Source organism: Capsicum annuum, chromosome 8 (assembly GCF_002878395.1).
Source record: "Capsicum annuum cultivar UCD-10X-F1 chromosome 8, UCD10Xv1.1, whole genome shotgun sequence".
Taxonomy (NCBI): domain Eukaryota; kingdom Viridiplantae; phylum Streptophyta; class Magnoliopsida; order Solanales; family Solanaceae; genus Capsicum; species Capsicum annuum.
The window spans coordinates 156,829,959-156,891,493 of record NC_061118.1 but is presented as its reverse complement, the minus strand read 5'-3'; the positions used below and the strand labels follow the sequence as shown (position 1 = coordinate 156,891,493).

General features: G+C 34.1%; 4 protein-coding genes and 1 pseudogene across 9 annotated transcripts; 1 reads left to right on the top strand and 4 right to left on the bottom strand.

Moving 5' to 3' along the window:
- The first annotated feature begins 5,001 nt into the window (after nt 1-5,001).
- On the top strand, nt 5,002-12,753 carry LOC107839751. Of its 6 annotated transcripts, XM_047394793.1 has the most exons (6): nt 5,213-5,341; nt 5,463-5,549; nt 6,275-6,319; nt 6,547-6,896; nt 6,974-8,957; nt 12,471-12,753. In XM_047394793.1, the coding sequence occupies exons 4-5, from the start codon at nt 6,550-6,552 to the stop codon at nt 8,946-8,948; spliced, it is 2,322 nt and encodes a 773-aa protein (XP_047250749.1). In that variant the 5' UTR covers nt 5,213-5,341; nt 5,463-5,549; nt 6,275-6,319; nt 6,547-6,549; the 3' UTR covers nt 8,949-8,957; nt 12,471-12,753. The 6 variants fall into 6 exon arrangements, with proteins under 6 accessions (XP_047250747.1, XP_016538856.1, XP_016538854.1 ...); XM_016683370.2 differs by lacking the exons at nt 5,213-5,341; nt 6,275-6,319 and adding an exon at nt 5,068-5,175; XM_016683368.2 differs by lacking the exon at nt 6,275-6,319 and having other exon boundaries at nt 5,086-5,341.
- Nucleotides 12,754-13,644: 891 nt separating this feature from the next.
- On the bottom strand, nt 13,645-41,202 carry LOC107879369 (annotated as a pseudogene).
- A 1,766-nt stretch (nt 41,203-42,968) lies between these two features.
- Nucleotides 42,969-44,736, bottom strand: LOC107839749 (vetispiradiene synthase 3-like). Its single transcript, XM_047395586.1, has 4 exons — nt 44,596-44,736; nt 44,202-44,447; nt 43,848-44,083; nt 42,969-43,059 (listed from the first exon to the last, which is right to left on the bottom strand). Exons 1-4 carry the CDS (start codon nt 44,695-44,697, stop codon nt 42,969-42,971), a joined length of 675 nt encoding a protein of 224 aa, XP_047251542.1. The 5' UTR covers nt 44,698-44,736.
- Nucleotides 44,737-47,538: 2,802 nt separating this feature from the next.
- LOC107839748 (vetispiradiene synthase 1) lies at nt 47,539-50,316 on the bottom strand. The gene is made up of 7 exons (XM_016683367.2): nt 50,073-50,316; nt 49,682-49,958; nt 49,185-49,557; nt 48,885-49,103; nt 48,563-48,701; nt 48,163-48,408; nt 47,539-48,048 (listed from the first exon to the last, which is right to left on the bottom strand). The coding sequence occupies exons 1-7, from the start codon at nt 50,190-50,192 to the stop codon at nt 47,752-47,754; spliced, it is 1,671 nt and encodes a 556-aa protein (XP_016538853.1). The 5' UTR covers nt 50,193-50,316; the 3' UTR covers nt 47,539-47,751.
- Nucleotides 50,317-53,503: 3,187 nt separating this feature from the next.
- Nucleotides 53,504-55,987, bottom strand: LOC107879836 (viridiflorene synthase). The gene is given in 9 exon segments (NM_001325127.1): nt 53,504-53,965; nt 54,056-54,301; nt 54,405-54,543; nt 54,623-54,841; nt 54,931-55,277; nt 55,279-55,285; nt 55,288-55,303; nt 55,414-55,690; nt 55,796-55,987. Coding segments are annotated over 9 exon segments (1,659 nt in total). The 5' UTR covers nt 55,907-55,987; the 3' UTR covers nt 53,504-53,668.
- Between the last annotated feature and the right edge of the window lie 5,548 nt (nt 55,988-61,535).

The window sequence follows — 61,535 nt, the reverse complement described above, 5'->3', positions numbered from 1 at the left end:
AGGCAAAGTTAGGACCAAATCTAACCATACGAATCATGATAAATCAAATAATGCTCCATGGACTCGATATATATGCAGAAATTGTTTAAACTCTTGTAAGGCAAGAATCACAAAAAGTTAACAGATATCCCCAGTATCACTTTAAACAAGAACACAGGATTCTCACATCTAAGTGTTAATTTTCTGATCTCATAATGTAGAAGAGATCTAACTCGCATAAGGCCTAATATTTGAATCACCATTTATATGAATATCCAATTACATGAATAACCAGTTATATGATTCACCATTTATATGAATATCTACTTACAAGAATAATTAGTTATTTGTATCACTTATACGAATCACCAGTTATATGAATCACTTGTTATTTGCATCAACAGTTACATAAATTACCAATATGAATCACCAACTATATGCATCACTAATTACATGAATCATCAGTTACATAAATCACCAATATCAATCACCATTTATATGAATCACTAATTACATGAATCATCAGTTACATTAATCACCAACATAGAAAATCAGTTATATGAATAACCTACTATATGAATCAACAATTAACTAGTATACAAAACATTTCTCTTTCAATTGTAAACAATATATCAAGTTATAAGCATCATCAATATGAATTACTATTTATATGAAACACCAGTTATATGCATCACCAATATGAATCACCAGTTATATGCATCACCAATATGAATCACTAGTTATATGAATCACCAGTTATACGAATCTATTGTATGAATCACCAGTTATTTGAAACGCCATTTATATGCATCACTAAATGAATCACCAGTTATATTAATCACAAGTCATGTGAATCACCGGATATATGAATCACCAAATAATCATACTTACATAAATTCCTGAATCTTTGTACATTGTATGAAGAACTAGATTTCAAGTGGAGGCATATTTATGTAGATGTATCAAAGTGATACATATGAGTTCCAGATGTATCATTATGATACACCTGTTATCAGATAGTTAAAAAAAGTCTGCAATCAACTTACCATCACGCACATGACTTTGCCTCGTTCAAAATCTGAAGAAAAAGTTTCACAGCCATATCATTATGAATCTCCAACGCTGAAAATTGCCTTAAACAACGTATTTGGCATGAATTCTTTTAAGAGAAACGTCAATTTTCAATTGAATTGATATGACATCCATTAAATCGCGGTACGACGTTTTTTCATGAATTACAATACCGTCGACCCGATAGTTATCGTACCTTGTTTTTGAAACCCATTCCCCGGAATGATGCAACAACACTGTCACGAGTTCCATTGAAGATTACCAGAAATTTTAGAAGATTGATTTTTTCCCCCAAAATTTTAAAAATTTGATCTTGTAATCTGGTATGGTTCAAAAATATTGGTTTGCTTCAACTTTGAGCTCTTGTTGAATGGAATTGCATTTTTAACGCTTGTAACTGTTTTGTCATGATTTGCGTTGTTGAAATCAGAAAAAATCCATTACTTCCTTAAATAAAGATCTGATTTGTTTCATATGTATCACCTTTTTATATGTATCACCGCTTAACATATGTATCGCCATTTCAAAAATCTGGGATAAGATGTAATTAGTAAAATAATCGGGATTTTATGTAATATTACTTAAAGATTCAAGGATTTATGTAAGTTACTCTAATAATAAATGGTTATCAAATGTTATTGAACAATCAATCTTCAGAATTAAAAATGAATGGTTTCCCCAAAAAACTGAAACTTTATATATGTCATTTTTTCACTACCAATTGCTGGTATATTTTCAGCCAAAATTTGGGAGATAAGGAGGCTAAAATTAGCTCAAAGAAATGATTTAAGCATTGGGCCCAAGTTGCTTAATGGGCCGCTGGACCAGTTATATTTCAGATTAATTTGTTGCAGAAAATTCAGGCCCAAATTTGGGCTCATTTCAGAATTATACTATACTATACTATACTATACTATAGTATACTATACTATACTATACAATACAATATCATATCTTCCTATATACATGTATTATTATTTTTTTGGTACAAAAAGAATAAGCTATAGATAACAAAAAGTCTAGAGGAAATAAGTTGTGGCGCTGTCACCACAAACATACAAGTAGTAGAACTTATAATATTTGCATCCGAAATACTGATAGGAGACTAGAATTATTATTATGCATATCGAAGTGTCCGGGAAGCTAGTGTGAATGATGAAATGAATGTATTGAAGGATGCAACTAGTGATCAAGTTGTTATCATAAAGCAAAAGATCATGTTCAAATTTACGCACATGGTCTCGAAGATGAAGTTGGTTGAAAATGATCTTATTGGGGTTGAATCTTATTCTTAGGCGACAGAAGTTATGTATGAGTTTGTTCATTTAGTGTAAGGAACTTGTTTTAAATCATAATTATTTTTTTTATCTTGTACATGATGTTTGATTTAATTTCAAGTGTTGCTTTAAGATTTTTCGTGTAAATTTCTTACTGTTTTCTTAAAAAAAAAAAAAAAAAAAAGTGAATTACTGATGTATTAAACGTTCTCACAGTTATTAGCTTTCAAAATTTCTTGTAAGGAAGATAGAGATTTTCAAAATAACACAATAGTATTGCTGGTAACAAAATTAGTTAACGTAGTTATAGCTAATCAATGTATCTGCCAATTGACATATTCCCAATTCCAAAATAATGTGGCAGTCAGTATATAACTATATATTTAACATGATATGGTCCTGCAAAAAAAATCTTAGTCTTCTTGGATTTGTTTTTCCTGTAAGAAATCAAAATTTAGCCGTATAACAACCGTCCAAATATACATGTATATTATATTCATACTCATACATATTTATTTTTTATATACACATATACATATATTTGTTCTTCAAAAAATCTCTTTAATTAAGTTCATTGTACATGTCGTTAAAGATTTTTTACCATACATGTATTGAACTTTTTTTTTAATTTATGAACGCGAACATAACTGCAATTATTATGTTCTCATGCCAAATAAATAGTAAATCATTCTTGAAACTTCTTTATTTTTCTGCTTAAGTCCAATAATAAACTATTCTTATAACTTTGTTTAAACCATTTTGTTGTATTATTCTTCCAAATTTTTCTTAAACTAAGTTATTGTGCATGTTGTTAAATGTTTCATTACTATATATGCATTAAATAATTTGTTTATGAACTCAAATATCCTCGACTATAATTACATTTATCTTGTTCTTATTTCAAGTAGTAATCTATTCTTGAAACTTTCTTTTACGTTATGTCAAATATTAAATTATTCTAGGATCTTCTTTTAATCTGTTTCATTCTTCTCTTAACATACTAAAGACAAAATTAGAGAATCATTTGTAGGATTACCTCATTAAATTTGTTGTTATCTTCTTATGAAATTTTAGCTAATCCTTTTTTCTTATGTTGTTTATACTTATTTTTAAGGATTTCTGTTATTCAATGTTTTTTTATAAATGTGGTGTATGGGTCAGCTTACGCGCATCTTGATTAAATTCACGGGATACCTGCCACCTTCCACCAACAACAGATACCAGATAATTCTGTTCACCAAGGCTAAATTGTTTTTCTTCATTGTCAGAGTAATTCATCACTTAGATATCATGACCTTTTCTATTTGGATTACTAATTCTTCTTGTATGTGATATTTGAGGTGTCATTTATCAAGTTTTGTAGTTAGGATTTTCCTATGAAATCTTTAAGATCTTGAAATTTACAAAAAAAATTTAAGGGAAAATATTCTTGAATATGCAATTTCCTTTTCTTTTAGTGGGTTATTTGATACGAGCCTACAAAATATATGTACCGTTTGATGAAATTTGACTTGGGGTTTCTCTTATGTTTGATGGGTTTTTTATGGGGGTAGTTGTTGTGTAGGTTGATTTGATTGATTTATGATCAATTTTTATGAAATTTGACTTAGGTTTCAACCTCACTTTTTTTGTTTTGTCTTTCACCAAAGTCACTTTCATCTTATCTCGAATAACCTTATTTCTAATTCTATCTTTCCTAATACACCCACAAATCTACCGCAACATTCTCATCTCCTTCACCTTCATCTTTTGGATGCGAGAGTTCTTGATCAGTCAATACTTCGCTCCATACAACATAGCCGGTTTAACCACCACTCTATAAAATTTGCCTTTCAGTTTAGGAAAAACAAGACCTTCTTGTCACACAGGACCTCGGAAGCGAACCTCCATTTTATAGCTACCTTGCTTTAGAAAAAACATCGAAAACAGTTATACATTATTTATGCTTTATTATGCATGTGTGTGTATATATATATACAATACATATATACACACACATTATTGTACACATGTTGCATTACTTTCATCTTACATTACCTTCATGTTAAATATACTCCATAAATCATATATATATCACTTTCGTATACATATGTATATTACTTGTATTTTTCATATACTCACATGCATACTTTTAGTTAAGAACAATCAAATTATTTTATTCATTTTTTAATTTATCGCCAATAAAAAATTGTTAAAAGGTTCCCTTTCGTTGCTCTCAATATTTGCTTGAATTGGTTTCAATTTAGAGTTACAACTGCACACGTCAAATAATGATTGAATAAAGGTATAGTATGTCAATAGGAAATAGTAACAAATTTGTTGATTCACTAACAAATTTTCACCTTGTCAGTGAGTATTGGATTTTCCACATTGTAATTGTGTTCTCCCTTTTTTTCTTTCCCTTGCATCCCCTTGTCAAACGATACAAGTTTTGATCAACATTCTTTAAAAGTCAAACTAAAAAAAAAGAAGAATTATAATTTATAATACTTTTTCATATAGTTTTTTGAATATCTAAATTTTAATTTTAAAAATTAAATTAATCTAATCTAATTTAGCTTTGAAATTTAGTCATGTTAATTCATGAAAAATGAAGAGAACATATAAAAAGAAATTGGTTAGAGGGACGTTAATTGATTAATACTATTCCTCGTGCACCAAAACTTTTTGTTTTCGAGGGTGAATGTATCAAATTCATAGATTCCTTAGAGGGACGTTAAGTAACAAATACTATTCCTTCCGTGCCAAAACTTCTGATTTACGAACAAGATGTTAAATGGTTGATACTATTTCTCCCCAACCAAAACCTTTTATTCCGAGCACGAATCTATCACCCATTAACGAGCGGGTAATAATTCTAATTTACACATTGATGTGTAAAGAGCTTATTAAATAGAGAGGGAGGGTCAAAGGTAGGTGTGATATGATTGGATGGTGGAATGCCGCCACGTCAGTATGCTGTTACGCTACATAGTCATCTTCCCATAACTGGATTTCTTTGTCTTTCTTTCTTCGTACGTGTATATATATGTGTGTGTCTGTATTCACCCCAATTCGCCACTCTGTCTTTCTACTCCCCTAAATCCCTTGTTCCATCGGCACCGTATACCTATTTATACCCCCTTTTTTATGCAGATTCCAGTGTTCGAATTTTGATTCGATTGCCGTTTTATATCCCTTTCTTGAATACCCATTTCAAGATTTCATCTCCCAGGCATAAAGGTACAGTCTTTTTCATGTTTCCCCCCTTTGTTTTATTTGTTAGGGTTTGTTTTGTTACAGCGGTTCTTGAATTGGGTTTTTTGTTTTTGCTTCTGTGGGGTTCTTTTTTGTGTGTTTAATTTTGTTGGGTTTGTTTAATTTATGATGTAGAAATAGTTATTAGATATGAAGGGGAGTCTTGCCGTAACTAGTAAAGTTGCTGCGATTTTACCAGAGGTTATGGGTTCAAGCCGCGGGAGAAGGGTCTTGCATAAATGTAGGGTAACACTGATTATAATAGACCCTTGTTGTTCGGGCACCAGGCTGCGCGTTTATAATTATTAGTTGTTTGGAGTATTAGACTGGTTAGGCATTGCCGGAATGGTACATTTTTGTATTGTTTGAGGTTATGTAGTTGTACTTGCAGATATTTAATGAATACGGATGAGATTAGGGGTTTTAGTTTCTGCATTTTAGATATTTAACTGGTAAAGTTGCAGCCATGTTATCGGGACGTAATTGGTAAGGCTGACTTTAATAGACCCTTGTGATTTGGGCACTAGGCTGCGCGTTTATAATTATTAGTTGTTTGGAGTATAAGACTGGTTAGGCATTTCCTGAATGGTACATTGTCTGTATTGTTTGAGGTTTGTGTAGGTGTACTTGCAGATAGTTAATGAATACGGATGAGATTAGGGGTTTTGGTTTCTGCATTTTTGATGTAGATATTTTTCCTTGATTTTCAGAAGATGGACTTTGATTTGGTTATACAAATTTAAGATCGGCGGCTGGTTGTGTCTCGAATTCCTCCTTTGACTGTGGTTTATCTGAATGAACTTCCTTTTTCGAACTTGTTTTTGTTTAATGTTAAGGCTTTTGATTGATTTAATTTTTCCTTCGAGAAGAACGATTTTTGGTTGTTGCTGAGATATTTGGGCAGCAAGAGTGTGGTGTTTTATTGGCTGGATGTTTGCATTAGGTGTTTAATCTTTTATTTGTCTCGTGAATGTTGCTTTAGGTCATGGCCGGGAAGCGAGTGATAGCCATATGTCAGTCAGGTGGTGAATTTGAGACTGATAAAGATGGTTTCCTTTCATATAAAGGCGGAGATGCTCATGCTATGGAAATGGATGAAAAACTGAACTTTAATGATCTCAAGACGGAGGTAGCCGAGATGTTTAACTGCAGCGTTGATACTATGTCAGTTAAATATTTTCTCCCTGGAAACAGGAAGACACTTATAACAATCTCCAATGACAAAGACCTTAAGCGCATGATCAAATTCCATGGAAACTCTGATACTGCAGAGATCTATGTGATGACTGAAGAAGCTGCTGATCTTGATTTTTCAAACATGCCTGGCAGTAGGTAGATTCCTTGCTGCCTAAATATGTAGAATTCTCTCTTCTTAAAGGATGAATTATATAGGTTATACTGTGTTGCAGGTCAAGCCGGACAACTTTATCAGAAATGGAGGTCCCAGTTGATGCTCCTCCGAGTGTTGTGGAGGAGGATATTGTGGATGACCCCAATGAGTCTGGCCTCTTGCTTGATGCCAATTTTGATGTTGTAGGCGATACGAACAACGTTGATGACACAATCGCGATAGAAGCTGAACTGCCTGGTCCTGTTTCATTTGCTGCTGCTAATTATGATGAGAAGAATGCTAAAGCTGCTCACCAGTGGCAGAGTTATATAACTGGTGTGGGACAAAGGTTTAATAGTGTACATGAATTTCGTGAGACATTGCGAAAATATGCTATTGCAAATCAATTTGCTTTCAAATACAAGAAGAACGATAGTCATCGAGTTACTGTAAAATGCAAAGCAGAGGGCTGTCCATGGAGAATTCATGCATCAAGATTGTCAACCACCCAGTTAATATGCATTAAAAAAATGAATCCTACCCATACCTGTGAAGGGGCTGTTTTGACTAATGGCTATCAGGCAACAAGGAGTTGGGTGGCTAGTATTGTAAAGGAGAAATTGAAAGTTTTCCCGAATTACAAGCCAAAGGACATTGTCACTGACATACAAAAGGAATTTGGAATCCAATTAAATTATTTCCAGGCATGGCGTGGTAAAGAGATTGCGAAGGAGCAGCTTCAGGGTTCGTATAAGGAGGCGTATAGTCAGCTGCCAATTTTTTGTGAAAAAGTGATGGAGACAAATCCTGGAAGTCTTGCAACTTTCACTACAAAGGATGACTCAAGCTTTCACAGGCTGTTTGTATCATTTCATGCTTCACTCTATGGCTTCGAACAAGGCTGCAGGCCCCTGCTTTTCCTTGATAGTATATTTTTGAAGTCCAAATATCAAGGCACTCTGTTAGCAGCAACAGCTGCTGATGGGAATGATGGCGTTTTCCCTGTTGCTTTTGCCATAGTAGACTCAGAATCTGATGATAACTGGGATTGGTTCCTAGTACAGCTTAGAACTGCATTGTCAATGTGTCGTGGTATTACTTTCGTGGCTGATAGAGAGAAAGGGCTTAGAGAATCAATTGCTGAAATATTTCGGGGTGAGGATGTCGTTCATGGCTACTGTCTACGCTATCTTTCTGAACAACTTATCAGAGATGTAAGAGGGCAATTTTCTCATGAAGTCAAGCGCCTTTTGGTTGAGGATTTGTACGGTGCAGCTTATGCACCAAATCCTGAAGGCTTCCAGAGGTGTGTTGAAAGCATAAAAAGTATTTCATTAGATGCTTACAACTGGGTAATGCAGAGTGAGCCCATTTGCTGGGCAAATGCTTTCTTCCGTGGGATGCGATATAACCACATGACATCAAATTTTGGGGAGCTTTTCTATGGATGGGTATCAGATGCTCATGACTTGCCAATCACCCAGATGGTTGATGCAATAAGAGGTAAGATAATGGAGCTCATTTACACCCGGCGGACTGAGTCCAGTCAGTGGGCGACAAGGCTAACTTCATCTATGGAGGAAAAGCTAGAGAAAGAAAGCCTAAAAATTGGTTCTCTTCAAGTGTTGATGCCTAACGGTTCCAAATTTGAGGTCCGGGGGGATACCATAGAAGTAGTTGACATCGACAATTGTGACTGTAGTTGCAGAGATTGGGGGCTAACTGGCTTACCTTGTTGCCATGCCATAGCTGTCTTGAGTTGCCTTGGTCGTGATCCATACGACTATTGTGCCAGGTACTTTACTGCTGATAGTTACAGATCAACATATTCAGAGTCAATACATCCAATTCCAAGCTTAGAAAGGCCCAGGAGAAAAGATGCTTCTCAAGCTGCTGTAACAGTAACCCCTCCTCCCACCCGCCGTCCACCAGGGCGGCCAACTACTAAGAAGGTGGGTTCCCATGAAGTTTCTAGGCGTCAACTCCAATGTAGTAGATGCAAGGGTACAGGCCACAATAAGTCAACTTGCAAAGAGGTGTTACTGGAAAGCTAAGGTTTAGAGGTATTTATTTTACTTTTTTGATATTACTTGTGGGTTGGGTGGTGGTGGTTTATGTGTGTGTTTCGATGGGTGGGGGGTGGGTGGGAGTTGGTGCTGTTATCTATTCATATACATGTATACAAGTTTGTTTGGTTGCGATTCACATGTATTATTTGTGTAAGCTGCTCAACGATTTGCCAATACGATGCAATGTTAAGGTTCTGGTTCAGTTCAATAATTTAGTTAGTAGTGATTTGGATAATGGCTAAAGTCAATACAACAACATAAGTAGTTGAATGTAAGGTAATGATAGAGCTCTGGCATTGCATTTTCTCCATAAGAAATATCTTTTTCTCTCTGAAATTTGAACAACTTGGAGCATATATATGCCATTATATATCTTTTGTCGCTGCAATATATGACATATACTTGTATTTAACTTATCTGTGTACCAAAAAAGGCTATGTGTAGTTGACATTTATGTTGAGAATGAATTAACCGAGAAAGTGTAGTATTTGTTTATTTTTCATGTCGGATATCAGGGATCACGTAGATATGATCTGTAATCCAATTCAATAATGCTTTATGGAGCCCGGTTCTTCCTGATTACTTGCTGATCATGCCCTTCAATAAATTTTACTAGGCTGATTCCCTTTTACTGTGCCCCTAACTTCAACAGTTACACTACTTGCATTAAGATATTCCCAAATTTTCTCCAACGCATCTTAATTCTCTATTTACCTTATCCAAATGCATACAAACCCGCTCCTCAGGTCAAAGGCCCGAAATCCGAAATTGATTACGTGGAAATGTTACCTATAAGCCATGTAATCTAAATCTATCATCAAGTTTCAATCTTGATGCCAATTGATGGGTCAAATCCAAATTTTCCTAAATTTCAAGCTTAAAACTAAATCTCAGTATTCTATATCTCGATTCATGAATTTTTGAGGTAAAAACATATCACGATCTACACCCAATATTTTATGTACGCATCCAACATGTTATATTAGTATTAATTTCCAGGAATCTATAACAAGCATACAAAGGAAATTCGTCTCAGCACATGAAAAGGCTGAAATCATGGTTTCAGTTAGCCTCAAAGTCTAACTTGTATAACCATTTCTCTAAAACTTATAATCTCATGATTGCCATCATTAATGCTTCAATCATTAGGCCGCCTAAGCATTACCATTATTATTGAATCACTAGAATCTTATCTCCTACTTAATACTATAGGCTTATTTACATAACCATTTAAAGAGTATGATATGACCCAATTTGAACACAATACTTGAAGCCTATATAATCATAGGAAGTCTTTCACCATTAATCCTTGAGACGCCGCCGCCGAACCACTTTTCTGGCCGGGTCCTTTATTTTCTTTAGGTTGGAAATAATACTTTCCTTGTTTCCAACATTTGTGCTAACCCTTATTTAGATGTCAACAAGTAAAAAGAGGGCTCGGCCCATTAGCTCACCTTAAATTTCCACCAAGGTCCAACTAACTGTCATACTATCTTATGTAATGGGAGTCTGGCCCACAACTTTATTCTGTAATTACCCACTTTGGTATGCAACTCGTTAAAATTAACAAGTTATAGTTAAGGAAATAACTCTAAAATTCACGTGGAAATATGGAGTCATTACATTCTCTACTACACAAAATAACGTTTGTCCTCAAACATGGAACAAACCATTCCCGTGGTGAATCACATATAACCATTCGCTTTTATCTTCAACTTACCTTTCCATACTTTAAAGCTACAAACTCATCTTGTAATCCTATCTAAACGAAGGAAATGTCGGCCATTGATGGAAAACAATAAAATGATGGAAATGAAACTTGGTAACTTTGGGAATAAGTCAAGTGTGAATTAATTGGCCATTAAATTTGCTTGGCCACCAGGAGTAAAACGTGGACTAAGTAGGTCCACTCAATTTTTGCTTTGTTCCAAAGTAGTGTAAATATCCAACAATTATTAAAATATCTAACACTTATGTAGTTTCTTGTTTGTGGTGTTTTGATGTTGGTGATTTCGGATAGATAGTTTATAATATTAATCTATGGTGTCTTGTTTCTGGTATCATTCTGTTGTGTCTTTATGTTTTTTTGTTTGTTATTTTGGTGTTTGTCCTGAGCCGGGCTATCGGAAACAACCTCTCTACTTTGCCGAGGTAGTGGTATGGACTGCATACATTTTACCCTCCCCAGACCCCACTTTGTGGGACTACACTGGGTATGTTGTTGTTGTTAAGTAATGACAGTTTGGCCCACAACTTTATCCTTTAATTACCCACCTTGGTATGCAACCCGTTAAAATTAGCAAGAGTTATAGTTTAGGAAATAACTCTAAAGTTCACGTGGAAATATCGAGTCACTACAGTGAAGTCATAAACATAGATATAAGAATATGCATGTGCCTCTAATGCGAATTACTTCTTGTCTGGGCCATGTGTTGTTAGCACAGGACATTCGCCCATTTGGGGTTCGCAGGATGAGAAAAAACATAGAAATTTTTCTAACTAAGAAGGTCTTTCCTTTTATGATCACCTGTCAAAGCCCTCTATAAGTGAAATTAATTTGAAAATCGGAGGTGAAACATAACGTACAATTTATTCTTAAAAAGGAAAAGGTTAAACAATGTAGAACATTACTGAAGATTTTCTGTAACAGCTTGATTAAATTGTTCTATTAGTTCTTCCGTAAAGCCTGAGGTGTTAAGTGATATCTACAGGCAATTAAAAGATTCGGATGGGATATGACCTTCTTTAGTTAGGAAACTTATTCGAGAGATTAGATGATACTACTTTAGTTGGCCTTATAGATTGTTAAAGTATTCTTTTTTGTTCATCAACTGGATGAGCTAGAGTGAATAATTATGGACTTGCTTACATTAACATTAAGGAGTTTCCCGTAGATGAAGATTCTCAAATTTATGAAAGTACCAGCTTCTTGACTAGAAGATCAGAATTGTCTATTTTCCCCGACCCCAAGTAATCCATTACTCATTCATTGAATGCACTTTCCATTTTAGGATGCTTTGAAATGTTAGATCCACATCCAACATATAGTGATAAGTTGTTTCTAATCAAACTGAGATCACTTAAATGATCTCACCCACTTGAAAGTTTGTGTAAAATTTGCTAACTAGACTTTCTAATAGACTCGTTTAATACCTCAGCATGAGAGAGTTCCATATTTCAATCAAGTTACGAGTTGAAGGAATAACAGATTTTTGTGTTAGCTTCCACAATCAATTTAATTTAAGTCTGTATAACCTGTGTAATGCTGTTTGTATTGCCTGTAGATTGGTCATCTTGCTTTAGCAACCCCAACGTGTTTTCTTGTATATCCTTGTGCTCTCAGTATTGGAATATCCTGTTGGACTTGTTTTTGATTGTATATGTTGGATGCTTAGTGATTTAAAAGGTGTGGTTCTTCATTTGTCTTCTCTATAGTATGTGTGCTGAAAGTTTCATTTGAGAGTAGGGAAAATTGATCGATTCTTAATGAACTTTTTCTTCTTTCAGGTCAATGAACAAACGGAGTTCAGCTTTGGGAGGAAGATTGCTTTTCTTGATCATTCTTCCAATCTGTATTTCTAAGTTCTAATTTAAGTTTCTGGGTAGTTATTTAGTTGTTTGATGACAATGTTAGTGACTCATAAAGGAGAATGTTTGATTCTCTGTTGGGCTGAAATAGCCCCCGTGTTTTAATGTAAATGTGATGAATTCTGCATTCAGGCTGTCATCTTTAGTGATGAAAACCACAACTTATGATCTGTGAAAAAATTAACAACCGTCTTTCAACTGATTTCGTCTTTTTGGTACCATTTTTTCAAGTTGTTAGACAACAAATCAGGTGCAATATTGTCCTGGATGAGGGGTTGGTCCAACCATCTAGTTAATTTCCTTATTACTACTTTTTTACCCCCCAAAAAAGATTTCCTTCAACTTGCCAGGGTGTTTGTTTCTACATTGTTTTCTATGAGTAGTTGTAATCGTAATAGATTGATTACATGTATATTAAAATTGTAGCTTTTATCTAGAAGTAGCTTTTAGTTTTTTTTGGGGGGCAAACTTGTACTACAAACTGAAATCTGCAGTACAGTGAGGCACGATTGAAACTTGGAAGCCTATGTCTGTACTCCTTAGTAGTACGAGCACTTGTACTACTATGACCATACTTTTGCCTTTTTTTTTTTTTTTTTTTCTTTTAGTCCTTTTATTAACTCTGTTGGCCACTGGCAATTTCCAAGAAAAGATCTTTTCATTTGCTCTCCAGATGGAGGGAATGTTAAAAGCATGGGTAAATGAAGTCTCTATTGAGGTAAAATATGGTGTGGAATGGATAGACGGGGACGAGGCAGAGCATGAGATGTGCAATTTTGTGAATTGCCCATTCCATGCACTGCCTCTTCCCTGGCTCTCCTCCCCTGATCGTCAGCCCTCCTTTTCTTCCCTTTTATTTCTCTATATTTGATTATATGATCATTTCACATGGTACGAACAATCTCTTTCCTACCCCAAATTGATGCTTGCTTTGTTTTATTTTTAGCTGTATGGGTTGATTGTACACATACATATTGGTTTTAAAATTTTTCAAGCCGGAGTCTATTGGAAACAACCTCCCTACTTCACCTGAGGTAGTGGTATGGTTTGCGTATACTCTACCCTCCCCAGATCCCACTACGTGGGAATACACCTGGTATCTTCTTGTTGTAATTTTAAAACTCAATAGTGATACCAAAAAAATAAAATAAAAAATTGATGTAACTTCACTGCACGATTACAACATATATCGCCAGCAACTCATACCCCTGGCTAGCTGCAAAGATACTGACAATATATCCATCAAATGTCGATCAAACACTTATTTGAGGAGCCGGGAACCAAGTGCTCTCAGATGTATACAGAAATAATAGCTAACAAAGAGAAGGAAGGGCAAGAGAATAAATAGGCACTGGCATATTGACTACTTGAAATACGGACTATATAAGAAAAATGGGGAGGGAATGAGAAACAATTCATGATTTATATTTCAATAGAGTCCACCAGCAAGGCAATAATGTGAGGTTTTAGTGCTTTTCAGGATGAGTGTATCCATCTTGCTTGTGCTAATAAGTGACATCAATAATGCGAGCAAGATTGAGAATATGAGTGAGAATCTTTATAGAGACGGCAGTTGGTCGAAGGATTCTTTCATTTACATCCTTCCACGCTGTATCAGCCATTTTGGTGCAATGTATACCTCATATGTGGCTATGTCATCAATGACTCGACATAAGGTCATCAACCATTCAAAATCTTCCTTGGTAGCACACTTCATGCCTAAGTAGGATGCAGTCGTAAGCAAGTAATAAGTGCTAGTAGCTAATGCATTGTTAAGAGTATAAATAACATAAATACCAAGTAATTACACTCTCTTCCACTTTTTAAATTACTTTACTCTCCCTCCCTATTAATATACATAACATAACCGACATATACATAGCATTCTGTGTATATGTTGAGATTTTTGTAGTATGTTTAGGGAGTTGGAATTTTTTGTAATATTGAAAACATAAGTTGTGTATTTGTGTAATTTTTAGTTGTTAAAGATACTCAGAAACAGGCGGCATATAATCCTTCAATGAACCATTTTGCTTCCAAAAAGTAGTTTCTCACTATTTCTTTCATCTATCCACAACAAGAAATAAGACATTAGCCATCAATACATATTCAAAGAAGAAATTTCATTTTTAGCAAAAATGAGGAGAAAAAGCTACAGTTGGTTGATAAATTGATTAATATTGAATGAACTTGGTATAAATCACAATTCGTACCCTTTCTTTCGCGTAGTGAACAACATCGGATCTACCATCCTTTGACAACCCCATTTGGTAATAGTTATAGTGGTCTAAAAGTGCTTTGTAACTGATTTTCATGTAATCGGGGAGCCGATCTATATGAAAAATTTCCCACCTATTCAATGAAAAAGAAATTGAGTCAGATAAGTTTATTAACTTTATCATAACAAATATCATACGAGGGAGGAGAAATGTCTAGTCTTTGACGTCTAGGCTTGTCTCAGATTATAAATTGTAGGCAAATATTTAAAATTGTACAAAAACACGTTTGGTGTGGTCTTCTCCCCTGTTTATGCCTTTATTGATCATCTAATTGAATTCTAAGCTGTTCGAGGAGTAGTTCATACCTCTGTATGGCATCTCTGTAGACATCAGGTTCTTTTACAATGCCATAAGCATCAAATGTGTCATCTACTATTGAAATCATCGCTATAGTCTTAGCAAGCATGACACGAGCTTGAGAGTATTGAGGTTCAGCATACACCCCCACTATCCAAAAGTAGCATTCGACTGTTCTATCCCTAGCATATGGAAGTGTTGTCACAAAATCCAAATCTTTCCACCACCTACAAAGTAAGTGAACACATTTCAGATTCTGAGAAATTACTATCAACAAGTAATATATATCTTAATCTTAATTACTAGCTTAACTACCTTGATACTTCACTAAGTTCTTGTTTGTGCAACATTTGAAGTAAGTTGAAATCCAGTTTTGCAAATCGAAGCAGCACATCATTCTTAAATTCCTCCTCTTCGTAGATAGAGATGAAGTAGCCCGTCCCAACTCTTGGAATGCTCTTATGAAGAGACTGCTCAAGGGCATTGTTAGAGTCGTGACCCGAATTTTGTTGATGGACCTTTATGTTTTTGGGCCTAGGACCTATTTGTACGCACGTAATATATAAGTGCGATTTAGTGGGTTATTTTATTATTCAGAAAATTCAGCCTTCTCCAGATTGTACTCTCTCTCCATTATAGTGAAACCTCCTCTGCCTCTGCCCGTGGTTTCCCCCCAAGGCTGTCCACGTAAATCTGTGTGTTGTTCTTGTTTTCTTTTACTTGTGGTTTGCTTATTCTATCCGAATCATAACAAAATGGTATCAAGAGCTTGGTTGATTATTTTCTCGGGGATGCCAACCATGAAGTATGATATTCCACTGTTGGATTGCAACACCAGATTTTCGTTATGACAGGTTAAGATGCGGGATGTGCTCGTGCATATGGATTTGGACGATGCTATATTAGGGTTTATAAGATGCCCTCATCGTGGATGGACGAGGACAAACGGCGTAAGGATTAGAAGGCTCTATCTCAGATCCACCTTCATTTATCCAATCAGATTCTACAGGATGTTTTGAAGGAGACCATTGCCGCTGCATTGTGGTTGAAACTGGAATCGCTGTGTATGCCGAAGAGCCTAACAAGTTAGTTGCATCTCGAGCAACGACTTTATTCTCATCGTGAGGGTGCGTCCTTGGAGGATCACCTATCTGTATTTAAGGAAATCGTCTCTGATTAAGAGACTCTGAAGGTTAAGTACGATGAGAAAAATCTAGGGTTGATTTTGTTGTGTTCGCTGCCTGTATCATACACGACCTTTAGGGATACAATTTTATATAGTCGTGATACCCTGACGATTGCTGAAGTCTATGATGCTTTGTTCTTTAAGGAGAAGATGAAGCATCTTGTGAATGGGTCGAAGACTCAAGGAGATGGTCTCATTGTTCGAGGAGGAAGGACTTGTGAGAGGAATTCTGGAAGTGATGATAGGTTTAGGTCCAAATCCAAAAACATAAATAAAACCTGTAATTACTGCATAAAGAAGGATCATATCAAATCTGAGTGTTGGAAGCTACAAAATAGAGAGAAAAGAGAAGCTCCAAAACCGAAGGAAAACCAACCAGAGAAGTCTGGTGAAGCCAGTTTTGTGGAAGATGACGACAGTGATGGATAATTCTTGGTAGTTTCTGATGGTAACCCCAAATCCTGTGAGGATTGGATTCTTGATTCAACTTGCACGTTTCATATGTGTCGTAATCGGGATTGGTTTACAACATATGAAACAGTCTCTAAAGGTGCTGTGTTAATGGGAAATAACATACTTTGTAGGATAGCTGATATTTGAACAATCAAGATCAAGATGTTTGATGGGGTTGTGAGGATACTTGGTGATGTGCGGTATCTCCCAGACCTAAAGAGAAATCTTATTTCCTTGAGTACCCTTGATTCGAACGGTTGTAGGTACACTAGTGAAGGTGGAGTCCTAAAGGTTACTAAAGGTGCACTTATTGTGATGAAGGGATAGAGAAAGTCTGCAAATTTGTATGTCTTGCAAGGCTCTACTGTTATAGGTGATACAACTGTTTCTACCTCCTCTCTATTAGAAAGTGACATTACTAAACTTTGGTATATGCGCCTGGGGCATATGAGTGAAAATGGGATGACTGAACTAAGTAGGAGAGGACTTCTTGATGGGTAGAGTATTACCAAATTGAAGTTCTGTGAGCACTGCATTTTTAGGAAGCAGAAGAGAGTCAGATTCACTAAAGGCATCTACTCAACTAAGGGCACACTTGATTATATTCATTCTGATCTCTGGGTCCTACTAGAGTACCTTCTAGAAGAAGTGCAAATTATTTGTTAAATGTTATTGATGACTATTCCAGAAAAGTCTGGGTGTTTTTTCTGAAGCAAAAGAATGATGTGTTGCCTACTTTCAACGAGTGGAAGACTATGATTGAAAAATAGACAGGGAAGCAGGTAAAACGCCTTCGGACCGATAACGGTTTAGAGTTCTGTTCTAATGAATTTAATGCTTTGTGCAAGTCAGAAGGAATTGTGAGGCACTTGACAATTCGTCATACTCCGCAACAGAATGGTGTGGCTGAACGAATGAATAGGACTATAACGGAGAAGGTGCGTTGTATGCTCTATAATGCTGCTTTACCTGTCTTTTTGAGCCAAAGCTGTTTCCACAACTTATCTTCTTATTAACCACTCTCCCTCAGTCACGATTGATAAAAAGACTTCATGAGAGGTATGGTCTGGTACTCCTGCTAGTTATTCTGATTTGAGGATATTTGGATGTCCTGCGTATGCTCATGTTAATAATGGAAAGTTGAAACCTAGATCGGTTAAGTGCTTATTTATGGGTTATAAGCCTGGTGTTAAAGGTTATAAGCTTTGGTGTCCAGAAACCAGAAAGGTTATAATTAGTAGGGATGTTGTGTTTGATGAAACTGCCATGCTTCAGGCTCCCTCTGATTCTAGTGTTTCGCCTCCAAATGAGCTCAGTGACATGAATCAGCAACAGTCAAGCATCTACGTTAAATTGCAGATTGGATTAGAGTCTACACTAGTGCCTACTTCTTAGTCTAGCCCGAAGATATAGAGTGGTACTATTTCTTCTTCACCACCAGTGACGCCACAATATTCTATTGCTAAAGACAAGCCTAGAAGAGATATTAGACCTCCTCAGAAGTATGCTGAAGCAGATTTGGTTGCTTATGCATTGAATGTAACAGAAGGTATTGATTACGGTAAAGAACCTTCTTCTTACTCAGAGGCAGTTAGTTGTGATGATTCTGGCCGATGGATGATACAAGAAACGCAAGGAACACATGAAACAAACACCAAAACAGTCCACAAGTTCAAAGAATCGAGGACCTCTTTGATGACCACTCTCGGATTCAATAAGAAACCAACAAAACAAGATGAATAATGGTGTTTAACACACCAAACAGCCAGACCAAACTAGATTAACACACATGACAAAGAACGACAACAACTCCACGGATTCAACAACATAAGAACAAAATGAGTACAAGAAAGTAAGATAGATAACTTGACATATAATGCATAAACACTTATGAACCAAAATGTATATTAAACATTAAGACCCAAAGTTTTCATACAAATAACACCAAGTTCTTACGGGACCTCAAGAGAATCGAAATTCCCAAGCAACCACCGTTTCTAAGATTATTATCAACACAAGTGATGTCCACACTTGTCGCAAGGAATTCACCTTGCAAGACACTCTTTAGAGCTCTCAAAAATATATCATTAAAAGTTGTGGACAAAATGATCTATCATGTTCTATTTATACGCTAGGTTACAACTTATTACAAAATAACTAAACTGCCCTTAATGAGCTATGGCAAAGGGGCAGCTTTGGCATGTAGAATTGGGCAGCCTTGGAGTGTTTTGAAAGGACTTCTTGACACTTCAAGGCTTGTTTTCTTGGTTGGGCAGCCCCCAATCTCGGATCTCAACGTGTTGGTCTACAATCACGATCGATCTTGTATCATCCTCCCCTTCTTGAAAAGGATTCAACCTAGAATTCGAACCTTGCAAAACAATGGAGGAGATAACAAAAAAACACATATTCCTCATGACATGAGGGTTAATGTTATCACAATTAACAAAAATATCAAACCATGAGTGTACATTCTACACATGCCGTGGGACTTTAGGGAATAGGATACCCTTCCAAACACCAAAACAAATAACTTGTCTATCCACCTAAGTGTGACAAGAAACTAAACAAAAAAGGAAAAGTTTAATCCCTTAGAGCAAGGACCATAGTTCCCTCAGGTTCTTTTATCATCAAGAGGTCAAAGTGCAATCAAGACCTCACCTTCCTCGGGCCACACATCATCATGAGGTGTCCTCCTCATCAATCCGCAAGGCACATTAACTTTCTCTTCTTCCACCATCCTCTCGTCTTCACCATCATATCCATCATCCTCTTGAGAGACTTCCTCACTAACATTATTTTTGATCACTTTGTCCCTAACATATTAAGGATCACCCCCACCAACACAATGTTCCTTCGGTTCGGTTACTCACTAGCTTTATGACCCCAACCTTGACATTTAAAACAAATGATACCCTTAGGATTAGGAGTAGAAGAACTAGTACCTTTAAGCCATGGAGTCCTTTGGAGTGTTTATCAAATGGCTTCTTCTCTAAGGGCTTGTTCCACCCGAAGTTCTTCTTGTCATGATTGTTCCTTTTAACTTCAATGGCCACCTCTACAAGGTCCTCAATTCGGTCAAACTTGTGGACAACTAATTGAGAAACAACTTCGTAGCACAAACCACCCTTGAACCGAGCTAGGTAATGATTTAGAGGTTCAACAATATCAAGATGTAGGATCAAGTTTTGGAACTCATCATAATATTTCTCCATACTTCTATCTCCTTGCCACAAGTTGTAGAGCTTTGTTAGTTGATTTTGTTGGTACCTTTCCGTGACATATCTCTCCCTCATAAGAGCTTTCAATTTATTCCAATCCGGGAGATCAAGATTACCATTCCTTACTTGTTGCAACCACTTTGTCTCCCATAAAGTAGAGGCATAACCTTCAAATTGAGCAATGACATGTGCGACTTTCTTTGGGGAAGTTAACTCATTGAGTTGGAAAATTTGATTACATTGTAACTCCCAATCAAGATAGAGAGATAGATCACTAGTCCCCTTGAAAGAAGGAAGAGTGATCTTAATGAAATTTAGGCCTGTGTCTCTACCCACATTACCTCCTCGGTCTACTAAACCTTCTTGAACATAAGGTCAGTGTCTCAAGTTACCCCTACTATGAGGAGCCGGTCCAACTTTTCCCCCTCAGCTTCTATGTCCTCCGCTATAAACTCCTCTTCTATTGTACACAAATTCTGTAAAGAGAGTTGCTTCATCTAACCCCTCACCTCCATATAGACCCTCACTTTCTACATCATCAATTTGGATTGGTTGGTTTTGGTTTAGTGGTGCTCTCAATATATCAAGGGGGTCTCAAATTTGAGGAGCTTCTTGATGGACTTAACTTCAGTTGTTTGGATAAGTAGGGACTTGGTGTATGGGTTCATGGGTTAGTCTAGGTGGATTGAGCAATTGGTGAAGTGTATCCGGGGTGGTAGTATGTCCACTAGTCGAGGCATGGTAGTGTTTGGGACTTGAATGGTTGCAATCTAAACGAACTTCCAATGTATCCATTCTCCTTGAAAAAGAGCCCTCCATCCCGTCCATCCTTCCCTCCTTCCTCTCCATTTGACCACTAAGATCATGTTTCACGCTCATTATGGCTGCCAACAAAGCATCCATGGCTACCTCTCTCAAGGCCCTTGGACTACCTTCACCCGAAGCCATCGTACCTAATAAGAAAGACTAAACAAAACACAAACAATAATAAGTTAAAGGTTAGCAAAATCAATCCACAAATCACCTCAAAACAGTCTGCCAACTCTCAAGCTCACACTTTTGAAGTTTTTACTCTATTGGCCTCACAAGTGTTGATAACATACTTATACTTCAATGAGGTCACTCGATTCCAATTGTGGCTTGAGGTCGGAGTAGATTCTTGTTTGAAATGACACAAAAAAAGTCATGGACGAACTTGAGCAAAAGAAAAAGTTACTACGATTCAAAAACGAGAAAAGTACAAAAATAACGCTAACACGAAGAACGCACTCAAAAACTAATCTGCAACTTAGTAGGTATTTACTAGTTGTCAATTAGTATTAGAGTCAACAAAATTGAAAACCAATAGAAACAAGAAAGTGAAACTAGGAAATCCAATGTTCTTGAGCTCTTTGATGACGTGTCACTTAACTATTGGACGTTGTAATGTTGTTGAAGTTGAAAAATTTTGTTTCAAGAAACTAGTTGTTCAATTTCATGTGCGGAAGAAGAGAATTTCAGCTAAGGCATGGGGCAAACAAGATCTAGGCTCCACTTTCAAGATCTATAAAGTCTTTCACCTAATTGCACCAAATTGGCAAGACAACCTTTTTGGATGTCTTGTCCTCTTTTCCCTTTTGGACAATCCTTGAAAAGTGTTTTTCTTTTTTTTGATAGTATGACTTTTGAAAAGTCTTTTTGTTTGTTTCCTTTTTGGTGATGTCTTGGAAGTATTTCCAAAGCAAACAACACCAACACTCTCTTTCTTTTGAAATTTGGATCAAACAAGTCCCCTTTTTGAAGCTTCTTCTTCACCACATCAAGAACACAAGAATATCAACAACAAAAACACACAAGCCGTCCATCCCCACCACAATATTACTTGATTTTTAGCTCAAAACAATTGGATTTTGGACACTAAAAATGTTAGTGAGCAAATAACCAACGCTAGAAACACTCAAAACAAGTAAAAGACTACCAAATCTAGACACACAACAAGCTTTTCGACCAAGACATCAAGAACACTAAATCTTTTTTTTTGGATTTTTTTTCACTCTCAAGCCCAAGATTGATCTTGTTAGAACAAAATCAAATATGACTTTGATACTAAATAATACAAGAAAGGTTAGGAACATAAGAACAAACACCAAAACAGTCCACAAGTTCAAAGAACCGAGGGCCTCTTTGATGACCACTCTCGGATTCAACAAGAAACCAATAAAATAAGATGAACAATGGTGTTTAACACACCAAACAGCTATCTCAAACTAGATTAACACACAAGACGAACAACAACAACAAGAGAATAACAACAACTCCATGGAGTCAACAACACAAGAACAAAACGGGTACAAGAAAGTACGATAGATAACTTGACATACAATGCATAAACACTTATGAAGCAAAATGTATATTAAACATTAAGACCCAAAATTTTCATACAAATAACACCAAGTTCTTACGGGACCTCAAGGGAATTGGAATTCTCAAGAATCCACCGTTTCTAAGATTGTTATCAACACAAGTGACGTCCATACTTGTCACAAGGAATCCACCTTGCAAGACACTCTTTAGAGCTCCCAAAAATATATCATCAAAAGTTGTGGACAAAATGAACTATCATGTTCTATTTATATGCTAGGTTACTACTTATTACAAAATGACTAAAATGCCCTTAATGAGCCATGGGAAAGGGGCGGCTTTGGCATGTAGAATTGGGCAGCTTTGGAGTGTTTTGAAAGGCCTTCTTGACACTTTAAGGCTTGTTGTCTTGGTTGGGTAGCCCCCAAGATCGGGTCTCAACGTGTTGTTCTACAATCACGATTAATCTTGTATTAAAGGATGATTGCTATGCAGGAGAAAATAGAATCACTTCATAAAATGACACATGGGATTTGGTGCGATTGCCTAAAAATAAGAAAGCTGTCTGTTGCAAGTGGGTATTTAAAAAGAAAGAATGAACATCAGGAGTTGAAGATGCTAGATACAAAGCAATACTAGTTGCTAAAGGCTACAGTCAGGTTCCAGGTATCGACTTCACAGATGTGTTTTCTCCAGTTGTAAAGCATAGTTTGATTCGAGCATTGCTTGGTATTGTGGCCATGAATAATCTTGATCTTGAGAAGTTGGATGTCAAAAACTGCATTCTTACATGGAGAACTTGAGGAGGACATCTATATGCAGCAACCAGAGGGCTTTGCAGTCTCAGGAAAGAAGGACTATGTATGCTTGCTGAAAAAGTTTCTTTATGGCTTAAAATTGTCGCCCAGGCAGTGGTATAAGAGGTTTGACTCTTTTATAACCTCTCATATGTTTCAGAGGAGCAGATATGATAGTTGTGTCTACTTCAATAAGGTAAGTGATGGTTTATTCGTGTATCTTCTCTTGTATGTTAATTGCAGCAAAGGATATGAGAGAGATAATAAAAGTCAAAGCCCAACTCAGTAGGGAGTTTGATATGAAAGATCTAGGAGCAACAAAGAAGATTCTTGGCATGGAGATTCTGAGGGATAGAAAAAATTATAAGTTATACTTGAGTCAGAAAAAATATATTGAAAAAGTGCTTCACAAGTTCAATATGCAAAATGCCAAGCCTGTAAGTACTCCATTGGCATCTCACTTCAAACTCTTGGTCACTTTATCTTCAAAGACAGATAATGAGCGTGATTATATATCTCGAGTTCCATACTCTAGTGCCGTTGGGTCTCTTATGTATGTGATGGTGTGTTCCCGACCAGATTTATCTTATGTTGTAAATGCAGTTAGCAGATACATGGCAAATCTTGGCAAAGAACATTGGAAAGCAATTTAGTGGATTTTCAGATACTTGTATGGATCTGCTGATATTTGTTTGTAGTTTGGGCGAAATAGAGATGGAGTAATCGGGTATGTTGATTCTGATTTTACAAGAGACCATGATAAAAAGAGGTCCCTTATAGTCTATGTCTTCATCATTGGTGATTGTGCTATCAGTTGGAAAGCTACTTTGCAGACTACGGTTGCTTTGTCAACTATGGAGGCAGAATATATGGCTATTATGGAGGCTTTCAAGGAAGCTATTTGGTTGAAGGGTCTATTTGGTGAACTTAGCAAAGACTTACAGATTACTATGGTCTTTTGCGATAGTTAGAGTTCTATCTTCCTTACGAAAGATCAGATGTTTCATGAGAGGACAAAGCACATCGATGTTCGGTATTATTTTATGCATGAAATTATTGCTCGTGGTGATATTGTGAAAAGCAAGATTAATACCCATGATAATTCTGCTGATATGATGGCCAAGACACTACCAAGTGCCAAGTTTTAGCATTGCTTGGACTTGGTTGGTGTTAGCTGTTAAGATGTGCCCTTAGGAGCTTTTGTGGAAGAGGTGGAGAGTTTGTCTTGAAATGGATTTGAGTTCTGAATTAAAACTCGTGTCAAGGTGGAGATTGTTAGAGTTGTGACCCGAATTTTGTTGATGGACCTTTATGTTTTTGGGCCTAGGACCTATTTGTACGCACATAATATATAGGGTAAAATTCAGAAATGACATACTTGAGGCCCTAATTATTAATTTTATAGTAGCAGTTTTATAATTACATTTTGTAACAACTTGTATTATGTATTTTTAAAAACTGTTGCTATAAAAATACATATACAACTAATTTTACCTTCCTTAAATAACTGAAATTGGTTGAGATAAATATGGTATAATTATCAATTAATTAATTTTGTAGATTCCTTTTCCATTAAAACAACTTCAATCACGCGATTTTTATTTTAGCTTAACAATATTGATCAAAATTCAAATTGCAGTTTTCTCCATTAACAAGTTCATCTGAGAAAAAAAAAAAAAATCAAAATCTGCTTTTCATTTTTATGAGAAATTTCGTCTAATTCAACCGTGTTTTTATGTTCAACCATTGCTGTTGTTCATATGAAATTCTACAGTATCTTCTTCGAATTCAACATCAGTTTCAAAAATAAGCATTAATTTCTTTGAATCAAATTCAATTATAGATTCTTTAGTTGAAATTGTTCGAATACAACTATCAGTTGAAAATTCATCAGTTACTGTTGTTTAAGGTACGTAATCATTAAGCTTTTTTCGGTTGGATTTTTTGTTTCAGCCATTACTGATGCTCCTATTTAGTTTCGATTTATAATCAAAGCAGGAGGAAATTCAACATATATAACAAAAACCTTCAGAATTGAACTTTTTTGTTGCAAAATTTCAGTTTAGAAGTTGTTTCACTTATTTAGATTTTATTGTTTGACTATTTATTTCTGTATCGGTTGTTGTTATTTTAATCGATTAACAATTGATCAAATTGTGAAGCTCCCCGATTATGAAAATAATTTAAACAAATTTCGAGTTGAATTTTATTCAATTATTTTTTGAAAATCCTTGATCAATGGATGATTGAGTTGAGCTGCTGAATGTGATGAATCTCTATTCACACATCAAAATACAAATTAGGTATACTCCATATGTATTTTTTGATATGTTTAATGTTAACACTGCATATGTATTTTTGAACTGCTTAGTGTTAGCATTGCATATGTGTTTTTGGTTTGCTTGCCGGAATTTGAGAGTATAACTGTTTTTGCTAAAAAATATTTTATACAAATTTTTCTTTGGTTTGATTCAATATTTTCTGTATTTGATTTAATTTTTTTCTTGTGTTTGTATTTTACGTTAGACAAATTTTGTTTAAATTTATTTTTTGAATGGAGATGTTGGCTGTGTAAGTTTGTTTGCAGTTAAAGCTGAAAAGTGTTTGTTTTAACAAGTTACAATTTGACAAAATGTTTATATTTGTTTATTTTTTGGTTAAATCAAGTAGAAATGGGAAGCATACCAGTGCTTGTGAAGCACTCTGGTCGGTGGACGTATGAAAAAAACTACAATGAATATGTCACTGGTGCTATACTGTTGAGCACATCAGCAATATTCATTGAGCTGCACGATGAATTGACATCTCACTTAAGTATGGATTTAACAAAGAAACGTATCCTAGTGGAATATCAAATTACTGCTAATGCAGGGCAGATAGAAATACATAATGATATGGGTTTAAAGGTGTTTATATTTCAGAAAAATCAGATACAAGACATGAATTGTCTTTCTTTATATGTAAGCATTTTGGAGAAAATTGTAGGGAGCAACATGGCAAGTTCATCTATATGTGTTGCTGAAAGAATAACCAACTGTGACAACATTCAAACACTGATAAATACAATAAATGAAGGAGCTTTGGTGGTTTGTGAAGATACACAAGCATTAGATGTATTTGAAATGGATACTGTTGAGTTGATTATATCAGATCCACATCACAAGCATGTTGAGGAAGACTAGGTTTACTTGAGAAATTTTTTTTTGAAGTCAATCATGAAAGACTATTCAATTAGGGAGAAGTTTCAAACGCGAAGTAAAAGGTCAAGTAAGAAAACGTACGTACATTCTATATCACTCTGTTCTTGTTTAATATTAGTTTGGATATGTATTTTAAAAATACTAAATTATGTTGGATGCAGGTATACGTTGTTTTGCAAATCAAGAAACTGTGAGTTTTCAATGCGTGCATCAGGAATGGGAGAAACTGGAATGTTTAGAATAAGAGCATTCAGACTTTAACATACATGCTCGGTGAAGGACAAGATCTATCCAAAGGTGCATGCTACTAGTATATTGATAGGTGGTATGGTTAAACAAAAATTCCAGAACCACAAAAGAAAATACAGTGCAACAGAAATTAAAAATGATATGAAGGAAGATTTTCGTATGGATCTGACATACACTTTATATTGGAGGGCAAAAGAAAGAGCGTTAGAAGAGTTGAGGGGTAAGCCATCAACATATTATGTAAAACTTCCATCATACTTATATGTACTGAATACTACCTGTCCAGAGTCACATATAAGAATGAAAAGACAGATGAGAATGAGTTCTTGTATGTATTTATCGCTCTAAATGCATTCATTAAGGGATTCGATCATTGTAGACCAGTCGTAGTTATTGATGCTAGTCATCTGAAAAAAATGTATACTGGAGCATTTGTAACAGCATATACAATGGACGGAGCAGGTTAGTATGATTTTATAATAATTATATTGTAAAACTTGTTGTATTTTTTTGTATTTCTGCGTATCACCTGAAAATACATAGCTCCATTAGATATATACATATCTATATAAAATTACTTATATTTTCAAAGTTTCATGAATGAAAACATGTAAAATTGATTATGTTTTATAGTTATGTGTGTCTAAATTTTATTATATGTAATTGATACCATTTATTTTATAAAATATACAATTTTACTTACCTTTATATTTAATAAATACATATACAGCTCCTATATGTATTTTTATTTTACTGTGCATAACTGTTTTGTATATACAAGTAATATATTCCCTCTGGCATATGGTGTGATTGATTTTGAAAATGATGCATCATGGACGTGGTTCTTTCAGAATCTAAAGGAAGCGTACGGAGAAAGACAAAACATGTGTATTGTTTCTGATAGGAATCCAAGCATCATAAAGGATGTTAGCGATATGTACAACAATGTTCCACATTATGCATGTATGTGTCATCTATGGGGAAATGTTAAAAAACTTTACAGAAAGTCACATGATGCATTGTCGGAGATCTTTTATACAATGGCCAAATCATATTCAAAGTCAAAATTCCACATGTTAATGAAAAAAGTTGAGGCAGTTGATATTAGGGTGAAGAATTATTTGGAATTGGTTGGTTACGAAAAGTGGGCTAGGTCCTATGCAACAGTTCACCGAGGCTGGACTTTGAGTTCAAACATTGTGGAGTCAATAAATGGAGTACTTGTATCAGCTAGAGAACTGCCAATTTATGACTTTCTTAAGGAGTTTTGATATGAGTATGATCACGATAATGGACACTTTTTGAGTATTTTGAAGACCATCTAAAGAGTGCACAAGTCTAAGTGTGAAGGAGGCCCAAAACCATCCCAAGCACACTCCATGGGCTGTTTTTGGAGCCCTTTTCATTAAAGGGTCTTTTAGTCTTTTGTATTTTATTTTGTAATGTAATATAAATTGAACATTGTAGGGTTTTAGTTGGTAGTTTTTATGAATGTTGAAGAAAAGAACACTCCTCTTAGAGAGAGAGAGTCCACAACCGAAACTAGGGCATAACATAAGGGTGAATTCTCTTGTGTGTTCATATTGCTTGATACGTTGGTGCTTGGGTAGTGGACGCCTCTATTGTATCAATTGTACGAGTTAGGTTTTTGTTGTGTGAAGTGTTAAGGGTTCAAGAGTGGAATATGCTCTTGGGTTGTTAAGACTACATCAACACTTGTCTAACTATCTATCTTGTATCTTATTTTAGTTTCGGCTTCTTGTGTTGTTAATGTAACCCATTTGTTCTTGTTGCTATTCTAATATTGTGGAGCTTCATCTTGTGTTGCTAAACTTGTTGTTGGCTGGCTGTTTTTGTGTATTAACACCTTGTATCCTCTTCTTTCTTATTCTAGATAGTGAATCCGAGAGAGGTCCCCATTTGGTCCACAATTTGTTGTGATTTGTGGACTATTTTGGGGTGTGATTTCGTGTTTCCTTGTTTTTTCCGTATCATTTGATATCAAAGCAAGGCTGGTTTTTGTTCCCACAAAGCCAATCTTGGGTTTGATTTGTCAAAAAAAAAGTCGATAAAAACAGAAAAATTACAGAAAATAGCAATCTATCCATTTTTGTGTTCTTGGCCAAAAATTGTGTTGTGTTGTTGTCTTGGCCGAGATTTTCTTACTTTTCTTGACTAGATCTTGTATTTCTTTTTTTTTTGTCTAGTGCGTTACTAGTGTTGGTTCTTTCTCACCAACACTAAAAGTGTCTAGATCTAAAGGTTGAGCTTATAATATTGACATTGTTGTTGTGATTTTGAAGTGGTCATGTGTTGATCCTTATTGTTGAAGGTTGGTGTTGTTGTTGTTGAGTTCTTGAACTTGACCTTGTGTTATTGTTGTGAATTGGTGGCTTAAGAACTTCTTGTTGAAATTGCTGTTGAAAGGTGGAACTTGAAAAAGTGTTGATTGAAGTGTGAGACCAACTTGAACCTTAGACTCCAAGATTCAAAAGTTTGTGTTCTTGGTGTTCTTCACTAATCTTCATCTTTTATTGAAAAAAAGTGGATGTTAGATCTAAGAGGGTGAAGGAAGGAGGTGTAGTATTTGTTAGTCATCAAAGACTTTTACAACCACTTCCAACCACTCAAAGACTTTACAACCCTTTTCCAACCAACTTCCATGTTTTGAGGGCCCTGTTTTAAGGGAAAATACTACAAAAGTCCAAGTCTTGAAACTTGAGTTGAAAAAGAGTTCCAAGACTTATTCTTTCCCTCCTTAAACAATTCCACCAATCCAGATCAATAATTGGTCAAGACTTGAACCTTGGACAATAAAACTTGACAAAATCGTGACCAATTGAGGGTTGCCACATCATCACATTTTAACTGTTCATAGATAATTTTAAGCTCAAATTTTAGATTTCTTAGTTTCATTTTATTGTTTATTTAGTTTCGTTTGTTGATTCCATTACTAACTTACAAGTTAGTGCTAGAATGTAAGTTAGTTTTGAAACCGTTCTTCGTGTATACGTTTCTTTGTGTGTCTTGTTTGTTTGACTCGTTGTAATACTTGGTCCACCTCTCAATGTCTCATGGAGTACAAGCAAGGTTACGACACTTGTGAGATCAAAGGGTAAAAAATTTGAGAGACAAAACAATAGAGAGGGAGTGTGAGGAGTACAACTAACTTTTTTGTTGTTTTGTAGGTAACTTTTGGCCATAATGGAAACCATTTTGGCTCTCCTTGATGCTTTGTCCCGAGACCTTGCTAGGGCAAATGTGGGTCTTGAAAAAATTAACTTGGATGTGGTAACTATGAGTGAGAGGTTGGATTGAATGGAGAGTCGAAGGAATTCTCGTGCTTTTACTCCCAAAAATTTACTTCCAATGACCAATCCTCCAAGACCTCCATATAATGCCACAATCCAAGCTCCAAATAGCCCTCAAAACTGAGAACAAGATAGACCACTTCCCCTACAAGTTGATCAAGTCCAACAAGGAGGTCTTGGAAGCCAATTTCCTCCCATCCAAACTCCACAATCGAAACCCCACTTAACCAAAACAAGCCTCTCAACCGAAGCTCCACTACACCAAACCCGACGTGTCTATATAGAGAAGAATGGTAGAAAAGAACATGAAGGATAGGGGGTCTACGACAATGCTTGTATGATGGTAGGAGACTTGTTTCATATGAGATTAAAGACAAGGCTCAAGATGGAGAGGAAACCGAGGTTCAAAATGAAGATGTTAGCCGAGACTTGTTCTTATTGTATCCTCGGGTTCCCTTTATTTTTTTTGTGGACTATTTTGTGCACTTTCTTAATGTTTTGCGGAGAATTTTGGGTGTTTTTTTTGGAGGGCCAATTGCACGAGGTGAAGCCGTGAATTTGTGGTCAAATTCCTCTCAAGATGGAGAGGATGATATGAGTACGATCATGATCATGGATACTTTTTGAGTATTTTGAAGATCACCTAAAGAGTGCACAAGTCTAAGTGTGAAGGAGGCCCAAAATCGTCCCAAGCACACTCCATGGGCTATTTTTGGAGCCCTTTTCATTAAAGGGTCTTTTAGTCCTTTTGTCTTTTATTTTGTAATGTAATATAAATTGAATATTGTAGGGTTTTAGTTGGTAGTTTTTATGAATATTGAAGAAAAGAACACTCCTCTTAGAGAGAGAGAGTCCACAACCGAAACTAGGGCATAACATAAGGGTGGATTCTCTTGTGTGTTGCATTTTGCTTGATACGTTGGTGCTTGGGTGGTGGACGTCTCTCTTGTGTCAATTGTAAGAGTTAAGTTTCTTTTGTGTGAAATTTTAAAGGTCCAAGAGTGGAATATGCTCTTGGGTTGTTAAGACTACATCAACACTTGTCTAACTATCTATCTTGTATCTTATTTTAGTTTCGGCTTCTTGTGTTGTTAATGTAACCCGTTTGTTCTTGTTGCTATTCTAATATTGTGGAGCTTTATCTTGTGTTGCTAAACTTGTTGTTGGCTGGCTGTTTTTGTGTATTAACACCTTGTATCCGCTTCTTTCTTGTTCTAGATAGTGAATCCGAGAGAGGTCCCCATTTGGTTCACAATTTGTTGTGATTTGTGGACTATTTTGGGGTGTGATTTCGTGTTCCCTTGTTTATTTCGTATCAAGGTTCGATTATTATTTGCAAAATGGAACTGTAAAAATAGGCAACAAGCTTCATATACCTTCACACCACTCATTGGAAAGTTTAATGACATACTCAAAGAGAACGAGGCTTTGTGTACTCGTATGACGGTATGACCTTTTACATTTTTGGAATTTATACTTCTGAAAAACATAATTAATAGAATAATTTCCATTAAGTTCTAAATGAATGGAAACATATAAAAATAAATTAAAAAGTTCAGTAAAAAAATATTATGTATTCTGCATATGTATTTTTAATTGAAAATAATTAACACTGCACATGTATTTGGATGCTCTATAAAAATGTACTCTGCATATATATTTTTTCCTGCAAAAATGCTGGTGTGCTTACAACATATCGTATAATATGAATTTCATCTTTTTGTAGCATTTCATTAAAATTTTTATTTTTACATCAGGTTGTACTAGCCACAGAATATGTGTATATGGTACACGACAAATAAAAACACTTCATTGTTTGCCTCAAGGAAAAAAAAAAACTCATGTAATGCATTTCAACTAGATCAAATACCATGTGCACATGCTTGTGTAGTGTTGGAGAAGAAGAATTTTGAGAAGGGGCCATACTATTGGGATTTGTTTAAACCAAAAATTGTTTTGAAGACATATGATGTTCCCATCTACCTGTTTCCACACAAAGATGACTGGATAATTCCAGAGAGCGTACTTGGTGAAATAGTACTGCCTCCAAAATACAAAAGACCTCCAGGAATACCTGCAAAGAAGGATCGTGGAAAATCAGGCCGGAATATGTTTGGAAAGAAGAACATCAACTCATGTGGTGCTTGTGGGACTAAGGGTCACAATAGGCGTTCTTGTAGGAAATATAAAAAATGATACATTTCTCCTTCCGTATTATTGCTTAAAATTTATTTTTATTTTTTATAAACTTGAACTATTTTTTTTAGTTAACACATTTAATCATCATTTGACAAGTGAACACAGTAAAATCTGAAATTCTGCATATGTAAATATTGCAAGATCTGAACATTGCATATGTATTTTGAATTTGCAGTTCATATGTATTTTTAACATTGAATATACTTTTTAGGTTAAAGTTGTTAATTTTGATTAACCAAACACTTATTTAGTTCGTAATTGTTCATTGATTTAGCCACATATGACATATTCTGTAAATCTATGTTTGAATTCCAAAATCTTAGCGCTACATATGTATTTATATGCTAAAAATACATTTAAATGTATAATACATATGTATTTTTAATAAAAAATATTAACACTGCATATGTATTTTTGAAAAATAAAATCTCACCATAAATTAGAATAAGATGCGGGAAGTCAAATTGAGATGGTTTGGACATGTGATGAGGAGGGGCATGGATGCCCCGGTTTGTAGGTGTGAGAGGCTAGCTTTGGATGATTTTAGGAGGGGTAGGGATTGATCGAAGAAGTACTGGGAGAGATGATTATGCGGGACATGGAGCAGTTACAGCTCACTGAGGACATGACCCTAGATAGGAAGATCTGGAAGACGCGAATTAGGGCAGAAGGCTAGGGTCAGTTTGGGTCGCTAGTGTAGGAAATTACTTGGTGGGGGTATTATTCTTGTTATGATACCTTGTTTCATGCTTTATTACGAATCTGTTTACTTTTCTCTGTTTACTATTACTTGTGGGTGTCGTATTTATGTTATGCCATCTTGTTCCATGCTTTACTATGAATTTGTTTAGTATTCCGTGTCTCGAGCCGGGGGTCTATTAGAAACAACCTTTCTACTTCTTCAGAGGTAGAGGTATGGACTGCGTACATCTTACCCTCCCCATACCTCACTATGTGGAAATACACTGGGTTTGTTATTGTTGTTGTAAAATCTCACCATAAATTACAGAACTGTATTAAAAGTTTAAATTTATCTTTAATTCGAGTTTTCATTTATAATCATATTAAATAGACACATATCAAAATACATATTAGTTATGAACAATATGTATTTTAGAAAAGCTTACTATTAACACTGCATATGTATTTTTAGGCTAAATTTTATTTATAATGCTTACATATTTTTTAGTAAAATAAGAACACTGCATATGTATTTTCTAACATTGCATATGTATTTTTAACATAATATTGACATTTTTAAACTAAAAATTTCAGATATATTTTTGGAATGCTTAGGCATAACATTGCATATGTATTTTTCTCAGCTAAAAACAATACATATGTATATTTTAGGCATAAAATTTCCTGCATATGTATTTTTAGCATAATATGAACAATACATATGTATTTTTTTAACTAAATCACACAGTAAAAGGAAGAACACCATAAAATGCTCAGATTAAACTTCAAAACTGAATTAATTTCATTCAGTTAAAATAAGTACTATTATAATCTACAATTAGAACCACTTTAAAACATCAAAATTAGTTTGTATAATCAGTACCTACATCCATAAACCAACGTCTAAATTATATAAAGTAATCAATCCATCATACATCATACATCAAAAACTTCAGTTACACTAGTTATTCTACTTTGCCTTGCAGGCCTCAAAGGTGCTTCGACATCACTCTAAGCATTTGTGTCTTGCTTTTTGGTCCCATATTTCCACAAAAGTGCAGCATATCTTGTACGGAGTGTATTGGGGTCGAACTCATTCGCAAGAACTTTGTGACCATAAGAAAGACACTCCGCATATGTAACCATCTAGACACCACAATCCCTACAAAAATAATAAAAAGGAACACATATGTGCTTTAATATATATTTTACAAACATACAATTTTGTTATATGTAAATTAAATAACTTACAAGTTTCCGCTCGGTTGTTGAGGCAAACTCTCTTGAAATAACACATCAAACATATCTGTGGAGTCTTTGTCTTTGTATCTTGGATGGTTTTCAACATCAATTTCTTTCTTAACGTAGAAATCACAATGTTGGAGACACAATGGGGTAATCACAACTAATTTCTCAGTGACATCAAGAACAACCAAATAATGACCAGATGATTCATATGAATCATATAGGAATATGCACCTCTTTGAGAAAGATAAAATTGCTAGCACCTAATTATGTTTTTCCTTTATATTTACTGGAATATAAATGTCTTCCACTGTATGCCATGGCACAGCAGCATGCATACAGAATCCATTTATGTATTCATTAAGATGTGCCACCTGTCCTTCCGCCGTAAGGTTTGCAGCATTCGCAAAATAAACATCATGAACAGACCTAATTATGTTCATACAGTTGCAATCTACTGTGCTGAATTTGTAAGACCTATTGGGGTCATACTTTGGCTTTTTTCTCTAGTAGTAGAAGCAAACATCAATATGTTGCAATAAGTAACAACACAAATTTTAGATCATTCAAACTATTTGTATACTAAATTTAGCATGTGTATGTAATATAAAAATACATATGTAATTTAAAGTGTAACATATCCTTTCTTATATAATAAAAAAATACATAGTAAAAATACATATGTGCACCTGCATATGTATTTACAAATACCATAATATGTATTTTGAATTAGTGCTATAAATGTAAAAAAAATATTATCAAAAAAAATATACTAACCGAGTCTGTCCATGACTGATCAGGGAACCCCATTGTGTAGAACCAATTTTTAACTTCAACAGTCTCAATTCTGAAATGCATCATTGGAATGGTTGATTTTCTCCTTTTGTAATGATCCGCATTTTTCTTTCTGTTTTGTTTTTTAATCAGTATATGTTAAATCATGAGAACATAATGTAATTTAAAAAAAAAAAACTTAAAACAGTTCAATAGAAATACCTTTTAGCATGAATATTGAGAAGGTCTTCAGAAATCCAATCTATAACTTGTTGACAATCTTCGTATCCACAATTCCATCAATCGGATGATAAATAAATGGATGTTTCTGTGGGAATATACGTATGTTCCCTTCTGAGCTCTCTATATAGTTACGTAATATAAAAAGGTAATTATTAAAAAGAATTTGCATAACATGTTAATCGTAAACTAAATATATAATTAATTGTACTTACCAGCAGCTGAACCAAATTTCATCGTGTAAGGTGACTCGTTGAATTTGGATGGTTGCCTAATCCTTAACTTTGGAATATGAGTTTGAAGTTCACGATTAGCAGAGGGATGAACAATGATGCTTTTACTACTGTATACATTCAAACTAGGAAGCAAGTCATCAGAGATTATGTCTTGTGAATCAGGCCAAACTGTATCATTCCTTTGTTCATCAGTGGTTAATTATTGTATTTTAGGAGTTTTCATAATCTGCTCCTCCGTACCAAGATCAACCTTTCTGTGCATGTCTAGTTTAGAGCTCGATCCAACATTCTCTTTGTTTTCCTTCAAAAATAGAAAACAATTTATTTTTTTATGTCCAAAATAACCCACATAACCTTAGATATGTTCATAATACATACCTGACAATGATCTTGAACAACAGATTCAGACTTTTTATCATTAAAATGTTCATCGCTTTGTTCTTCTTCACAAGTTGCCAATGGATGTCTCGTGATGCTTTCTCTTCGTATGCATTAAGACTTGGTAAAAACTCATCTGAAATTGTAAACTGTGAATCAGACAAATTTGTATCATCCAATTTCTCATCAGTGATCTGCAATAGAAATGAAATAAAATATATAATTGTCTTCTGGATTGTTATGATTTTTACATCACATAAACTGAAGTTCAATTCATTATACATACTCGATCTTCATGATGAACAATCTTCTCAGAAAGATTATAATCCAAATTTATACTTTGGAGAAGCTCATCAGGGATTAAATGTTGAGAATCAATTTCAATGTTTGTTTTATATGGATGCAAATCGATGCACCCTTTGCAAACGAGCAAAAAAAATTAAAACAACTTCAAACAAAAATTCAGTTGTATATGTTTATACAGGTCTATATATAAAATAACATATAACTGCTAAAAAGGGCAATTACATTTGTGCACTCAAAAGAATAATCATATTTTAGTTATTTTTTTACCTTTGTACCATCCTGATTCTCATCCAAATTCTGATCAACAGTAGGACTGAATTGTTATGGTGATGTTTCGACACCAACATAATCCATCTGTTGTGCTTCAACCTCTGTATCTTCATGTTGTTGCTACAAATATAATTTGAATAAACTATTATTATTTGATTTCACTTAATATGTATATACCAACCCACTAAAAATATATAGTGTTGAAAAATACATTTCTTGACACACTGCATAGATATTTTGTATTACATTTCATATGTATTTTTAAAAAGCAAAACATATGTATTTTTTGTATAAACTGCATATGTATTTTTAGCAATATAATGGATATGTATTTTTTTACATACTCTGCATATGTATTTAGCAAAATACATTTCTTGACACACTGCATATGTATTTTGTATTACATTTCATATGTATTTTTGAAAATCAAAGCATATGTGTTTTTTGTATAAACTGCATATGTATTTTTAGCAATATACTGCATATAAATTTTTTCACATACTCTACATATGTATTTTTTTAATACTGTGGATATTATATAATAATAAAACTTTTACCTGCTATGTTCAATTGCTTTGACTGTTTTTTTGAACTTTCTATTCACTAATTGACGAATTCGAGTAAACTCTTCACGTATTCCTTTAAATTCTTGACGAACCTGTATTCATAAAAATTCAGTAAACACAAATTTTTAAATGTAAAACTAATATTTGACAAAAAAATTACCTCTTCACGGAATGCATCAAAAAATTTCTTAGAAATAAATGCTTCTTTCTCAACATGACTCTCACGCTTTGACACGGCTACTTCCTCTACATGACAATCTGCCTTTGACTGTACCTGAGAAAAAATAACCCTAGTTGTTTGCTTCCCTTTCTTCATTTCTGAAGAAAAAGCCTGTCGTGTTGGAATTGGCTTGAATACTGGTGTCTTCATTACAGCAGTCTTTGCAGCACGAGGAGATGGAGTCCTTGTTTGGGTATGCTCATCAACAATATTGACTTGCTTTTTTCCTGAAGGTTTCTTCGCTGCTGGGGTTGATGAATCCACCTTCTGTTTCTTCTTTGAATGTTCGTTGATCTTTTTTGGTGGTGGATCCTGAAAGTCATCGTCAGAATCAATTGAACGTTCATCTTCAGTTACATCCTTCTGTGGTATTTCAAGCTTTGCCAATTCCATTTCAGTTGGCTCTATGTTCTTAAATACAACCTACGAATATGTTAAAGAATATGTTAAACAATTGTAAATGAAAAAGAATATATGTATACAATACAATACAATACATATCAATACATATATATTTATTCACAACAAACCTTGTCATTGTCCTTGAACATAACATTCATCAAAAACTTATAGCGTGGACGAGGTGCAATCGTCTTCCAATTTAATAATCGGGGAATCCAATTCTCAACCTTCAATGCAATCTTTGGTGGGACATTTGAACAACACTCATATAGCCACACTTGAATAGCCAGTGGCATTCCCTGAATCAAATAAAATTTTCCCCCATCTTTCAATCGGTTGTTCAAACTTCTGGACAGATTTTCAAAAGATAAAGAACCCCATAAAAAATCCTTATATCTATCACTATCTACCAAATCAAAATGAAGATGGGGTATAACAACAGTGTCAATGTTAGACAACACAAATGAATGCAGGAAATATAGAATTACAAATTTCTCAGCATCCTCATCATTATTCCCTCCCATACTTTCTCCGTGAATGCTAGAAATAGTTGCCTTTTCTGTATAATTTCTACTCTATTGAAATACTTTTCAATCATCCTATTTGGTACACCCTCATAAAAAATAAAGTCATACCTATTAAACACACAATTCAATCCAGTTATGATAGCAAATTCCCTGGGAGCAAAACTAAAAGAGGTGTCATTAGCACATATCAGAATCTCAGAAGAAGAACTACCCTTCACCTCAAGCGTCATAACGGATCTGCACAACTGTGCTTGCACTACACACTGTTGCTTCTTCATAAAATAACCAAAAATATTATTGTCGCAAAAGTTTTTAAACTGTTCCTTATTTAAAATTGCGCGTATGCTTTCATAAATATCATTGTCACTGTACGAGCACATGTGCGGTGCAAATCTTGAAAGTTTTCTGACAAGAAATATTTCGTCCCGCATCACCTATACAAAGTAAAACTACCACTTCTTGATCTGTAAACAAAATTCAATCAAATAAAAAAAATATGTAACATGCATATATATTTCAGATGATTAAAATGCATATGTATTTTGATCAAATCATAACTGCAACCAACACTGAAAAATACATATCAAATGTACTAAAAATACATATAGACAACAGACTGTTATGGTAGTTAAACTAAAATAACATGCATATGTATTTTGACCATATCAAAAATACAACAAACATTGAAAAATATAAATACTCAAAAATGCATATCAACTATACTAAAAATACATATAGGTCAAAATTATTCAGCTGTACTAAAAATACATATCAACTATAATAAAAATACATATCAACTATACTAGAAATATATATATCCAAATACTATTCATGAGTAGTTAATTCAACAATATATTTTCACAGAATCTCTAAATATCATCATAACAGAAAATACATAATTACTTGAACACAAACAAAAAAAAATACATTTACAAACAAAAAAAATACCTCTTTCTCACTTTCTTCTTCAGATTCATCATAAGATTTGTCAACATCATCTTCAATTTCTTTTGATTTCCTTTTCTTCTCGTACCATATTTTAGTTTTTTGCTCCTTTGGAGAAGGAGTTTTCTTCAACCCTTTTTTTTTTAAAAAAAATTCCTTCATCTTCACTTCGTCGTTGTGAAACTTCGACTTAATCTCTTTCGATCTCCCAGATTTCCTCAACTGTAAATGATTTGAAACAACAGTAACTAAATCTTCTTGAGTTAACCCAATACTAAAAGATGGTGCATTAGACACTAATTTCATATTCCTTATACTATTGTTTGTAGGTGTTTTTGCAGTGTGTTCATCCATTAAAACACAAAACTCTTAAAAATTAAATTTTCGATGAATTAAAGTAGGAAAAAAAAACGCTCACATGCAAAATGCGATTAATAATTACCTGAAATATGGGAGGCAAATCCTAATCACAGATCATGCAAGAATCGTGCAAAAGGCAATAAAATTGAGGAGAAAGTGATGGTTAATGGCGGAAAAATAGGAAAAAGAAATTTAAATTAAGAAAAGATAAATAAGGAGGAGTGAAAAGGGGGATTTTAGCACAATAAAAAATTTAAGCGGCAAAAAAATTGGGACCACTTAAAATAATGCTACATATGTTATAGAATGTAATTAGGAAAAAGTGTTGCTATTTTTTGTAATTAAGTACTTAAGTATGTTAACATATGTATTTTTTCCTAATATATAAGTGTGATTTAGTGAGTTATTTTATATTCAGAAAATTCAGTCTTCTCCACATTGTACTCTCTCTCCATTATAGTGAAACCTCCTCTACTTCTGCCCGTGATTTTTTCCGTAAGGGTTTCCACGTAAATCTGTATGTTGTTCTTGTTTTCTTTTACTTGTGATTTGCTTATTCTGTCCGAATCATAACACAAATGTCTCACTTGTTTACTCAGCGGTGACTTCAAATGTGGAGCTGCAGATTCAAGATGAGTAGTGGAGAATGCAAGTGCCTCTGTTATGAACCAATTGTCCCACATTGGAAAAATAGATAAATGTTAAGGAGATTATAAGCCAAATGGGTTCTCCCACCTATTAGACTAGTCTTTTGGTTTGGGCTCTCCCGTTTGGTTTATAACATTGATGCTCTCATTGAGAGTCCCACGCGTTGGGCCGTGACTCGGAGTGGTGGCCGGGGCGCTAGGAGTGGTGGCTTGGACCCAAAAGGTTTGCCAACCATGATCAACTAGGGTGTAGCCGTGACCAACGAAGATTGATCCACGTGTGGGGAGCCGCGCTGTGGGCCGTGACTCGTAGTGGTGGCCTGTGTGCCAGTAGTGGTGGCCTGGACCCAAGAAGGATGCCAGCCGTGACCAACTGGGCATAGCCGTGACCAACGAGGATCGATCCATGCGTGGAGCCACGACTCGGAGTGCTGGCCTGGACCTAAGAGGGGTGCCAGCCATGACCAACTAGGCTCAGCCGTGACCAACGAGGTCGTTGGTTCTCAAGCGGAGGCGATTGTTATGAACCAAGCCTTGACCAACTGGGCTCAGCCGTGACCAACGAGGTCATTGGTTCTCAAGCGGAGGCGATTGTTATGAAACAATTGTCCCCCATTGAAAAAATAGAGAATGTTAAGGGGATTATAAGCTAAATAGGTTCTCCCACCTATTAGACTAGTCTTTTGGGTTGGGCTCCCTATTGGTTTATAACATATCCTCTCCATAAGTCCTTACGCGTGAAGCTTCGTATAAGTTCAAAAGACCCCTGATGTCGTTGTTAAGGGATTCTCTGCTAAAAAGTTCTGGTTCAAGTTGAAACAAAAGATTAATTAATTAATCTACATGTATATCATGGTATTAGCTAGTACATATTAATTATGTATTAAAAAACAAATTAGTTAGTAGTAGTGTGTAGTGCTCCAATTGACATAGTAAAGCTTGATAGATATATTACTTGGAGAGATGTTATAACCCTGTTGTCTTATGATTCGAAATTGAACGGATAAGGTGGTTAAATCGTTGCAATCATGAGCCTCAAAGTTAGGATCTGCTTTGTAAATGTGATCCAGCATGTCGTCTATTTGTTCCTCAAAGTAATAAGCTATGCCAAGGCGCTCAACGGTGTCTATCAGATTCAACTGCTCAGCCAATGTTGTTCCACAAGCAGCTGATAACATACTCCTTGTTTGTTTCTTCAAAGTCTCAATCTCTTGAGCATACTTTTCTGCAACCTGTAAATGTATTTAAAAAGAAAATGCATGCATATTCAGAACAATTTCCTCCTCTTCATAGATACTCATCACTGCAGCAGCTGGGGCCATTTATGGAAAACAGATAATTTCGTTTCCTTTCTTTTGTTTCTTAGATGCTAGTCGCTAGAGAAACTGAACAAGTGATGATGGAAATGGAAGAGAAGAAAATGAGTATTTATAATGCATGGTGAGACCCTTTGCCATAGCCATCTTTCACGTTTTAATTCTTTTACTGTAGTCGTTAGTTAGGCAGTTGCCACACTTTGACAATATGTTACTCCCTAGATAGTCACTGATTTAGTGATATAAATACTCCTCCATGATATGGCAACGTGCTTTTTATTTTTGAATTTAAATTAATTTATATATACTTGCAGCATACTTCTTCTAATCACTTAAACTCTATTTGAATTTTTGTGAACAAGCATACCTTTTCTTCTAAATTAAAGTAAAAAGTAAATATACTAGCGAACAAGGGGCGTCTTACACGTATTCCAAATCCCTGTTACTGAATGCTGTCATCCTTTGACATATTTTTTCCCCGTCATCCCTACATGAATATATATACACACATTATTACTAATATATTATTGTATTGTATGCCTTTTCTCCTAATTTTATATTCCTTGTGTCCATCTCTCCTTCACGGCGAGGCGTCTTCCTCTGGATTTTTTAACTTCATAAAACTATGTTTTATTTATGTTCGTCATGTCGCTGTGCACAGTAGTAGCTGGGTCTACTTTGATGAACTTAGAATCTTAAATTTCTCAAGTGATAGAAACAGAATTTTTATGAAAGAAATTTAAAATATAAAGAAATAAACACATCAAGAAACGAAAAGATTCATAAATAATTTGACCTTGTATATACAATGTAATTTTTCAGTAAAGGGAGTTCAGATGAATTTCCTTGCCCCCCCTAGCTCCACCCATGAGGTGTTCCGTGCATGTTTGAGAAAGGATATTAGTAAGCGTAACTTTATTTTCTTAACTATCTTCGCCCACGGGCAAAATTCATGAAAGTCGCAGGAGCAATGTCTTTGATCAGCATTAATTTGGGCTTACACCATCACTCATTTTATTATGTTGTAAATGTTAAGATTTTGATGTAATTATAAGCATGATAGGCAATGCAGCCCATTGTTGCATGATATAATGATGTGACATCATTAGCTGAATGTCGATTGTCTGGTAGTTGGATCAGCTAGACCTTGTGCATCGTTGAGCTGCATGTTGTTATTACTGGACTTTCTGGTGGCCGAAGCACAAAACACATCTCACAGAGTGCGCTTAAGAGGCTTGTTGTAACGCGACCAAAAATATTACTTGTACGAACTGTAATCATAATTAGACGAGTATCTAAAAATAGCTTTTAGTTTTGGTGCAAACCACTTAGTAGCTTAGTTGGTTAGTTACCTGAACTTTCACCTTATTGGTGGGGGTTTGATTCCCCACATTATAATCCCCTTCCCCTATCCCAATTTGAAAAAAAAAAATTGTTTTTGTACTACAAACTGAATCTGCAGTACAATGAGGCTCAATAAAACTTAGAAATATAGAGGGTCCTATGTCTGTACTACGTAGTAGTAGTACTAATACTTGTACTATGACTATTTCTTCTTCTGGTCCTCACTCCATCATAAAGAAGCCACTGCGCTAACCTTTTGGCCATTGGCAATTTTCAAAGAAAAGACCTTTTCATTTTTTTCTCTAGATGGAAGGAATGTTAAAGCATTATCGGCAAAGGAAGTCTATGTTGAGGTAAATTATAGTTTGGAATATCAAAAGTGGACAGGATAGACAGGGACGAGGCAGCGCATGAGATGTTCAATTTTACTAATTGCCCATTCCATGCACAGCCTCTTCCCTGGCTCTCCTCCCCTGACAATCTCTCTTTTTCTCCCCTTCTATTTTCCCGTCTGTGCCACTATAATGTCCAAGAACTTGAAAAAAGGTTATTGCTAAAATAGTGAAATGGTCTAGTCAAGTAAATAAGGATCGTTAGACCTGCATTAGACCATGAGGACATTTGTTTGCTTTTAGCGTATGCAGAATTTTGTACAAGCAATATCGGTTTAGTATCACACCTGGTCTTTATAAGTAGTTTCCTGATTCAGATTATGGTGATTTTATTTACTTCCTGTCAGAAATTGATACTTTGTATTTCTTTAAGTGGTTGTTATATACATACATATTGTTTCTTAACAACGTGCGTAAGAACATTCAGACCTAAGTAAAACGTATCTAGCTCCGCCATAGTTTGTTCCTGGAGCCTCCTCCAAAAACTTTCCCTACAAGCTTTTATATTTTGATTTCTAGCCAGTCATGTGCTTATTGTAACACTAACGCATTATTATTTGACAATTCATTTCCTTGTGGTTGAATTACAACTGCTCAAGACTATAATTTTGCACCATTTAGTTTTCAGATTTGTCTATCTAAAAGAAAGTAGGCACATAAATAGAAGTAACATAATTCAAATGTCAAAGATGATACAAAAGAATTTAAGGAAGTAACTTCATTGCACAATAACATGTATCTCCTGCAACCTCTACCCTAGCTAGAAACAGAGATCCCAAAAAGGCATCAATCTTATGTTGATCAAATACTTATTTGAGGGGCCGGGAACTAAGTGCCCAGATGTACACAATAAATAATGATGATTTAAATTTCAATAGAGTCCACCAACAAGGCTATAATGTGAGGTTTTAGTACTTTTTCAGGATGAGTGTATCCATCTTGTTTGTGCTTGTAAGTGACATCAATAATGCGAGCAAGATTGAGAATACGAGTGAGAATCTTTGTAGATGTCGTAGAATTCCTTCATTTACATCCTTCCACGCAATATCAGCCATCTCTTGAAATTTTTCCATTGCCTCTTCTGTTGATACTCCATAATCTCTCATGTAACACTCAATTCCGGTTGCAATCTGACCTCTATCCTTCTCAACCTGGATTGGAAATCAGAACGTGTTGGTATAAGTATGAAATCAATTTAATGGCTGCAACTCAGGTAAACACACACACACACACACATATATATATGAGTTTATTCAATGCAATGCATACCTCATATGTGGCTATGTCATCAACGACTCGGCAAAAGGTCACATTGGCTTCAAGAATTTTAGGGTTGTTGGCCAACCATTCAAAATCTTCCTTGGTAGCACACTTCATGCCTAAGTAGGATGTAGTGGTAAGCAAGTAATAAGTGCTAGTAGCTAATGCATTGCTAAGATACTCAGAAACAGGCGGCATATATCCTTCAATGAACCATTTTGCTTCCACAAAATAGTTTCTCACTATTTCTTTCATCTAACAACAGGCAAAGACATTCAACCATCAGTAAATATTCAAAAAATAAATTTCATTTTAAGCACAAAATGGGAGAAAAAGCTTCACAATTGGTTGATAAACTGACTAATATAATATTGAATTAACTGGTACAAGTCATGGTTCATACTCTTTCTTTTTCATAGTGAACAACATCGGATCTACCATCCTTTGATAACTCCATTTCATAATCGCTGTAGAGATCTAAAAGTGCTTTGTAACTGATTTTCATTTAATCAGGGAGCCGATCGATTTGGCTAATATCACACCTAATAAATGAAAAAGAAATGAATTTAATAAGTTTATCAGATTAACATCACATATATCATATGAAGACGGAGAAATATGTAGTGTTTTTGTCCCTTGGATCACAAAAATACGATGTTGTTTGATATGGTAATTTTTTCTCCTTTTGGGATCATCTAATTAAATCATAAAATGTTCGAGAAGTAGTTTGTACCTCGATCTATATGGCATCGGTGTTGACCTCAAGTTCTTTTACGATGCCATAAGTATCAAATGTGTCATCTACAATCGAAATCATTGCTATAGTCTTAGCAAGAATGACACGAGCCCGGGAGTATTGAGGTTCAGCATACACACCCACTGTCCAAAAGTAGCACTCAACTGCTCTATCCCTAGCATATGGAAGTGTTGTCACAAAAAATTGTATAAAATGTGTATAGAAATTTATAGTTGATGTATAAAATACACATTCGAATAATAATTGCAGTTAAAGGTTGTATAGAATGTGTATAAAAAGTTGAAAACTGTATAATTGTTGTATAAAATTTGTATATGTATTAAAAGTGTATAGAAAATGTATAATTATTGTATAAAATGTGTATAAAATTTTATATTTGTTGTATAAAATGTGTATAGAAACTATATATATAAGACTTATAGAAACTGTATCATTGCTGTATAAAATTTTATATGCATAAAATGTGTATAGAAACTGTATAATAATTGTACAAAACATGTATCTAAATAAGTATCAATATGATATAGGGGGTGTATCAATATGGTTATAGGGATTGTATCGATATGGTATAATGATTGTATCAATATGGTATAATATATGATTTTTTTGTCTATGATGTGTGTAGTACATGATGTACGTAGAAACTATATCATTGTTGTATAAAAATATTTATATCACTATTATATTATGTTGTATATATGTAGATATGTATCTATTGTTCCACAATAATACAATTAAGAAAATATTTTTTTTTAAAAAAAAACAAAGAACTGCAAAAAAAATCTTAGCCTGAAACCTCAAAACACACCCAATTTCAAACAAAACTCAATTCTAATTGGAGCCGTTGTTGTTGTTTGCATGAATGAGCAAATGCAAAAAAATTAATTGGTGTTTATGATTAACCGGAGAAGAAAGTCAATTATGGGTGCATGTTCATGATGATGTTTACTAAATTAAAAATTAATAGAAAGTTTTTTTCTTAAAAAAAGGGAGCAGCAAATTAAAAATACAAAATCACCAAAAAAAAAAAAAAAAGTCAAAGCTGCGCAACTACCAAAATGGTTAAGAAATGGAATTTGAATTCAAGGGCTATTTTCGTGTTCTTTTTTTTTTTGCCGAGAGGTTATTTTTGTCCTTTTTCCTTGTTTTAGTGCGTCAAAAAGTTCAATGAAAAACCCAAAATTTACCAACTTGCCATTGTTCAGGTTTCAAATTGTTAAATCCACAAGGCAGACCAGTGTTACAAAGAAAAAATGGGGGAGGATCTATGAAATTAATTCGTTGCATTTAATGTATTTTATTAAGCTAACTACTTGTGTTGGAATGTTATAAATATAATTTTTAGTTAACTTTACCAAAGTTGGGTGACATTTATGTGACAAAGAATAGGAAAATAGATTATGTGTTGATACACTTTGAAGTTTGACGACTTTTATGTGTAAAAAAAGAAAAGTATTTTTATGTGATAAGCTTTAAAATTAAATGATGGTTACATAAAACGAAATAATAACTTTTTTTTGTATGTGATAAATTCAAAATTGGATCCAATAAAATTTACCCAGTTTATGAGCATGATTGATCAATGAGACATCGGTATGTTTCTCTAATACATGTTTTGAGTCTATTAGATTTGAGTTGGAAAGAGTTTCTCACTTTCTTGTCCCAAGCCATTTGCAATAGTGATAAAAGGGCAACAGTTAAAACCATATAAAGTATAAACTATTCCCTAATATTGTATATGGACAGTTTATTATGAACTTTTGACATATTTTTATATGAGAAAATTTCTACGTAATACATGATAATTTTTATTTCTATAATTTAACTTATATTTGTGTAGACACTTACAAATCTAACCACAACCTAATAATTAAAAAATAAATACACAACAAATCCTTCCTATTGACATACTAAAAGCTTGCACGTTTTCTTTGTAGACTCCCCTTAGTTCAAACGAGCTGGGCTGTTTGTTGCCATATCCAAAAATATTTTGTGGGCGTTAACGCGAGCAGATTAATAGTAGTATGTTTTCTGTGAGTTGTAATTTTTAATTGATTATTGATCTAAAAAAGCCTTTGTTAGTTTTGATAATGGGGAAATCTTTCTACCTTTTATATCTCAGTGTATGACTAGTCTTCCCAAAAAGTCGAACAAAGCACAAGAGTATTTACACTATCAGTTAACTTGACCTACTATTTCAGGTTGAATTTAAGTTTGGTGTACCGTCGATATATTTTCTTTTTATACCCTGTTGTAGCGGGTCATTCATTTTTATATTTTTACCTGAGAAATGAATGACCTGCTAAAACAGGTAAAAATTACCTGATAGTGTAAAAAAAAATACACTGACGATGCACCAAACTTAAATTCTTGCAGGCTACCCAATTATTTACATAAAAATTTAAAAAAGAAAAAATTAGGTAACGTGCAATAGTAAATTAAGTTTACCTAATACTGTAGAATATTTTGTACACTAACGGTGCACATAACTTAAATTCAAACAAAAACTTTGGGTGGAGAACGATCTAAATTATTTCACGTCATTTCTAGAATTGTTTTAGATAACATAAACAAATTAAAATAGCTAGGTACAGATTATAAAACAAATTAATTTATAACTTCAAATGTGAATGATGATACAAATAATAAAAAGTTAAGAAGGTAACTTCACTGCACGATAACAATATATGCATCGCCAGAAGCTCGGAGGTATCGACAAGATATCCACAAATAAATTATTTAAGGGGTCAAGAACCAAGTGCTCCTAGGTGAATTGTGAGCACAACGTACAATTTTGATGATTTAAATTTCAATAGAGTCAACCAACAAGGCTATAATGTGAGGTTTTAGGACCTTCTCCGGATGAGTGTATCCGTCTTGATTGTGCTTGTAAGTGACGTCTATAATACGAGCAAGATTGAGAATTCGAGTAAGGATTTCGGTAGAGACGGGAGTTGGTCGAAGAATTCCTTCATTTACATCCTTCCATGCTGTCTCAGCCATTTCTTGAAATTTTTCCATTGCTACTTCTGTTGATACACCATAATCCCTCATGTAACACTCAATGCCAGTGGCAACCTGACCTCTACCCTTCTCAACCTGAATGAAAATCATAACGTGTTGGTATAAGTATGAAATCATCGTTTCATGGTTACGTTATTGCAACTCGCGAAAGATTAAAAGTCTGAGTTTATTTGATGAAATATAATGTACCTCATATGTGGCTATGTCATCAATGACTCGACATAAGGTCACATTGGCTTCAAGAATTTTAGGGTTGTTGGCCAACCAGTCAAAATCTTCCTTGGTAGCACACTTCATGCCCAAGTAGGATGTAGTTGTAAGCAAGTAATAGGTGCTAGTAGCTAATGCATTGCTGAGATACTCAGAAACAGGCGGCATATATCCTTCAATGAACCATTTTGCTTCCACAAAGTAGTTTCTCACTATTTCTTTCATCTGCCCACAACAAGAAATAAGACGTTAGTCATCGCCCATCAATAAATACTCGAAGAATAAATTTCATTTTAAGTAAAATGAGGAGAAAAAGCTACACATATTAGTTGACAAACTGATTAATATTGAGATAACTAGTATAATCCATGATTCATACTCTTTCTTTAGCGCAGTGAACAACATCGGATCTTCCATCCTTTGACAACTCCATTTCATAATCGTTGTAGAGATCCAAAAGTGCTTTGTAACTGATTTTCATGTAATCTGGAAGCCGATCAATTTGGCTAATATCCCACCTAATAAATTAAAAAGAAATGAATTTGATAAGCTTATGTCAGTTCAACAGAATTAACATATGTCATAAATGAAAGAGAAACGTCCAGTGTTTTACGCCCAGGCTTGTCTCGGACTATGAATTATATTGTAGGTAAAAGATAAAAATTGAACAAAAATGTTTGATGTGGTTCTTTAATCCTTACCTCTGTATGGCATCGGTGTAGACATCAAGTTCTTTTACAATGCCATAAGCATCGAAAGTGTCATCTACTATTGAGATCATTGCTATAGTCTTAGCAAGCATGACACGAGCTTGAGAGTATTGAGGTTCAGCATACACCCCCACTGTCCAAAAGTAGCATTCGACTGCTCTATCCCTAGCATATGGAAGTGTTGTCACAAAATCCAAATCTTTCCACCACCTACAAAATAAGTACCAATCTAAGAGTTTGAGAAACTTTTATCAATTATTTTTAATGTAAATTATCAGCACATATGCATACCTTGATACTTCGCTAAGTTCTTGTTTGTGCAACATCTGAAGTAAGTTAAAGTCCAGTTTGGCAAATCGAAGCAGCACATCACTCTTAAATTCCTCCTCTTCGTAGATAGAGATGAAGTAGCGCGTCTCAACTCTTGGGATGCTCTTATGGAGCGATTGCTCAAGTGCATGTGTGACTTGCTTACTCAGAGGTGACTTCAAATGTGGAGCTGCAGACTCAAGATGAGCAGTGGAGAAAACAAGTGCCGCTTCCAAAATATCCTCTCCGTGAGTCCTTACATGAGAAGCTTCGTATAAGTTCAATAGACCTCTGATGTCACTGCTAAGGGATTCCTTAAATTTGCCATTTGCATCTTGGAATCTGCTAAAGATTTCTGCAGGTTCAAGAATGAAAAGTTGAAAATTAGTCCTCGTGTAATTAAGCAAAAATACTAGTAACTAATTCAACAAAGACGAATTAGTACGGCGTAGTGCTTGATTGAAATATTAATTACGTACTTGGAGAGACGTTGTAACCGTGCTGTCTTAGGATTCGAAATTGAACAGACAAAGTGCATAAATCATTGTAATCATGAGCCTCAAACTTTGGATCAGCTTTGTAAATTTGATCCAACATGTCTTCTATTTGTTTCTCAAAATGATAAGCCAAGCCAAGGCGCTCAACTATGTCTATCAGATTCAGTTTTTCAACCAATGCTGTTCCACAAGCAGCTGACAACATATTCCTTGTTTGCTCCTTCAATGTTTCAATCTCTTGAGCATACTTTTCCGCAACCTATAAATTTATTCAGATGAAAATTAGTGCATATATTTTTTAACGGTTTAATCTCAAAACTCTTCTTTGAACGTAAAAATGGATAATATATGAAGAGATAAATTAATTAAATACCTGATTATCAACTGAGAAATAATGGAAACGATCACCCCAAATACTTGGAGAAAAATCAGCAACGGGGCGAACAATCTCCTCCTCTTCATAGTTGCTCATCACTGCAGCAGGTGGAGCCATTATTTCTAGTATAGGCTTAGCTTATGGAAAAGTAGAGAATATTAATTTCTTTTCTTTTGTTTTTTTAATGTTTTGTTTGTTGATGCTGGAGAACTCAACTAGTGATGATCGAAATTAACGAGAAGGAAATGAGTATTTATAATGAATATTAGTAAGCATATTTGTCACATCCATCGATCTTTCACGTTTAAATTTTTGTTGCCGTCTGGCTGCCACACATTGACATGTGGTCTATAGATATAATATATTAATATTGTGACATGCTTTTTATAATACTATATACACTGTCAGAGTTCAGTGTATAAGTTTTCCTTCTTTGACGTCTGCGTCTTAATTATATTCCGATGTTCCTTAGGGTTTCTATTGTGAATTCAGAAAACGATGTTTATGTTACATGTCTGCATTATTTTATCTTGATATTCTAGTGCACTAAAGTTCTAGTTGTGCACGGGATTCAAAAAAAGACCGGATCATACATTTATGCAAGAAGTTGTTTCCATAATTTGATCACTCGTAACCTCCTGGTCACAATATTTTCTCAGTAGTCTTCTTTTGTCATTTTTACAATTTGCACATGCATTTGAAATGTTAATTTGAGGTCTACTTCGATGGCATCCACAATATAAAATTTTCCCCTCTACAAGTGTATTTTATAATTGTGGAATTGCTAGACCAAAACCCATAACACCATTTAAGAGAAAAAAAGAAGAGAATAATAAGTAAGCAAAACAATTTATTAAGGAAATAATAATTGGCTGGTGGTTTTATCCTATGGTGCACTGCAGGCACTTGTCTTTTTGTAATATTGGCTAGTGTTATCTATTTCCAGTTAAACCTTCCTGCACGGCTGCACCCACCATATTATTATTATTATTAAGGAAAAATCAACTATATGCAAGACTTAAATTTAAACATATGTCCAATTGCCAATATGATACTCTTTGTTTTTCTACTGAAAACCCGCCATACATATGTGGCGGCTAATACTATCAGAATAAAAGAATCAATATGTGAAAATATTTACAAGGTAACCTTTTTTTCTCTTAAGAGGTTGGATGGGTAATAACCATTCCAATAAATTAGCTTACTTATTGGATTAAACATATATATATTATTTCTAAACTTCGCGATTGATGGCTTAATTGAATAAAGAAGAATTTGAACACTTGTTTTCCCTGTTCAAAGTTGAGTTATCAATGCCATTGTGTATTTTAAATTTTACTAAAGTTAATGTGGAAATTAGGAAAATGGAGATGTAACTAATTTAATGGAAGAGACGATATGCAATAATATTAAATGAACACTTCAATTTTTTAGTAGTGTGCTTTCATTTGCTTGATTTGGACGGGTTGATAATTAAAAATCTTATTGAAGAATAGAAAATCTCGCAAAGGATACATATTCTCTTATTAGCATATAATTCTTATGGACGAAACAATACAGACTTTCTCTGGTTTTCTTTATTCATCATTTTAATAAAAAAGGAAAAATAGGTCCAGAAAATATAATTAAAATCATTAATTTGATTTTTAATTTTGTCCCAAGATATTGCGACTGTCAATTTTGTGATTCCCCGCCAAAACAAGATACTGGTAGTGGTAATGAGAAAGATTGGAGCATGAATATTTAAGATTTCATTTTATGGCCATACTATCGAAAGACAGAAATACCTTGATGACAGTAGATACCAATAGAAGGAATGGTATCAAATTTATCTGGTCTTGTTTCTATACCTTTCGATCGATACAATTTTTAAATATTGAACTTTTGGTTACTTAAATCGTCTCCGGAATTAAGTTCTTCACTAAAATAAACGGGGTAATTTTATTGGCATAGAAAGAAATGTCTAAGAACAAGCAAACATCAATCACAGAATGGTTGGGCAGTATGAAAAATGGTGGGGAAAATAAAGTGAGTTGAAAAATGAGAAATATTTTTTTTATAACCATAGTGTTCGAGTAATAAGTTTGTGCGAATCTAAGTATCAGGTAACTTTGTCCATCAACACTAGAACAGATGAAAAGAAATCATCCAGTATTTGTCTCGGTTAAAAATTGAACCTGAAATTTTATGATGCTCAACCCTACTTTATTGAACCAATGTGAAAAAAAAAATAAGTAAAACAAATTAAATAAACCGTAGAAATAAAATGGGATCAAGACATAAGTTCGTTTAGCACTTTACCACATGGGAAGACTTGGTCTCACTTATTGGTGAATACTTACTCCGTCCCAAATTGAGATGACATATTGATTAAGAAAAATAATTAATAACATACTTAGTTTACCATAGTACCTCGATTAAATTATGTTTACATTTTAATTTGAATAAAAAACAATTAATGTAAAGGGTAAAACATGAAAAAAAAATATATTTTTTCTTGATTAATAAAAAAAAATAAGAAATTAAATTATGAAATTTGGGATGGATAATTTGCGAGGAATATCACAAAAGAAAGAAGAGCACTTTGAAAATGACTTAATTGTACCGAGAAATTTTTTAAAAAGAAAAAACAAACTTTATCACTATTCACTTACTTCGTTTTTTTGGTAACTACTATTCACTTATTTCATTCTTCTAGGAATTTAAATTATTTTCACATTCACTACAAAAAAAAAAGTGCTTTGTGCAACAAAGCAGATATTTATGACACTAATAAAGCTTTCTCAAAAATTCTAACGTAAGTGTCATTATTTTGTAAATAGAAATATATGTTAGTATTTTAAAAACAAACTAGAAAGTAAAGAATGTCATAAGAAATTAAAATGAAATAGACAGAACTTTAATTCATATTATAATATTTGTATTTATTTTTATTTAAATTTGTTTATAGTAGCAGTGCTTGAGCCATCTTGTATGGCATATCTACCCTTAAAGAAACGTATGTAATGTTCTAAAAATATTCAAGATTAACACAATATTCCTTTTTTAAAATTTTCATCTCCTGGCAATCTCAATTTTAGTGAGTACATATCAAAACTGATACAATGCTTTTTTTAATTTAAAATAATTCATTTTGATGTAAAGAAGATAATTAACTTGATCCACCGGAGAAGTTCAATTTTTTGGAGTTTAAAGAAACTTCTTTAATTAGTTTTTTTTTTTTTTAGACTTGAGAAGGCCAAGAAGCAGTTAGACGAAAATATGTATTTTCATGACCGCCGTACATATATCACATTATTTTCGAAAGAGATTTTGATAATATTTTGGTCCTTAATTTAGTTATCTTTATTTGATCCTTATGATATAGGACCATAGTGTATTTCACCTTTAATTTATAATTTAAATTAGCAATAAAAGAAAATCGAGCTAGATACAAAAGAAGTGATATTATTCAAATGTCAATACTGGTACAAAAAGGTTTTAACAGTACTATAGGGAACTTCACTTTGCGGTTACAAAAGACATGGACAGCTATATATTTTATTTGTCTATGAAGTTTTTCTGATGGAAAAAAAATTAAAACACTCAATGGTTTAGATATCAATGGAGTCCACTAGTAAAGCGATGATGTGAGGTTTTAGGACTTTTTCTGGATGAGTGTATCCATCTTGATTGTGTTTGTAAGTGACATCAATAATACGAGCAAGATTGAGAATACGAGTGAGGATGTCTGTAGAGACAGGTGTTGGTCGAAGAATTCCTTCATTTACATCCTTCCATGCTATCTCAGCCATCTCTTGAAATTTTTCCATTGCAACTTCAGTTGATACGTCATAATCCCTCATATAACACTCAACTCCTGTTGCAATTTGGCCCCGATCCTTCTCAACCTGGAATGACAATAATTATAATTAATTAGTGTAGTGCGACTCGACTCTTATAATTAAGATGATTTATTAATAAGTGTAATGCGATGTTACCTCATATCTTGCTATGTCATCAACAACTCGGCATAATGTCACATTGGCTTCGAGAATTTTAGGGTTCGTAGCCAACCATTCGAAATCTTCCTTGGTAGCACACTTCATTCCCAAGTAGGATGTTGTGGTTAGCAAGTAATATGTGCTGGTAGCGAGTGCATTGCTAAGGTACTCGGAAACTGGTGGCATATGTCCCTCAATGAACCACTTTGCTTCCACAAAATAGTTTCTCACTATCTCCTTCATCTGTTTAACAACATATATATATATTCAACAGATATAACGTAAAAAGACAAGTGATTTTAGAAAGAAACTTTGATGGATATATGTGAAAGTCAGTGAATCATACTCTTTCTTTTGCATAGTGAACAACATCAGCTCTGCCGTCCTTTGACAACTCCTTTTCATAATCGTCATAAAGATCCAAAAGAGCCTTATAACTGATTTTCATGTATTCTGGGAGTCGATCAATTTGACTAATATCCCACCTAATAAATGAGATCGAGATTTAGCAAGACCATCGAATAAATCCATGAACAGTTGGAGAGGGAAGTTCCTAATATATACCTCTGTATGGCATCAGTGTAGACCTCCAGTTCATTTACGATGCCATAAGCATCGTATGTGTCATCTACAATCGATATCATTGCTATAGTCTTTGCAAGCATAACACGAGCTTGAGAGTATTGAGGTTCAGCATACACACCCACTGTCCAAAAGTAGCATTCTACTGCTCTATCCCTAGCATATGGAAGTGTTGTCACAAAATCCAAATCTTTCCACCACCTACAAAATAGTGCCAATAATCTTAGAATATATATGAGGAAACAGTTTAATTATATTTTTCATTCAACTTAAAGACATCAGTATAATACCTTGATACTTCACTGAGTTCTTCTTTGTGCAACATCTGAAGTAAGTTGTGGTCCAATTTGGCAAATCGAAGCAACACATCATTCTTAAATTCCTCTTCTTCGTAGATAGAGATGAAGTAGCGTGTCTCCACTCTTGGAATGCTCTTATGGAGAGATTGCTCGAGGGCATGTGTCACTTGCTTATTCAAAGGTGATTTCAAATGTGGAGCCGCAGATTCAAGATGAGCAGTGGAGAAAGCAAGTGCCTCTTCCAAAATATCCTCTCCATGAGTCCTTACATGCGAAGCTTCGTATAAGTTCAATAGACCCCTCATGTCATTGCTAATAGATTCTTTGAACTTGCCCTTCACATCTTGGAATCGGCTAAAAATTTCTGCAGGTTCAAGAATGAAAAGTTGAAAATTAGTCCTCGTGTAAGGAAGAATATATATATTAATTACCCCTAAAACATCATGGCTTGATTATTGATATAGTACTACGTACTTGGAGAGATGTTGTAACCATGTTGTCGCAGTAGTCGAAATTGAATGGACATAGTGTTTAGATCATTGTAATCATGAGCCTCAAATTTAGGATCAGCTTTGTAAATTTGATCCAACATGTCTTCTATTTGTTTCTCAAAATGATAAGCTAAGCCAAGGCGCTCAACTATGTCTATCAGATTCAACTTCTCAACCAATGTTTTTCCACAAGCAGCTGACAACATACTCCTTGTTTGTTCCTTCAATGTTTCAATCTCTTGACCATACTTCTCCACAACCTATAAATGTATTTTAAAAACAAAATATTACTTCATATATATAACTACAACATAATTGGGATCAGTATAAACTAACCAAATTAGAAGGATTATGTAATTAATTACCTGATTGTCGAGAGAGAACGAATGGAAACGATCACCCCAAAGACTTGGAGAGAAATTAGCAACAGGGCGAACGATCTCCTTTTCATTGTTAAGGGGGGTAGCTAGGGCCATTTCTATATAGAACAAGATCTAAAATTTGAGAAGAAGCTGAGGGATTTTTTTTCGGTTTTAAGTTCTTTTGTTCTAGTTGAGTGAACAAGTGATGATGGAAATGGAAGTGAAGGAATAATGAGTATTTATAGTGATGAGAGTCTTACTATTTAATTCAATCTCTTTTGAAAATTCTTTGGGGCTGCATGTAATCCATCAGGTTACTTTATTTTGACTATATATACTTTAGTACTTTTTATGTGGATTTTAAATACATAAATTATTATTTTTTTAAAAAAATAAAGATCATATTTCTAAATGCACAATCTAAATAAAGAAATCTGACTCTCGAAATCCAGATTACATCATATAAATTGAAATGGATTGAGTATTTGTTTTAAGGCATAATACATAAATGTATTCTTTAATTGGCCTTAGCTGACACACACGTTCTACGGGGCGAATTGTGTTAGATGCACACGTCCTAATGTAAAACCTTGTGAGATAGAACATGTGTCCCTACTTATTCAAATTAAATTTATGATAGTTTGAGTACCGACTTAAGGCTAATTTTTTTGTAAGCTAAACCTCATTTGCTCGGAGTATTATTAATGGATTGCTCCTGTTTTTGTGAAAGGATGTCTTCATCCTTTGTGTTGTATGTCTCAAAGGTAAGGCTTATATCCCCTCGTCTTAATAAGATATAATACAATATCTCAGTGAACCTGGGAAATTAGTAGGAAAAAAAAAAAGTATACCTACTTATGCAAATGCAATTGGAGAGCATTGATGTCAACCGATTCTAAGTTAAAGGACACATTTATGCATTATGCCTCATTACATAAAGGTACATATATATAGTCAAATTGTGAGCTTAGAATTTGATCATCGATTTTGAATTTTAGAATACCAACATTAGGGGTTAGCAATAAAGTTTTAAAATTTAAATTGCACATATATTTAGTGAATTTGTAAATTATATGACTGTCAGGTTTTGATTAAAACTGTGTTCTCAATTATGAAATTTGTATGTACAACCTTCTAGCTCCACCCCTCCACCCTTGCATAGTGTTATATATAACCTGATGGCTGATGGTAATAAAAAAGTCGCGTATACATCTTTAATGCAACCTAACTTAAAATTTATATTAGTTATCTATGATACAGCAACGTGCCTTAATTTATTTTTTTTAACTCCTTTTTCCTTAAGTGGCCTTTTCTTGTTTATTTTAATTGGATGTCAAGAAACTGCCTTTCCATTTGTAGTATTTTTATTGTTTTTTAGTTTTAGTTTTCTTTCCTTAATTGGCGTCGCTGATTGTTTAATTTCCAGTTTCAACTTGAAAAATATACTAATACTACTGTATTACATTACATGAATAAATAATAATCGTAGCAATATGCAACTCAAGCATGTGTGCTTATTTTATTCTTAAAGTTATTGTTCTTAATATTGCACGTGGATTTGGACTATTGATAAACACCAGTCGACTTTGATCATATATATAGAATTTTAGAGTTCATGAAAGATGTTTCCTTTATATAAAATGTATATACCAATGTAATGTATATAGTGTTAGGGTTTTTGCCCTGATTTTCTTATCAAATTTAAGTTGTACTTTTCTTAGAAGGAGTTTTTGCCCTGATTTTCTTATCAAATTTAAGTTGTACTTTTGTAGAAGGAAAATAAAAATAATACCATAATTACTTTTACTTTTTTCTGAAAGGAAAATATAAAACTTTTTCATATTTGGCTAACTTCTTTCTTATAGGAATGGTTTTGTACCTCTATAAATAGAAAACCCTCTTCTCATACTATAACACAATAGCATCTACAATGTTGTCGTTTGAAGAGTATTATTTAGGGGGAGATTTTCTCCCAATAAGTCTTAAGTTTTCAATATTATTTTTAATATGTAGATCGTTTGACCAAACCATATTAATAATATGTTTTTAGAATTTGTTTTTTGTTGTCATTTGATTTATCGCCTATATGATTTGCAAACTAAAAGCTTCTGCATGACGCCCTCTCGATTTCGAACCCAATGTTGCATTTATATATCTGGATGTTAACATATAGTTAAGTTATTTGTTTCTAAATCGAGATCACCTCCTTAATTTATTTGATGTGATGAAACTATGAGATCTTTATATTCAGTACATGCACCTTAACTAGATAAATGATCATGCCCATTAGCTAGATCAAAACTTCATTGACACGTTGATATTATTTATTTCAAATTTTAATATTATTGCAAAGGTGTGTTTCGCGGAAAGAAAAATGCTTTTGCGTAAAATATTTTTCTAAGAAAAAATAAGATCTTTTTTATTTTGCAGTTTGGTAAATAAGTATAAATATTATTCGAAGAAATTTATATAATTATATAAAACTGTTTGAACTGGGAGCGGGGGTATGCGGCGGGCGTTAGGGAGTACAGTAGAGGAGATAATCATTGTTAATGTCATTTATATAATTTATCGTTTTTCTTAGCTACTCCTACAAATAGAAAAAAATGTTCTAGAAAATATTTTTATCAATTAAACATGAAAATTTCTCGGTACAAAACAGAATTACTTTATTTTGATTAATGGCAAATAATAATTTAGAAGAAATAGACCTAGACGTGCAGTTATTCAAACATCTTGATCTTTTTGAGATAAAAGGAAAAGTATGAGTATTTTCTTAGTTTATATTTCAGAACCGCTACATGTATGGCGGATAGGAGCGTTAGAAGAATATTCAACAATATCACTTAATATTATCATTTAAAAATATAGAGTTTTCGTATTTATATTAAAAAATAATAATTTATTTCTTAGGTGTAAATATTAGATTTAAAACCAATTTTTTTTTTTTTTATCACTTGATATTTTCGTTTAAAAATATAGAGCTCATAAAACTGAAATTTTGGCTCTATAATTGATGAGAATGACTCTTAATGCAACTTATGTTTTGTACCAAAGAAAGGTCATGTAACTTTTTCTTTCTCAAGTGGTTGAATGAGCATACACAATCCAATAAATTATTTTATTGAAATATATTTTTTCTTAAATGGAGGAAGTATTATTATATTTTTCCTCACCGTTCCATGGAAAGTGTCCAAAAATTTCTTTAATTGAGTTCAAAAATTTCTTTAAGGGTGTGTTTGGTACGAAAGAAAATGTTTTTCATGAAAAATATTTTCTTAGAAAATGTTTTTCTGGAAAACAAGTTGATTTCTTATTTATTTTCTTATGTTTGGTTAGTGGATGAAAAATATTTTTCGAAAAATATTTTATAGTATTTGGTTGGTGAATGAAAAAATATTTTTCAAAAAATACATTTTAATATTTAGCTAAAGCGTAAAAATACATTTTAGAATACTTTTTTAAAAAATAAATTAAAAAAAATTAAATCCTTTTTTGGGAAGGGGGTTGAAAGGCGGGTGGGTGGGGGTGTTAGGATAGGTAGTAGGAGTAGGATAAGAAAAGTTAAGAATTTTTTTTGTTAAAAAAAAAAATTAAAAAAAAGGGGTGAGAGGGGGGAGGAAGAGGAGCTGGGGATCAGGGTAGGGGAGTGAGGGGGAAAGGGGAAGAAAAAATTAAAAATAAAATAAAAAAATTTAATTTTTCTTTTTTTTGGTTGGGGGGGGGGTGGGAGGGGGCTGGTAAGAGTGGGGGGGAGCGAGGGTCGAGGGGGAGAGGGAGCTGGTAAGAGGGGAGGGGAGCGAGGGTAGGGGGTAAGAGAAAGGTTTGAATTGTTTAATAAAATATAAATATTATTTTTGAAAGAGGGGCTGGTAGGGGTAGGCGTAGGGGTGGGGTGAGGTGGGGATAGGGGTAGGGGTGGGGTAGGGGTAGGGATAGGGGTAGAGGCAGGGGGGGGGTAGGGATAGGGGTGGTGTCGGGGTGATAGGATATTGGGGGCAGGGGGCGTGAAAGATGATTTTGAAAATTGTATGAATATTTCAACTTTAAAGTGAGGTTGAAAGAGAGTTTTGGAAAATATTTTTTTAAGAGAAGTCATTTTCTTTAAATTTAAGAAAAATAAGTTGATTTTAAAAACATTTACCAAAATTCATACTAAACACACCCTAAATGTTTACTGACAAAATTCTAAAGTTACGTTGAAGAATCAAGATTGATGGCTTGTCAGAATGATAGAAGAAACAGTAATTACTATTTGCAGATTTGTTGTTCCATTTAAAAGATGAATATTTTATGGCATTATATTTTACTAAGTTAATGTTGATTTTTATGTAAATTGAGATGTAACAAATTCAGCAAAAGAGATGTTTTTAAATTGACATATATATAATAGTATATTGTTTCTGTTCACCGTTCCATGCAAAGTGTCTTTAAAATAAATGGATTTTGGGACGAAATATTTGCTGCAGAATTTCTGTAGTTCAACGTTGATGGCTTATCTGAATAGCATAAGAAACATAGTGTAAATTATTCGCAAGCCTGGTTTTTCCTCTTCAAAGATGAATTATCTATGCCATCCTATTTTACTTAGTTAATGTTGATTTTATGCAAATTGAGAAGTAACTTTTTCAAACCACTATTAATTATATTTTATGCACAATTTTCTCTTCATGTGATTATTAAAACTTCTTATTAAGGGTGCAACGAGAAATTTAAAGTTAGGTTGTTTTTAAATATCTAAACGTTATATTCTTTTTGGAGCAGACCTATAAAAAAATAGTTCATAACGAATTAAATCGAATGAGTATTAAATTCTTAAAAAAAAAAAATATAATCAGAAGTTGACTACTTGAAACCGAATTATTCTTAGCTTGCACCTCAATATTATACCCCCAATTATCTCAAGTAAAATTTCAAATTTAATAGTTCAAATTAAATTGTCAGCACGACGTCTTAAAGAAGTGAAATGACTAATTTATGTAAAATATAATTTTCCTAAAAATATAATTTTAATATTGTGAGAATGCTTTCCTAGAATTTTATCTTTCAGTGGCAAGTTTTCCTAGAAATATAATTTTAATATTGTGAGAATGCTTATCGGATTAGACATTTGAGCCAATATTGACATATATACACACACATTAATATGATGCATTAACCGTAAGGGATGACTAATTTATGTAAAATGGAGAACCAAGCACTACTTAATGTTTAATCAAATAATTAGTCAAGAACGGCAACCACACGTGATGGCTGCAATTAGGGTGGACATAAAATACCAAAAAATTGAATTACCGAATCGAATCGAAAAATTTGGTAATTGGTGTTTTGCGGAAATTTTGACTTTTGAGAGAGAGTCGCCACTTAATTTTGAAAAGGAACTAAGGAACTTTTAGAGAGTTGCTTCAAACGATTCAAAACAGAAAAATCGTTTTAAATTAGAGATTCTAGATAAGCGGTTCCTATTGACGTTTTAGGAAGGTGTTAGGCACCTAAAACGTCCGCTAACTTGCGGTTATCCAGATTGTTTGAAAATCGTCTTTTGATTAACTTCGAAAAGATTAATTTTGTCGAAAAGTGATTGATTTTTTGAAAAGAAAGCGATTTTGGAAATATTTAGGTGTTCATGCAAAACTAGTTTTTTAGTAACTTAACTAAGGATTTAACTAGGTTCGCCAAGCACATAAGGAAAACAAACATAAAGAACAGAGGGAAAGGGAGGAAGTAAGGAATTTAGGCTATC

What these genes read in the sequence shown, in the direction of transcription:
- LOC107839751 (XM_047394791.1), top strand. Translation starts at nt 6,550, where the DNA reads ATGGCCGGGAAGCGAGTGATAGCCATATGTCAGTCAGGTGGTGAATTT. An exon ending in TCAAACATGCCTGGCAGTAG is followed by an intron (nt 6,897 to 6,973) that starts GTAGATTCCTTG and finishes ACTGTGTTGCAG; the next exon opens with GTCAAGCCGGACAACTTTAT.
- LOC107839749 (XM_047395586.1), bottom strand. Translation starts at nt 44,697, where the DNA reads ATGAAAATCAGTTACAAAGCACTTTTAGATCTCTACAGCGATTATGAA. An exon ending in TTCACTATGAAAAAGAAAGA is followed by an intron (nt 44,448 to 44,595) that starts GTATGAACCATG and finishes GCCTGTTGTTAG; the next exon opens with ATGAAAGAAATAGTGAGAAA. An exon ending in GATACACTCATCCTGAAAAA is followed by an intron (nt 43,060 to 43,847) that starts GTACTAAAACCT and finishes TGGACATTATAG; the next exon opens with TGGCACAGACGGGAAAATAG.
- LOC107839748 (XM_016683367.2), bottom strand. Translation starts at nt 50,192, where the DNA reads ATGGCTCCACCTGCTGCAGTGATGAGCAACTATGAAGAGGAGGAGATT. An exon ending in ATTTCTCAGTTGATAATCAG is followed by an intron (nt 49,959 to 50,072) that starts GTATTTAATTAA and finishes ATAAATTTATAG; the next exon opens with GTTGCGGAAAAGTATGCTCA. An exon ending in CGGTTACAACGTCTCTCCAA is followed by an intron (nt 49,558 to 49,681) that starts GTACGTAATTAA and finishes TTGAACCTGCAG; the next exon opens with AAATCTTTAGCAGATTCCAA.